The 72,089-nt window shown below is 35.0% G+C and overlaps 1 protein-coding gene and 1 pseudogene across 1 annotated transcript; one reads left to right on the top strand and one right to left on the bottom strand.

The window, feature by feature from the left end:
- Positions 1-19,546: 19,546 nt before the first annotated feature.
- On the bottom strand, positions 19,547-50,071 carry LOC150102262 (globin C, coelomic-like). Its single transcript, XM_090399542.1, has 3 exons — positions 49,998-50,071; positions 41,675-41,900; positions 19,547-19,756 (listed from the first exon to the last, which is right to left on the bottom strand). Exons 1-3 carry the CDS (start codon positions 50,069-50,071, stop codon positions 19,547-19,549), a joined length of 510 nt encoding a protein of 169 aa, XP_090255668.1.
- LOC150102263 (U2 spliceosomal RNA) lies at positions 21,856-21,973 on the top strand (annotated as a pseudogene).
- Positions 50,072-72,089: the final 22,018 nt, after the last annotated feature.

Here is a 72,089-nt window from a genome sequence, read left to right as displayed (position 1 = left end):
GGCCAATGATGAAGTTTGTTGAACTCACAATATATATATATATATATATATACTCCAATCCAATATATTCAGATATTTTGATGTTATTTCGGATGAGCATTTCCCATGGAAATATTTGTAGAATAGAATATACTTACCAAACGTCTGTGTGAAAGTGGGGGGTGGGGAGTTGGTGAGGGATGGATCACTGATAAGACTAATTGCCCTCCTCTGTACTGAGTCAAGAATTTTGAGAGAGCTTTTAGGGGCCCCAACCCATATGTGGAAGCAGTATTCAATAGTTGGGCGGATTTGTGACTTGTATAATGTTAGTAGCTGTTCAGGGATGCAATAACGTCTTGAGCGGAAGAGAAATCCTAGTTTTGTTTAGGCTGAGGATATAATGTTTGAGATAAGTTTGTGCCAGTAGAGGTTTGATGTGACAGTGATTCCGAGAAGCGAGAATATATAATATATGGAAAGCGAAAGTAAACTAGGAGCAGGAGCACGATAGTGATGTTCAACCCTAGGTCAGTTTTGGAATTGTGGTGCTTTTATTTTATTTTATTATATTATGTGTCTTGAAGATCATGCAATTTTTGATTCAGTGCTCTTGCCAAAACAGTACAGAGTCCTGTAGCAGTGCCGGACAGACTACAACTGCACGGTAAGCGTTTTTTTTGTTTGTTTGTTTTCTTCTTTTTAAGATAGATACTTCACATTGATAATGAAGGAAAAACAGCTAAATGAGACAATATTCGAGGAGGTATATAAAGAATTTATAAGACTAGGTGAACTACTTAACAACAATTGGCGGGGGAAAATGAAACTTTACGACACGTTTCCCCCGGAAAGTGTCACAGACGTTATCGTAAAAGGTCAGTCAGATTCAGTGACTGACCTTCAGACTTTGCAGAAGTGCGCGCACGCAAAAAGCGAAGAACAACAGAAGAACCGCAGAATTACAATAATGAAATGGAACACGATTGTCAGGGTTGGATGCTGCTATTTCTCTCAAAGAAAAGGTGTCTCCAATCATCTTTAGAGAAAAGCAGAAGTGTACAGCTTTAAGATCCACAATGTTCAAAATGCACATTGGATTCATTAAGGCCAAAAACATGGATGAAGGCATAAAGATCCAGCGAGCAACAGTGACAGATTATAGAAGGTTGACCAAAGAACTGGACGACAGAGGCATCCAGTATCATACCTTTGCGCTCAGCTCCGAAAAAAACTTAAAAGTGGTCCTTCGTGGTGTCTGTGAAGACATTGACACAGCAGAAATAGCTACTGACCTGAATTTTCAGGATCTGCCTCCAGTCAAGGTCAGCAGAATGTACAAAGCAGACAAGACTCCCATGCCATTAGTCCTAGTTGAGATTCATAAAATATACAAGGATATCTACAACTTAAAAACAGTCTGTGGTCTCATCGTCACACCAGAACCACTCCGGAAAAGATCATCTTCTGGGCAGTGCCACAGGTGCCAGAAGTTTCGCCAGGCCCAGAGTCTTTGTAGAGTGGAATATAGATGTTTGAAATGTGGGGACAGCCACCCAACTAATATCTGCACAATGCTGAGGACCACTTCGGCCAAATGTGCCAACTGCGGTGGCCTTCATCCTGCAACTACAAAAGATGTACTCAGCACCCAAAGAACAGACGGATGGAGACAGTCAATCAGCCCTCCTCCTCCTACAGTATAAGAACAACAGAGGCCCAGGAATCAAAACCGGAGACTCAGCGACCACAGTCGGAGACCTCCAATAATAGAGACACCCAAAAGTAAACAAGAAGTTATGCCTATGTGACCGGTACAAATAGACCAATACCGGAACAAAATCAACCAACAGCACCTAAAATTCTAACAGCTGTTATTACGGCCTCACTAGCAAATATGCTACAAACTTTCAGCCTATCAAACCCTACTGAAACCTCAACTAAAAGATTTCTTCGTGAAACGCAGGTCATCCGCACAGCTCTCATAAATGAAGCGTAACAAACTCATTCCAGCATCTCTTCAAATAGTTGCTTGGAACGCAAATGGCCTCAAAAACAAAATTCTGGAACACCGAGATTTCACATATAGGTATCAACTAGATGTTATATTAATCAGTGAAACTCATTTAAGATCCTCAGACAATCCTACAATAAGGGGCTATCACCTATACAGAAATGACTGCTACTCTACAGAGGCGGCAGGACTTCCATCTTCATTAAAAACTACATTAAGCACCACTCTGTGAGCAATCCTTCAACCACTAACCTTGAGATCACAGACGTGGAAGTAGTCACCAGCTCCACTGGCAAACTGAAAATCTACTCAGCTTACAACCCTCCCCAAAAATCTCTACTTCACTCAGATCTAAATGCCATCTTAGGCATCAGAGGGCCCACCATTATTGCTGGGGATCTGAATTCCAAGCATCCCGCGTGGAATTGTTCAACCACAAACAAGAATGGTTGCATCCTTTACAATTACTTAGGATCAAGCAACGCTGTTGTGGCAGGCCCCGCCGAACCAACTCATCTCAGTACGTTCGGCACTGCTGACATCCTGGATATAGCTAGCCTGCAGGATATTAAACTTCAATTCAGCATCATATCTATGGATGAATTATCATCCGATCACAATCCAATTATTCTACAGCTGGGAAATCCAGAATACCTGTGTCTTTCTTCTCACTCCTACATTGCATGGGAAAGACTGTCAGCAGCACTCAAGGATTATATTGGACCTGTTCCTCACATACGCACAAAAAAAGAAATAGAAACTGCAGTTACAAATCTCACACAACAAATTAATTCTGCTATAAAGGTAGCTTCCTCCTACAAATCTGCCCGCAAGCCAGATGGTTTGCCTGAAGACATCATGAACTTGATCAGAGACAAAAACAGAGCTAGGAAAAGATTCCGTAACACGCGTGCACCACAAGATAAAATAGCTCTAAATAAGATAAATGGGACAGTTAGAGATGCACTTAAAACTCATAGAAACCAAGTTTGGGATAAAAAATTATCCTCTATCTCTCCTATTGATCACTCTATCTGGGGGGGTCACTGAGAAACATCAAAAATAAACAGTTCCCTCCGCCCATAATCTCAAACCAGGGCTTTGTTCATACAGATGTAGATAAGGCTGAATCCATACTAAAGACTCTAGAGGAGCAGTGCCAACTCTCTTATAACAACTTATATTTCAACCACTTGTACAAAATCTACAGACCGGTCAGACACGCTTTTAATCTCCCAGATACCAGCACTGACCATATTGCACCCACATCACCTGTTGAATTATATGATATTATTAAAAAACTTAAGAATAATAAAGCTCCTGGACCAGACAGCATCTCAAACAGGGTGATCAAGCTGCTGCTTCGGAAAGCTGTAGTGCACCTGACCATTATAATAAATGCAATCTTAAGATTTCACTATTTTCCTTCCACCTGGAAACTGGCTGATGTAATTAATATTCATAAGCCAGACAAAGACCCACACCTACCGCAAAATTATCGTCCAATCAGTCTTATCTCTAATCTGGGTAAGGTTAGAGATCAAGGATTATATTGGACCTGTTCCTCACATCCTCTTACGACTCCAAACCTCAGTAAATGACCTAAACATCCTCCCTAAAGAACAGTTTGGTTTTCGGCAACACCATAGTACTACTCAGCAAATCCACAGAATTGTGGAATATATCACCACCAGCTACAACTGGCGCCAGTACACAGGAGCTGTTTTCCTAGAAATATCCAAAGCATTTGACAAAATCTGGCATTTTGGACTCCTACACAAACTTATCTCAGCCGGTACCTCACTAAAAATGGTTCATCTAATCCATTTATATCTTCAGAATAGATCAAGCAAATAAAAATCAACGGTTCTACATCGTCCCAGCGCCATATCTTTGCTGGAGTGCCACAGGGATCCCTACTGGCTTCATTGCTGTTTCTGTATACATGTCGGACATCCCACACAATCCGATGACTTCTATTTTAGCACTGTATGCGGACGATACGGCAATACTAACCAGATCTCTCAGACCCCATTTCATTAACAGAAAGCTTCAAGAAAACCTTCTAACGCTGGAGGGTTGGTTCTCCAAATGGATATTGGAAGTCAACACCCAGAAAAGCTCAGCCAGCCGTTCCTTTCTCAAAAAGGCCAATATCTTTTGCAGGAGATGTGTTACTATTCAATACTAAACAAATTACCTGGGTGTAATTCTCGACAAAAAGCTATCTTTCAACCAACACATCAAGACGTTTTGCAGAAGAACAACACAGATATCCTACCGCACCTTCCATACGGTCCTGATCTCGCACCGTGCGATTTCTGGCTGTTTCCTCAGCTCAAGAAAGCACAAAGAGGCCACCATTTCGAATGCAACAAAGCATGTGTAAAAGTTGCGGAGGCCGTTTGAAAGAACTCTCAAGAAACGGACTTTCACATGTGTTTAAGAAGTGGACGCAACGTTGGGACAAATGCATCGTTTCTCATGGTAGTTACTTCGAAAAAGACCATGTAAATGATGACGATTAAAAGTCATCTGTTTTCTGTATAAATATAGTCTTATTACTTATTGAACAGCCTACGTAGTTTTTTGATGGCAAGATGCGGCTGTAGATCAGGCGAACATTTCTGTATCATCCACGTAGAGAGCCATGATAGATGGCAATGGATTGTGTGGAATATCACACATGTATATGGAAAACAGAATCGGTGCTAGTAAGGATCCTTGTGGGACTCCAGCCAAGATACGTTTCTGTGCCGAAACCGCACCATTGATCTTGATTTGCATGCACCTGTCAAAAAGATATGATTTAAATAGGTGAACTATTTAAAACTATTTTCCAGTTGAGATCAGTTTATGCAGTAATTCGAAATGCCAAATTTTATAAAATGCAGTGGCCATGTCAAGGAAAACAGCCCCAGTGCATTGATGCCAATCGCATCCAATTGAGATGTCTTCGACTAGTCTGTGTATCTGTTGTGTTGTACTATGGAATTGAAGCCCAAACTGCTCTTTAGGAAGAATATTTAACTTGTGTACGGAGGTGCTCATGAAACCCAACAGACAATTTATAACTTAGGCTTTATGTCTGCCTCACCCACCCTATTACCCATACCTGGCCGCATCTGACTATTTTCTATTCCCATATTAATATTTAAATTTATATTTCCTATTCCTATATTTATATTTAAATTTATATTTCCTATTCCTATATTTATATTTAAATTTATTTATACATCTGACTATTTCCTATTCCCATATTTACTTGCCTTTTTTTGAAATTGAAATTGAAATTAATTTAAAAAATATATTTCAATTTAAACATAAATATTCATATTTAAATTTAAATATATTTTTAAAATTAACTTCGATTTTAATAAAAAAGAGGAATATTTTATCTCAAATGATGGAGTGATACCTTTATCCCACTTTTGGTCCTTATCCTTATAAGGACTGGCTTAAAGGGGCGAAGCAAGAATGCTTTTCATCTTCTCCGTTATCTGTAGAGCACAGTGTAGGGATAAGGTGTTATTGAGCTATTAAAGCTCTGATCATGGCAGGAGGGTAACAGCAATAGCCGAGCCTCAGTGTTAGAACTTCATTGGCTACAACATTGCCATCCATTGCCCTTCAAAGGTATTAATCCTACCCCCCCCCCACTTTTGGATGCAGGATGCAGGACATATATGGCGCAGAGGGTGAAGCTTGACGCTTTTCATATTCCCTGTTGTCTGTTTCGGGAGCAGTGATGGGAGAGATTTGTGAGCTATTTTAGCTCGCCCTGAGTGGGCAGAAGTGGTTATTCGTCGTTGAGTGTTAGGATGGCTTTCGGTCTTTTATGTTTCCAGTGGTCATTACCGTCATAGTTTCCGGCTTGTTGTATCAGTTGGTTTGGATGGATAGATGTCTTCATAAAGAATTTTTCTGCTAGGGAGCATAGTAGTGGAGAGATGTAGGGGATATTTATGTCCCGGTGGATCTCGACGTTCCTGATGAACCACGGGGCGTCCAGAATCATTCGCAGGCATTTGTTCTGTAGTCTTTGTAGCTTGAGGATGTTTGTCTTAGAGGTATGGCTCCAGGATGGGGAGGCGTATATGACTGTGGGACGGGTCACTGTCTTGTACAGTAGTATTTTATTTCTTGAGCTTAGTTTGCTGTGTCTGTTGATCAAGGGGTATAGCTGGGCGATAACTTTTGAAGCTTTGGTGCATATGTTCTTGATGTGGCTGTTGAAGCATAATCGCTTATCGAGAAGTATTCCTAGGGATTTTGCTTCAGTTTTCCAGGGAATTTTAGAGTTGAACAGGGTGATGTCTCCTTTGGGGGATGCTCGTCTTCTTGTGAAGAGTATCGTTGTACTTTTCTGGGAGTTTAATTGTAGTCGCCAGTCTTTAAACCATTTTTCTAGATTCAGGATGGTGTCTTGTAGTTTTTTGGTGACGAGAAGTGGTTGACGAGATCTGGCTAGAATAGCCGTGTCATCAGCATAAAGGGCGATGGTGGATGTGAGAGGATTTTGAGGGATGTCTGCCATATAGATGTTGAACAGGATCGGGGCTAGCAGTGATCCTTGAGGAACTCCAGCGAGGATTTTCCGTTGGGTTGAGACTGTTTCACTGATTTTGACTTGCATCCTCCTGTTGGAGAGGTATGATTTGATCAGGTGTATCATGTTTAGTGGAAGGCTAGCGATGATAAGTTTGTAGAGGAGGCCTTGGTGCCAGATCTTGTCGAAGACCTTTGAGATGTCTAGGAAGACAGCTCCAGTGTGTTGATTCCAATTGAATCCTGTGGTGATGTATTCTACCAGTCTATGGATTTCCCACTTTTGGCCTTATCCTTATAAGGACTGGCTTAAAGGGGCGAAGCAAGAATGCTTTTCATCTTCCCCGTTACCTGTAGAGGACAGTGTAGGAATAAGGTATGATTGAGCTATATACTCTGATCATGGCAGGAGGGTAACAGCAACAGCCGAGCCTCAGTTAGAACTCCATTAGCTACAGCATTTCCATCCATTACCCTCCAATGGTATTATTAATCACTGACTATGGAAGTAAAGGTGAAATCTCAAAAATACGGACGATCTCTAGGCCACTCCATAGAGGGCGAAAGACCGTCCTAATCTCAGCGTTGGTTCCACTCAGTGACGGGCTCCCCGACCACTGAGCAGAACCGCTCATATTATATTTATTCCGAGGAAAATAATTCACCGGCAAGTACCCCTCAGCGGGCCGTGCCGGAGAACACTTTCCCCGGAGACACAAAGTGCTCCCTTAGGGCAAAACCTAAGAGAGCGAACTCATTAACCCAGGATAACAGCAACAGCCGAACCTCAGTTAAACTTCACTGGTTCAGCATTGCCATCCGTTACCCTATATGTATGTATGGGCATCTCATATAAAATCAATCACCGACTATGTAAGTAAAGGTGAAATCTCAAAAATACGGACGATCTCTAGGCCACTCCATAGTGGGCGAAAGACCGTCCTAATCTCAGCGTTGGTTCCACTCAGTGACGGGCTCCCCGACCACTGAGCAGAACCGCTCATATTCCGAGGAAAATAATTCACCGGCAAGTTCCCCTCAGCGAGCCGTGCCGGAGAACACTGCCCGCATCATCAGAAAACGAAAAAAATACAAACCAATAAGATTTTCCGACCATGAAGGAAAATGACAATACTGAACCCATAATAGCAACTCCAACAGAAGAAGGTGAAGCTACCAATGCGAACCCAGATATAGCGAATCCAGAGAATATAGAAGAAAACGAAGTAGAGGAGATGGAGGCAAACTCCAACACTTCCAAACGGCCATTAAGCCCACAGGAAGAGGAGTTAACTAAAACCAAAACAGCTAAAGCTTCGGATCCCTCCCACCAAGAATTCCCCAAACAAAAGCAGGGCAAACTTTAACGTTCCTAATAAAAGACATCCCTGAGATCCCAGTCAAATTTAAACAAGCAATGGAGAGAATGGGGGAACCTGTACTCCACCTAACAAGAAAATACGGTCCCAAGGTCGTTAGCGCCAAATGGGGCGACCTCTTCATAGAGGACATAAGAGAAATCAACCAGAGGAGATACGGGGAACTCTGGATATAGAAGAAGAGGTGGAAATGGCCTTCATCACAGCTCTCCGTATGCTAGACCTGAACCGGGGAAGTAAGGTGGCCGATCAGATCTTAATAGCCTACCAAAAACGGGAGTAAGGAGAATCTACTATTGCTTTTCCTTTCAGTTCACAGAGAAGGGGGTGGAGCTGAGAACCCGAGCGGCGAAGGCTTACAGCGAGGCGGTGCAGCTCCTTGTGAGCTGCATCACTCGGGCCAGATCCTTCCCCCACCTCTAAGTTCAACTTTTCATTTCTTTGCTTTCTCTATACTTCATGTCATGTTATTGTTTTTTTGTTACATGTTTCCTTTTTAGGATTTTTCCTTTTTTTTAAAAAAGTGAAAAATCAACGACCGTTTTAGAAACGCCCCTGGGGGGCAAACAGCTAAAACAGGTCAACTGAGGCCTCTTTTACCTACTCTACCACTATGCACTCTATTTTTACTTCCTCTCCTACTATCTGCTGACTCTCAGCCTATCTTACTCTACAGGCCAATGATGAAGTTTGTTGAACTCACAAAATAATACTTGATTGCCATCTATGTCAGAGATTAGAAACCAAATTCTTCCTATAATATAATACAAATTAGACTTTCTATTTTATATCATTCTCAAAGTCCTTATCCTCTGGTGCTAGTTGAGAAATTAGAGTAAATCCGTTTTTGATCTCGCATGTCCTGATGATCTGATCTTTTTTTCTTTCAGTTCTGGAAAAGATAGGGCACAAGAAAAATACAAAATCTTCTTAAAAACTAGACATTAAGAATTACATTCACAAAAGTTCTAACCACAGATTTAGTAACTCTTGAACTTGTAGTCATGGCAACCAATACATCAGATGGGGAGCACATATTAGTCGATAAAAGCTCATTCACTTGAAGAGTGGGCAGCAAATGATACCAGTAGGATTATGGGCTACACTTTGAAGAGAAATAAGTGAAAAGTACTTATCAACTATCTCGACAGTTATTCTCTCTCTAGACATATTGATCTTTAGGTCAATTGCGAGCATATTGAATTCTGAGTAACTTCAACTTGCAATTTCTGTCGGAAACATGCCCCATCCTTATTTGCTCTGCTGTTCATCTAGGGAGTCTACGGAAGTGCTATATTTATGAGTTCCGGAATACGCAAATTATGCAACTTGCATAGACATCTTACATCTTTGTTTCCAGATTTCTTTAAATTATGAATTTTTCTTACATAGATCTTTAATTAGCAATTATCTTTCACAGTATTTGTTTATTTATAGCTCTCCTAAAATAAAAACTAAATATAACTCGTATATAAATAAATTATATTTACAGGCATGTATCGAATTATATAGATTCGACAGAATTATATATAGCCCAAATTATATTTAACTAAATATTAAAGTACAGAGCTGAGAGGCTTCTATTTCATTTAAATAAGATAATGTAAGAACGGGCATCAGATCTCTACACTTAAATCATCGCTGAAAGCTGAGTTCAGTGTTATCGATGAATCAAGACTTCCAGGAGAGATTTAATGCAAGCAATTGCTGCCATTTCTTATCCCTAAACGCTGACGGGTATATATTTTGTGTGAAATAATATAGGTTCTGTAGCCTATTTTTTATTTGGGAAGTTTAACCCCCTCCCCCAAGTTTCCGGAATAAAAATCCTAATTTCCAACTAAGACCTAGTAGCCAACTAGGAAAATGTTCCTCTAGTCGGCTACTAGAATAGGACCTATTACAGTTTAGCTGGTTCGTTGGCTGTTATTTGAACTGTCATATTTGTTATAGTTTTATTGATGAAATATATAATTTGTATACATTTGTCATCTGTTCTTGTTTTCACAGAATAAAGCAATAGTAAAATAAAATACCATCAAAAACAAAAGAAGATAGACATCTCAAAACTCAATGATAGCATGACAAGATCTAACTATCAGAGAATATTAAAAGAAAAATTAAATAATCTTGCTTTAAATAGTCACAGAGTCTTGAGAAAAAAGTAAAGAAATTATTAAAGAAACAGCAACAAGACACCTGCGCTACCAGACAAGACAAAGATTGTCTTACAACAGAGATTTTGGACTTATGGGAGAAAAAAAGAATATCCAAAACTAACCTCTTAAAAGAAGATAATGAAGAAAATAGAATATTATACACAAAATCGAAAAAGGAAATAGATAAAAAAATGCAGATCAGCGAAAATCACATATTTAGAAGAAAAAGCAGGAAGCATATAAAACGCAAGACTCCAAGACCATTTATAGAATAGTTAAAGAGATAACTAGAACATACCCACCCAACCCAGTTTCAATATTGCAAAAAGATGGAACCACAACAAGTAGCCATGAAACAATGAAAGATACAGAGAAAGATACTGTATATGGACCAATCATTTTAAAGAAACATTTGCAGCTGAATAAAACATAGATCAAGACGCCTTCAACCTAGAAGAAACTTCTGACGCAAAAGGCATACTAAATGAAGAAATACATAGAACGATCAAACAAATGAAAAATAATAAAGCACCAGGCATAGACAACATTCAAAAAGAACTTCTAGAAAAAGGGAACGAAAGCATAATAAATTATCTAAGGGAACTGTTCGATAAAATACTAAAGAAAGGAAATTTACCAACAGAATGGAGAACAGGCCGGATCATACCCATCCACAAAAAAGAGATGTCGGATCCTGTTGTCAGATACACTTATCACCCTTCTAAGCCATTGCTATAAAATATTCATTAGGATTCTTCAAAACATAGTCAAACATTCCTATGAAGAACAGATGGAAGAAGAACAAATGGTATTCATAAATAGCACAATGGATGCAATTTTATATAATTATAATGCAAAGATATAAAACAATGATAATTCCCACAGTACTCTGTGGCTCAGAATGCTGAATCTTAAGGATAAACTCAATGCTTATATATAATCTTTAAAGAAGCAATGATTACAGTACTAAAAAAGAGCCAACTAAGCTGGTTTGGACATGTCTCAAGAAGGAGGCCAGAAAGACTACCAATCATACTATTAAATGGTAGAATTGAAGGACAGCCCAGCAGAGGAAGACCAAGAAAGAAATGGATTGACAACATTAAAGAAAGCACCCATTTAAACTCCATAGTAGAACTTCATAAAAAGACAGCAGACAAAAAGAAATGGCAAAACGTCGTCTTTGAAGAACTCAACCCGCCATGCGCGGAAGAAGAAAATAAAAATAATGATAACATCTCTGTAGCTCAACTGAAAAAAAAAAAAAATGGGACATTGTCCTTCAATTGCGAAATACCTGAATTCGATCCTGGTCGGGAGAGAGAGGGATCTATTTATTAACCTCTCCAATTAAAGGTGAGTTAGATGAACTCATACGTAAGTAGCAGGTTTTTGTTGTTCTGTAAACTCAGGTCTTTAATCATGTATACAGGAAAATCGAGCAGAGAACGCGCGCAAACAAAAAACATTATTAATAAGCGGTAGATGGCGTTATCTGTAGATGGAGGATTAAGCAGTCGAGACTATAGTGGACTCTTTGGAGGTATTGTGTAATGATAATAATAACATAACTGAAATATTAAATTTACAAACAGTCTCAATTCCTATTTGAATATATTCTATTTATGTTTAGAAACAAAGCGACATAACTTATATCACTCACTCTATTTTTTCAAACTATAGTAAACGACCGTAATTTATGTGAATATATAATCCACACTTAAAAGCGAAGTTTTAATTTATAACAGATTTATCAACAAAAAAAAAAAAGCATTTGTAGTGCCATCTATTATTTTCAATATTAACTATGGAAGTGCTGCATAATATGAAATTTAATCGTCTGCATTTGCTAAATAGATTCTTGAAGACAGAGTTGAGTAAGAATAATATTAAACTCATTTCATGATTTATTTACCGATAGTTTATAAACAAAGGTGTTATTCGTTTATAAAAAAATGTAGGAAGACTATTTTATCGTTGAATACAGAATTTACTGTTTTCCAAAAATAAAATACAATCTCAAAATATCAAGTTTACGATACTTTCAAAACAGAATTTCTTTATAACTTATTCAGAAATTGACTGCAGATGTCGCTTGTATGAAAACAAAAGAAACGATTTCTGCTTTATCGTCCACTCAACTCTAAAATCTTGAGCGAAGATATTGGTCCCGGATTTTAACACTGCAGTTGTTTCTAAAGTCGGGAAGCTTTTCATTCAAGAATGAATAATAGATGGCAACCTTAAGGCTCATAAGAAGGAGAGGGATTGTTTTGCTTTCAGAGTATGCTGTCCTTTCTTGACCTGGGAAGAAAAGACAAATAGAAAACCGATAATGCTTTACTGTAGCACTTAGGACATAAATAAAGAGGAGGAGTGGGGGGGATCTATTCCATATATCCATGAATTGCTCATATTCGTTATACAAAAAAGCAATTAATTTTTGTTTTGTAATATTTTTCCTGTTTCTTAGAATTTTATGGGATAAATCGCTTCACTTAAGAATTGAATAACTTTATCAATTCAAACTGATGCAGTATTTATCTTAAAATGCTTTCGATGTGTTTTTTATTTTATTTTATTTTTATTTTATTTTTATTTTATTTATTTATTTTTTATTTATTTATTTATTTTTATTTTATTTTTATTTTATTTTTATTTTATTTTTATTTTATTTATTTATTTTTTATTTATTTATTTATTTTTATTTATTTATTTATTTATTTTTTATTTTTTTGGCTAGATGGTGAAGCAGGAATGCTTTTCATATTCCCCGTTATCTGTAGAAGAAAATGTTTGGAAGGAGTAATATAGGGCTATGAGCTCTGATCATGGCAGAATGATAACAGTAATAGCAGAATCTCAGTTAAAACTTCATTGGCTAGCATTGCCATCCATTATCCTCCCTGGGTACCCATTTTAGTCGCCTCTTACGACATGCATGGCTACAGCGGGACTGGTGTGTAAGTAAAGCCCTCTATAAAAATTAAGACGATCCCCCGGACTCCTTATGAGTGGCCGAAAGACAGTCAAACTCAGCGTTGGTTCCACTCAGTGACGGGCCCCCACCACTGAGCAGACCCGTTCATATTCCAGGGAAAAGCATCCCTCGACAAGGCCTCACACGGGCCACGCCTGAAAACACCCTTCCCAGAGACTCCAAATGCTCTCTTAGGGCAAACCCTCCGAAATCTAAGCCCCATTCGCCGGAAGCAAAATTCCTGAAGAAACCTAAGAGAGCGAAACTCTGCGTCCATTTTAGTCGCCTCTTACGACATGCATGGGTTACAGCGACGCTATTCTTATCCCTGTCACCACACGGGGAGTAGTCACACACACTATTATATACTCTCTGTTTGGGATTCTCTATAAATACAACTGAATTTTATAAGGTGTAAAAGTACTGATTCATTTCTTAAAGATTTATAATAGTTTTCCGCCACACGAAAGATTTTCAAAATCTTTCGTGTGGCGGAAACCACAAAATATTTCTGTGTTTTCCCGTTTCTTTTAAAGTTCTTTAAAAAAAATTACATATAAAATAGATTGCAAAATGAATCTGAATTTCAAAAAATGCCACTAATAAAAACTACAAATCGGAAATGAATTTCATTTATAAGTATTGCCAGTATCCCCCCCCCCCAACATCTAAATAAAATAGAAATCTGAAGTACACAAGCTTTTCTGCTATCCGAAAAATTACATAAATATAATAAAAATGCTTTTGTAGAAAAATTACGTATACTTAATGGATTTCAAATTTTTAATTTTCTTTCCCATCAAATATAAACAGGAAACCTGACTCTTTTATCGTTAATCTAATGCAAATGTAAGAAATATACTTTATTTATTCTTCTTTGAAGAAAACTCGCTCTTCAAATAGATCCTTTCAGTACATAATTTGTAAAAAGTCTCTAGACATTGCAAACATTGCTTTGCGAAGATGTGTAAACGTCAGGGGAACCAAGTGGAATTTTTTTTAGGAGTTTAAAAATAGGCAAATAGTAAAAGAGCTGAACACTGAAAATTGGAAGGAGTCTAAAATTTTCCCAAAGGATGGTTAGCTGCGAAACAAGATTGGCAGAATAGTTAGCGGCTGTCAAATAAGTAACGCCTGGAAGATTTTAGAGTTAAAAAACATGAAAAAATAAAAAAACAAAGTTAAAAGTAAATCATATAAATCTAATAAAGTAAAAAATGTAATCAATTTTCTTTTTTGATTATAAAAGTAAATTTTTAAAGTATTTGTTAATACACCGTTTTGAAATTTATATAGGGAACTTTAAATAGCATATTACTGAAAAAATCTAGTTTTTAAATTATGAAATACTTGAGCTGGATGAGTTTTATTGGTTTAACTTTTCCATTTCGTGGCAATGGCTTTTGTATTTTGTAGAATATAGGATTAGTAATTGTAGTTATTTTTAATCCGTTTACGTACAGTGATAAACGTTCGGAATTCTAATCTAACCATGTGATCAAAGTTACATCAAAACATTGATGTAACATTTGGTATACCACTACTACCGCACCAGATCGATGGAAATGCGACTCAAATTGAAAATGGAGGAAATTTCTTGGGATAAGCTCGACTTCGAACACGTACCGAATTTGTTCAGAAGATTGAGTGATCTACTGGAAACAAAATATGCCGGGTTGCGTCTCCTCCTATTCATAAATGTAGTCCGTGTGTGTGTGTGTGTGTTCACCGGGTTAGTTTGCCTGCTTGCGGGATGAAAAACCCCGGCTAAACTGGGGAAAAATCCTACTGCCCGAGCCTACGACTGGCCAACTTGGCTATGGCTGAGGAAGATCCTTCAGCTCCTCATGTCTCCGACGGGAATCAAACTACAACACTCCTACCCCAGGCGAAGCGCACACCCACTAGGCTAACCGCGGGGACACTCCCAAAACTACAAGCTCATAATACATAAAATAATAATATATTTTAATAACAATTTTTAAGACTGCTTTCCTCGCAATATGTTTCTCAACAACTACAATCTCCAACTCATCAAGAAAGATGTCAATAGATTCCTTCTTTTCTCATTTTCTTCACTTCCGCCTCACACACGACAATGATGTGGTCTTGGTTCTTCTATCTCTCATGTAGTGGATCAATAGGGAAAAAAATACAAAGTTTGCCCTTAAAATATATTCATGAGTAAGCTACTTGCATACAGAGACTGTTGACTTCGCATCAGTTACAGTAGTATCCCCTAATGCACACCACACTTCCTTTTTGACGTGTGTATTGCTATGCATTATGGGAAGGGTCACTACTCAAATCGGTTTCAACCTCTATTGAAGTCTCGTCAGTGGAAGTTAGACCCAGGAGGATAAGAATGTTAAATCAATGCAAGAAGAGTCATATATTTTCATGTACTGAGGAAACTGATGGGCGGTCAACAGCCTCTGTATACACGTAAGCTAGTTATGAAGATACCCCACGCACAGACTTTTCTGATTCCTTCTTATCGAATTAAATAATTATTTTTTGTCGAATATAATTTACTTTGAAATTAAGTGAAAAAAAATTCTACACCTAAAATGATGTAGGGAAAGTAAAATATGGTGATACACCATTTTCTGCTTATATAAGAAAAATATATGTAAATAATTTTACTACAATAAATAATTTTATAATGTAAATAAAAATAATGTAAATAATTTTACTATATATATATATATATATATATATATATATAGTTCAATATATATATATATAGTTCAATATATAGGGTGTTATATATTGTGTTATTGAACTATATATATAGTTCAATATATATAGTTCAATAACACCCTATTCTTTACTGTCCTCTTCAGATATATATATATATATATATATATATATATATATATATATATATATATATATATATGTATATAGTTCAATAACACCCTATTCTTTACTGTCCTCTTCAGATAACGGGGTATATGAAAAGCATTCTTGCTTAGCCCATCTAGCCAGTTTTTTAAGGATGTGCAAAATAAATTACTTCATTATTGATTTGGTCTCAGTATCGTCCTGCGTCTAGTGACATCAGTAAAGTTCGAAACCGGTCTAGGTTTTTGATGTCATGTGAAATCAAGTTTCCAAAAAGTCAGTTAATGAGTTCTACTTCCTGTATGTACTAAAAAGGCATTCGTAGATTTCTTATATTACTCAATTATAATATAATATAAAAAATATAAAGGATCTTCCTTAGCTCGGAAAATATAGGAAAATCATTCATCATTTTAAATATCCATCGATACCAGGAAATATTTCTTTTTTTTTTTTTAATTTATAGAAAAATTAAAAATTTCCGTTAAAAAGTTCTATTTAAATAAATAAAATAAGGTTATGTGGTATATTTTATAAATTCTGAGTTGGAAAGTGTGTGATTCATAAGCGCCATCTTTTTTTGTATGACGTCATTAAATTGATCCAAAGAACTTTTTTTTTTTTCACCACTCATACGCATCGCATGAGTAGTTAATCTCGTGCATCACATTTCAGGTTTCGAAAAGCAGCTAAGACGGTAAAAAAGAGAAAGAAATCCAGTTGCTTTTGGAGTGAGTGGAATGATATTTTTCAAGTCTGGAACTTTTATTTATCTTGTCTTGTTATTACATATTTGAGAAAAGTGAACCATAAAAGAACCAACGCACCGTACATTACAACATAATTTCTTTTAACATTTACGCATACGTAACTCCATATTACATAATGTACCATTATTCCAAATTTAAGTAAGCATCTCGTTTGTAAAGTCTGTTTACGTTCCCAGTTCAAATATGTAAAAATAACATTTTGTATTTGCATAAAACTGTGACTCCGTGAATATTTGTTGCGGGTTTGTTTTGATGTAATGCATGTTTCGTGATTCGATAAAATTGGAGTTTAATGCAATATGAATATCCTTATGTATTAAAGAGACCATAAGTCTCTAGAATTTATATAAATAAAAAAGAAACTTGGTGTCTTGTACATTTTTAATAAGTTTTAAAATCGTAAAAGTGCCCCAACTAAAATGAATCGATACATTCAATAAAAATATCTAATTTTCAGGTCGATCTGATTAAAAAAAAAAAAACTGATATAGCAGCACAAATGTGTAAATATATGACGAAATCAAAATATGCTCATGAGTGCATTTTGTTAATGTAATACTAATTAAGTATTTGAATGCTAGCAATACTTATCGCTAATTCTGGATACTTTTTATTTTGTTTTGTGTAGAATTGTAATTTAATTAAACAACTTCCCCGTAATTTTTATTTATTTCACAACTGTCCTTATTTCTTTTCAAAATAAAGTCACTTCATCATTGATTACTAGCGAAAATGATGGAAACATCGCCACTAAAATGAGTAAACAACAACGCCCGCTAATAACAGATTTGTATTTGGATGTGTGCGCATGCGCTACTTAACAATTTTCAGTTTTGTGTTCAGTGACCTGTGGCAGCCCGTACATAAGCACTGCGACACTGCAGCACCTCCAAGGAAAAAATTAAATTTTGTTTGTGTTTATAAATAACAACAATGCTTACAACATTATATAAATGCAATACAAGATGTGAATAGTTAATAATTGGAATTGTTCGATTAACGCTTTAGATTACGAAACAAATGCACTTCGATCTAACGCAGATATTCGTTTGCGCTTGTCCTTGCACGTTACATCATTAGATACACTGCCGCTTGGACAGTGTATCATATGCTTCCGCGCGTTATTTCTATGAAATATGAAACGTTTATTATTGGTGCGTGTTCGTGGTGAACTATTTTTTGGATCTTATTTTATTTTGTTAAAATAACATATAATTATTTAATTATTATACATACAAGGCTGAATTACGACAAGTGTCACTGTTGAATATATAAAAATAATTATATTTTTTCAATTATCGTTACACGAAACAAATGCACTGCGATCTAACGCCGATATTCGTTTGCACTTGTCATTGCTATTGTTACGAAACTTTTATTATTGGTGTTTGTTCGTGGTGAGGATGAAATATTTTTAATAAAGGAATTTTTTAATATGTAAAAATTATTTATTAATAAATTCGTTACTGATTAGGGAAAAAGGTTTTTTTTTTTTTTTTTTTTTTGTATATGCAGCACCACCACTTAAAATTTTCACCGGCCGCCACTATCAGTGACTCATTGACTGACATTTGTATTTAAGCGATTGACGCATAAATACAAATCATTATAAAGCTTCTGTTCAAGAGTGAATGACTTAGAGATGATCCAATAATGACTGATAACAAGAGGTACATAATTGGAATGAACTGCATACCAGTGCTGCAGAAATTAACGATTGTGCTTTAAAACAGAATCATTCTTTACCTCAAATAAACAACTCTCTTAGCAGAGAATAAAACATACACTTGTACATTCTGAAAGTTTTTCAAACGTCTCTCTTTTAAAGGCAGATGAACATAATTCTTTATCGATTATACAAACAGGTGTATTAGAAGATAGCAAAAATATAAAATATTTCCGAAAGTTTATTAATCACATATTTTTGAAATAAATCTTTATTTATTTTATACATCTGTTACAATATTGACTATAATTATTAATACATTTGTTTTCGAACTATAAAATTAATGTTACATTTCATCACTAGCATACTTTGATCACCAAACGATATGATTACCACAATACATTGCGATAAAAAGCATTCATTCATTGGTTGTACAGTGAAATATATTTACTTGGCATCCAATAATATAACAACTTTTTAAACTATCATGCAGTTCATTAAGCGTACATCAAAAATATAAATATTATTAATATTTTAAATAAAGATTCAACATTCCTAATACAGTCTGCTGGTATGTACGATAATAAATATAAAAGAATAATGTTTTTTATTTCAATTTGCTATAAGTCACATGATCTGTGTCACATGATCTATTGTTAGATCATGTGACGAAATCAAATAAACATTGTTCAAATACGTTAGTCAAAGTATTAATTAATAAATATAGTAATCAACACCGACATTTCTGATGAAAATGTACAGAGGCTTAGGTATATATTAACGTTGCATTTTTTTACAAAATTTTTGAATTAAAATAAATTGTATTTGATACAAGTTATCTGTTTTGTATATTTACTAGTATACGTTAAATACATGTTAGAAATTTAAATACTTTTAATCCAAATATAATTTATCGGGTACAAATACGAACATTCCTTCCTGTGTACAACATATTAAACTATGGCAGTCAATATGGATCCATTGCAAAAGAAAACATGAGTTCAGAATGGTGAATCCTTCACATTTGAACTGACTGATTGGTTTTACTGGTGTCAATATAATCTTCCAGAATCTGTAAGAGTATTTGTGTTTCCGATCGTATCACATCGCTCTGAAAAAACTGGAACACATACTGAAAGAATTTTTTTTTTTTTTTTTTTGAATCCAAAAAGAAAATTTCTGTTACTTTTTTTTTTTTTTTTCATTATTGTTCGGATGGTTGTTGTGATGGAGACTGTTCAGTTTGTGGTTGTTCTGGTTTATCCGTTACTTGCTTCTGAACAGATTCGATCATAGCACTTTTCATGACATAAGCCATAAAACGAAATAAATGTAGCCAAGCTTCTTCTATTGCTGGATTCCACTCATCTTCCAAAGATGGTTTTACAGCGTAAATAAATTGTGGTCCAATCAGCTAAAATGGTAATAAAATAAAAATAAAACTTCATTGTACACTTTCACAGTTATAATTAATATTATAACTAATAATAGGAAAGTTCCAGTATCACCTGCATCATCTAAAGATATTGGTTTGACCTGTGCAATGGGATACAACATCCAACTAGTAGGTGGTAGGTTCAAATCTCATTGCTGATACTGATATTAGGGAATGTGGTTGGATGGCATTTACTGAATTGAATTAAAGAAGAAATGTTTTTTTTTTAAAAAAAAGAATAATAATTTATTATATTATTACAAGCCAAGCCAATGCTATTAACCCTGATAACATCAATGCATACGTAGGTCAGATCGCCAATTCACATTTAAAAAAATGACAATATAAATACATATCAGATAAAAAGGGGAATGAAATATATAAATTATTACGAGCATGAGTAAATATATATTAAAAAAAAAAAGAGAGGACATCAAGAAACGAATAACTGCTGCAATAAATCAGGCATGGAATGTGCTAAAATATTTCAGAAGACAGAAAAATAAAAATAATGCAAACGTAATATGATAAATAGCGTTGAATAATGCTGTTCAAAGAGTCTTTGTGGAATGGAAGTTCATGACACACACACACAGTTCAAAAATGATTGGATTTTTAATTGCGAATGTTCTATAAATCAAATTTCAGAAAGAAAAAAAGACTCTACAGTAAATTAAATTAAGGAGATAAAAATCCCTTATTATTTTACAGCCAGTATGCGAAACTCTAAGATCAAAAACTACGATCTAAGAGTTTCATGCCGAAGAACTATCGGCGAATCCAAGCATAAGTGAACACCTGGTAGTACAACACCAAGGCAACTCGAAGAAAAGGTGGAGCAAGTTCCCTCACTATCCTTGATATTTTCTCATAATGTAAAACACAGCTCCTAGGAGATGTATTACTGCCTTACATTATGAGGAGAGGTCACTACCCAGACCGGTTTCAACATTTTTTGCGGTCTCATCAGTGAGTAGGTAGACCTGGATGATATCAAAGTTTAAGTGAAAAGAACTCTTCATTTACATATTTACGTGCCTAGCCGTTTGGCTTTTTTTTGACTCTACAGTAAATTAAAATTTGTTGCATAACACCAATTTACGAAAAAAAAAAAAATCTGCTTTATTGTACAAATTTTTGTTACGAATCCAAATTTAACTAGACTGGGAAGTTAGAAAAAGTACATTTTACAAATGTAATTAATTGATATCGGAAGAAAAATGTATCTTATGTAGATTGTGTGCAATTTATATACTTGATGGGGAAAATATTGGAAACATTTCTGTGATAAATGAATAAATACAGCATTCGTTAACGTCATTAACTCTTGAAAGATACTATAAATAGCCGGTAGATTGCCTCTAATAGTGTGTGTGTGTGTGTGTGTGTGTGTGTCGATGTCTAGTGTATTGAGACTGTTCTGAAGGCTAACGATGACCTAAGACACAATTAAGTGAGTATCTCTAGTAAAACTGAGGGATGGATATCCGTAGCACGAACGCTAAAACATTAAGATATATATATATATATATATATATTTTTTTTTTTTTTTTTTTTTTTTTGCGATCCCCACACACGAAGTTTCTTAAACGTATATTATTATATTATGTGCCGTGGATGGATGGATGATTACAAAAAAACTGAAATATCTAAATATAAAAATAATAATTAATTAAATAAATACGTTTCCAATCTGGGCATGACTTAAAGGCTTCTAAGTACAGCCGGTTATTATTTATTCACAAAACCGCTTGTTTCAGAGTGTTATTTGTGAGTTTGTAATAGAATTTTGGCAAATAAAAAGGCACTCAACAGCGTCTGATCTCGAATTTACTTCTTTTGCCTTGGGGAAATATGTATGTAAGCTAAAGTGAATTAAGTACTACACTGATATTATGTTTACGAGACACAGATGAGGACGATGGCAAGTCCTGGAATTAAATCAAATTCGATGCTAAAAAATGCAATACTTCTTTGATACACACACGTCGAACATTTTTAATTTTATAGTAATTAAGTTATTTTAGAGAGAGTGTGCTTGGTAGATGTTGCTGAATATTTAATCAAAAATAATAATAATCGCTTCTCGGCCTTTTGGCTAAGATCAAAGTGTAGTATCTGTTCTTAGCAGCTTAATAATAATAATAATAAATAAATTAATTCATATTTAGAATTCTGCTATACAAAAGAGCTTCTACTGGTTTTGGATTCAATTAAATAAAAATCCATGTAACAATTGATTTTGTTTATCAGATTGATACCAGTCATAATTTAATCAAACTTTGTTGTTTGATTAAGCTGAGCTAAAACATCGATAAAAACAAGTATATAATTTTTTGTCAAGTATAATGTTCTATGAAACCCAATGAAAAAAACTGCTTCAAAGTATAGAGATAAAAAGAAAAAAAAAACACAACATTTTTTTATTATTTTTGATATGTAATTTTGATATATGAAAATATATTTTACTATATATTAAAAATAGCAAAATTTTTCATATAATAATATTGCATCCAATATAAAAAAATGTAATAAATATATTTACCTTTTATTTTTCTTATATTACGCTAATATTTTAAAAAATGTTTAATATATTCTAATATTTTACCAACTCCAATTACCAGTGCAATGTAATAAATATATTTACCTTTTATTTTTCTTATATTACACTAATATTTTAAAAAGTGATTAACATTTAATACATATTGTAATGTTTTATCAATTACATATAAATCTGAGGCAAAAATTGGGTTTATATTTATATTATATTATTATTTATATTTATTTATTATTAATTAATTATTATTATTATTATCATTATTATTATTATTTATTAATTATTAATTATTTATTATTATTATTATTATTTATTTATTTATTTTTTTGGATTGAATGAATCAATCACCGCATCTCACGGTCGATTGTTCATCTATATTTCCCTTATTATATTATTTATTAATTATTAATTATTTATTATTATTATTATTATTTATTTATTTATTTATTTATTTAGATTGAATGAATCAATCACCGCATCTCACGGTGGATTGTTCATAATTTACAATTGACAATTGACATTTATGTCTTTAGGGGTGAAGCAAGATGCTTTTCATATTCCCCGCTATCTGTTGTGGTTGCAGTGAAGGTAAAATTTATGAGCAGAATGCTCGCCCTGATTGGGCATGGAGATTATGCATCACTAAAGGAGGCCAATATAGCTTTTGGTCTTCTGTATTTGAATATGTCCGTTGGATCGTATGCTGTCTGAGGCAAAAATTGGGTTTATATTTATATTGTATTATTATTTATTATTAATTATTATTTATTATAAATCTGAGGCAAAAATTTGGTTTATATTTATATTATATTATTATTTATATTTATTTATTATTAATTATTATGTATTATTATGATTATTTATATTATTTATATTTATATTATATTATACTAATATAAATCTGAGGCAAAAATTGGGTTTATATTTATATTGTATTATTATTTATATTTATTTATTTTTTATTATTATTATTATTATTTATGTTATATTGCACTAATATTTTAAAAAGTGATTAACATTTAATACATATTGTCATGTTTTATCAATTACATATAAATCTGAGGCAAAAATTGGGTTTAATATTAATTTTCGTTTTGTCCGAATTACTAGAATCCCGTAATCGATACTAATCGAAATTGTCAGTATATTTAATCAAATATAGTTTTTGGGTTGATGTTAGAACGAACGTTTTGAGTCAATTTACTGAAAATGAATAATATAACTGGTATTGGCGCATGCGATGGACTTCGTTGTACCTTTGATGTAGTTATATATTTATTTGAATGAAAAGAGGATATGGTGTTGCACCAATGCGGTGCAAAAAAAAAAAAAAAAAGAAGCAACTTGCAGAACGCATATTATTTTTAAAATAATGCTAAAAAATTGGAAAGGTTAGTAGGAACAAAATTTCCACAATTTGATGTAAGCGATATGCAACATCGTTTTTTTTTCGGGGGGGGGGGGGTAATCTGCCAGTTGGTCTTTTGTATTTGATTTACAATCCATTCTATTAATATATTTATTCTCTTCTTATCTTTTTTTCAACCATCGATTCATGGGTTGTAACTAATATTCTTCATTTTTTTTAAATATTTTTCTTAATGTTTCAAATTTGAAATGTTCTATTTTTAATTTTGCTTTTCTTGTTTCACATGCTTCCGTTAATACTGGCCGAACTAATGATTTATATATTCTTACTTTTTTTTTGTTTGGGGGGGGGGGGGGATCTCAGATCTTTATTTTTCCATATGGTTAGATTTCGTGATATTTTATCTTCTGGGCTTATTCTTTAAAATTTTAAGTGGGGGTGTTGCATATACAAATATTTTCCTAATCAGTAACCAATTTATTAATAAATAAATTTACATATTAAAAAATTGTTTTATTAAGCAATTTATTTCGTAAACAGTTTCGCGTTATTTCGTACACAGAAATAACGCGCTCAAGAATATAATTTATCTGTAGGGACACTGCTCCACGAGAAGTGTCGGATACACTTGTTACGTGCAGCGACAAGTGCAAGCGAATATCGGCGAGTCTAGCTATAATTGGCCGAACGTGATAATTCCGACACTGCGTTAGATCGCAGTGCATTTGTTTCGTGTAACGATAATATTTCATGTCACGATAATTAAGAAAATATAATTCTTTTCATATTTTCAACAGTGCCACTGGTCATAATGCAGCCTTGTATCTATAATAAATAAATTATTATATGTTATGTTAACAGAATAAAATAAGATTTACCAAAAATAGTTCACCATCACCAAGAACACGCACCAATAGTAAACGTTTTGTACACAGAAATAACGCGCCAAGCATACAGTTTATCTGTAGGGACACTGCTCCACGAGCAGTGTTCGGATTCACTTGTTATGTGCAGTGACAAGTGCAAATGAATATCACCGAGTCGAGCTGCAACTGGCCGAACGTGATAATTCCGACATGGCGTTAGATCGCAGGGCATTTCTTTCGTAATCTAAAGCGTTAATCGAACGATTCCAATTATTAACTATTCAATCAATGTCAAAACATAAGCTGTAGCCTTTAACATGTTGTATTGCGTTTATATAATGTTGTAAGCATTATTATCATTTATAAACACAAACAAAATTTAATTTTTTCGTTTTTTTCCTTGGGGGTGCTGCAATGTCGCAGTGCTTATGTACAAGCCGCCACTGTTGATCACCCAATTCATAATTGGCACAGAATTATTACTCATCAGATAAACCCATTCTTTGTCCTCGATGGTCAAGAAGTTAGGTTGAATCCCACCGGAAGTATGGATGTTTGTGATTATCCTTAGGTGTTGCATGAATTTCATCGGTACGTTTATTGCAGACGCCTAGACGGACCTGAAGAAGTTCGTATTTGGTCACAAGAGAAGAGTTACAGATTGTATAAAACAACAATAATAATAATTAAGAAAAAAAAAATCTTAGAACCACTCGCAATAGATTATAACGTGCTAAGGGAACCACATTAAAAAAAACCTATGGTGGACCTCTCGCAATGAATCCTGGATCTCCTTTGTAGGCGCTTTTAGCAAATGATATTGATTTAAATCAGTTGTGATGTGCTATATATAGTCTGAAAATAGACTTTTCAAGACTCCAAGACTTTTAAACCATTTTATTATAGATTCTTTTTGTTTTCATAGTTTGAGTGCTGTCGACAATTCCGCTTAAAGAGATCAATAGAGACGTATCAGATATACGCTATTTATGAAAAAAAAAAAAAAATACACAATGTAAAAAGTATCCAGACAACTGAATGTATTCAAATCCCAGTACACTTTGGATTTCACCTTGGCCACAATTACAGATGCAATTTGGTGACTCATCATTGTTGACAAACAGACACAGCTGCCAATTACGTGACAGAGTGGATAACATCTCACTTTCCAAGCTACGGAGTTCCCAATCGGAGGTGCCAGGGTTACTTCCTCCCCCAAAATAATCCTGGTTTTTTAATCCCACAGAACAGCCATACCAGCGAACCTCAATTTTTTCAATAAACTGGCATGTTCGTTACCGACCAAGATCTCCCTTAAAAACCTACAGCCAACATAACCTTCACACCCTTATTTCCGAAAACTATTCTTGAAGTTGCCATAGTATAGTTGACAAACAATTCTTGAAAATGTCAAGATAACGTTCGGGTTCGTTTCTGGACAATACGATGAAGAATTCCGAAGGATGACAGGCATCACTACAACCAGGGACGGCTCGTGCCTAGGCACTGTGGAACTGCAGCACCCCCACTTTTTCTCGATATATAAATATATTTATTAATTTATTTATATTTGCTTGTAATATTTAATTTTATCATCAACAATCCTATACAATTCTCTTATTCTGTATCAAAATTAATAAAAATCCACCTTGTAGCACTTATCAGGGCGAAGGACCCTAGCAGCACTGTGTTTACCACAATACCATATTGCTACGGGCCCAAACATATGCATCATTAGTGAGATGCGAGCAATTAGCGTAATGCGGCACTGCTGTTTATATGCGGTTTGCGCCAGTAGTAGAGTGTTCGTAGTGCTCAAGGCTGTATTCATGGGTGGGCCCCGCAAAGCGCAAAAAATTGAAAAAAGAAAATCAATTAATTTATTTTAATTATTATATAAATTAATATTGCAATTATTATATAGAAAAATATATGTAATTTTATAACCAACTATTGTTGTTATAGTAAGCGAAATAAGATCGTAGCGCTAGAGCGGTAGTATTTGAAACTACTCTAAGATAACAATATCGTACAACATAGTGTTAAATAGGGAATTTTTTGATTTTAGGAATTTTTTGATTTTAGTTTATGATTTTATGAACATGTATATACACGTACTGTCATGGCAATTTTTTTATGTGACATTACTTGCAAAACATCTTAAAAAATATATTTCGTAAACTGGTTTTAGGTTATCCGACATCAGAATGTTTCTTCAATAGCAGTTTTCAATCTATATTAGATTTATTTATTTTCTAATATTATCTATTTTAGATATATTTTATTTATCAGGTAAGTAATTTTCTTTTAATTTATTAACTTATTTTATAATTAAATCTATCGTATTTAATTCTAGAGTATGACTAGTCGTGAGAGAGATTATTATGGAAGAAAATACCCAAGTGGGCATGAAAAACGAAAGCGAAAACAAGAAAAAGAAACGGCTGAGGAATGTCAAAGAAATTCACTGTTTAAATTTATGAAGTTGAACTCATATTTGTTCAGATATATCAGTTGATATATCTGTATTTATTTCAGGAGTTCTGAATCAACTACAAACAGTTCTTCGGCTTCAACATTAATTAATAATGAGAGTTCTGAAATACTCAAAGGAAGCGGAGAACATGACGCGTTTGGTCAAACAATGAGTATTGAAGATCCTAAAACTGAGACACCAGAGGAAGGTGAACTATTTACTATTGATGATCCAGCAACATGGCCCAAAATTTTGAACAACGCAACACTAACACAAATTGTACAACGTAGTCTCCACCGTCTCTTTCGACTGAAAATGATTTTCTAAAAGATGACAACAAGAGGTGTTTTTCCACAGCTCACTATGTTAGGACAGTTGCAAACGGAGAGAAGCAAAACAGAAGATGGCTTGTATATTCAAACTCTTCCAACTCTATTTTTGTTTTTGTTGCAAATTATTTTCTTCTGATGATAATTTTTTATCTAATAATGGCTTTTCTGACTGGCGACATGTAAGTGAAAGATTAAAGTCGCACGAACGAAATTCAGTGCACATGAAATGCATGTATTCATGGACACAAATGGAATGGAATTTAAAAAATCACAATACAATTGATCAGGCAAATCAAAATGTCATGAAATTTGAAGCAGAACGGTTAAGAAATGTTTTAAGACTAATAGTAGCAGCAATTCTTTATTTATCCGAATATAATTTAGTTTTAAGAGGTAATTTTGATACTTTGTACATAGACCATAATGGTAATTTTTTTGGAATCATAGAATTAAATGCAAAATTTGATTTACATTTAAAAGATAATTTATACGATGTTCAGAGAAAAAAATTATTGGTAAGAAACAAAATTCGTATCTATCACCCATTGTACAAAATGAATTAATTGTTGATATGGGAACCAAAATTCAACAAAATATTGTAAATATGATACGATAGGCAAAGTATTATTCAATAATTCTCGATTATACTTCTGATGTTAGTCATCAGGAGCAAATTTCAGTAATTTTTAGATTTTTACATATATTTGAAGCAGATATTGAAATTCGTGAACACTTTTTGACGTTTTTAAGAACTAATGACACTACTGGTAAAGGTATATATGAAAATATAAAATCACTTTTGAATAAATTAAATCTTAAATTGTCAGATTGTAGAGGGCAAGGGTATGATAACGGAGCGAATATGAAAGGAGTACATAAGGGAGTCCGTGCTCACATTTTAAATGAAAACGAAAAGGCATTTTATACTCCTTGCGCAGGTCATAATTTAAATTTGATTTTAGGAGATGTCGCAAAATCATCAATAATAGCAATAATTTTTTTAATGTTATACAAAAAATATATACATTATTTGCTGCCTCGACTTCACGTTGGGACATGTTAAAAAATGTGTTAAACAATTAACTCCAAAACCGTTATGTGATACAAGATGGGAATGTAGAATAGAATCAGTTAGAGCTGCACATTTTCAAATTCCAGAATTTTTAAATGCACTAAAAGAATTATTTAAAACTGCATCAGATAATATTATCAAAGTAGAAGTGGTTTCAATATATGAACAAATAGATTCATTTGAGTTTATGCTAAGCCTTGTAATTTGCTATGAGCTTTTGTCAAAAGTTAATTTAGTAAGTAAAGTATTACAAAATGCAAAAATTCCCATAGACGTAGCAACTAAGCATATTAAAGAGTTGGTGCAGTACTTTGAAGAGCAGAGAATATCAGGATTTGATAGCTGTTTTGAGATTGCTAAAGAATGTTCAAATCTACTAGAAATAGAAATTAAATTTAAGGAAAGTCAAGTAAGTCGAAGAAAAGTAATTTTTGATTATGAAACGCCTGATGACACACAGGTGATAACAAAGATAATTTTAGGATAAATTTCTTTTTTGTAATTTTAGATCGTGCTCTACAATCTATCAAAAAAAGATCTGAATTGTATGAAATTCACCAAAAATCATTTGGATTTCTTTATGATATGAAATTAATAAGAAAAATGACAGAAAATGAATTAACATTTTGCTTCAAACAGCTGTATCAAAAATTAAATACAGATATTGATGAATCTGAATTTTACAATGAATTAATTATTTTTAGAAATGTTGCTCCAGAAGATGCACCCATTAATATTTTAAAATTCATAATTGCAAATAATTTGTCGGATATTTATTCAAATATTACTATGACATTTAAAATATTATTAACCAATCCAGTTACGGTCGCATCATCAGAAAGGTCATTTTCCAAATTAAAATTAATTAAAACCTATTTGCGATCTTCGATTTCTCAAGAACGTTTGTCGTCCTTGGCAATAATATCTATAAAGCATGGAATTGCAAAAAATTGAATTTTGTTAGCGTTATAAATGATAAGCGCATTAGGTTAAATAAAATTTTATATCTTAAGATTTCTTTTAAATCTTATAAGTTGTGATACATAATTTCATTCTTTATAGTAAAAATGGATATTTTTTTCATATTTTTATATCATTATTTATATTATTAAATAAATCATTGTTCTGGCGTATTTATATGATAATGTGTACTTACATAATAAAATATGTCATGTACATATGAACGTCCGCGCGGTTAGCCTAGTGGCTTTGCGCTTCGCAACCATATGCCTGGGGAAGGAGTGTCCTAGGTTCGATTCCCGTCGGAGACGTGAGGAGCTGGAGGATCTTCCTCAGCCATAGCCAAGTTAGCCGGTCTTGGGCGCGGGCAGTAGGGTTTTTTCCGCCAGTTTATCTGGTGTTTTTCATCCCGCAAGCAGGCAAACCGGCCCCGTGAACACACAGGGATACAGCCAAGAATACCTTGAGGCATAGGAGTGACCATTCTATCCTCGTATTTCGGTTACGAAATCCAAGTATGCTTGGAAGGTTGTGGGCCTTAAAGGCCTGTTAAAGCCATTGGGATAGATAGATGTACATATGAACGCATTTATTTTTTAACTAATTTTTTCCTTTACTTAAATCGATGCTAAAGAGCATGCTTGTTTATTTATGTACATAAATATTATTCATAATTGATTTAATTAATTAAGTAGCAAGATATTCTTCCATTTAAAATTTCAATGAATGTTACTAACTTTCAGAGGCTCCGCTTTTCCATTTCGCACAGGACCCCGCAAAATGTAGAAACGGGCCTGGTAGTGCTTATCGTGTTTACTCAGTCTCTATGAATATTTGGACATTACAATTAAAGGATTTATTTGTAATGCCAAAAATTGTAAATCCATTCCTTTAATTACAATTAAAAGAATGGATGCAAAAGTATCTTTATGAGGACTTTTCATCTGAAGGTGGGGATCCAGTCTCAAACGGAGATGGTAAGGTTCTTCCCCCAAACTCGGTTTTTTCCTCCTTCAAAACATACATATAACGCAGAAATACACGTGCAATTAACAATTATAAGAGCAATTAATTCTCATTCATAATTGATTTCCTTTATTATACAAACTACAGTCTTCTAGATTGCAAACTTGCTACATTATATATATTTAAGAAGGGTTCTTTCTTAATAAGAATCTTAAAAATCTGTTTAAATTTGTAAAGGCTTAATGCCACTTACCAATCAAAATTACAAAGAAACAACTACGTTGATTGCATTGGAAATAAAGACAGCCAATTAGCATGTCCGCAAAGCTGAGAAATTATTGACAAAGATCGATTTTCACTCTTTTCAATAATGGGTTCCTTGATGAATTCAAACAGCTGTCTGGTCGTGCCATACTTGGTGACATTCTTAAATCTCCAAAGAGGGTAAAGAGAGAGATAAGAAAAAGAAAAGATTTTAAAGGTAACTTTCAAGAGATCTTAAGCGTTTGTTTGTTCAGCACACAGACCCGAGGCCACTGTACGACTCTGTTTATGTTGGAGCTGTCAAGTATAGCAAAGTATTTCCAGGAAGAGTTAATCAGCCTTGAAGAGAAGGTACTCAAATTAGACTAGATTAACAAACATTCAAAACGGAAACTATCAACAGGAGAGAGTTAAAAATCAGCGGCTCTTTTCGCTTTGTTTAGAATAATTTGTAAGAAAAATGCTAAAAGGTTTACAGAATAAGATGACTGGGTCACAATGTGAGCACTTTGATTTTTATGACTCATTTCTTTGAGAGCATCTTTATGATGAGAGTTATTTTTTCCCTCATCCGGGTATTTGGATATTTCAGAAATCCGACAGTTTTCAAGACTGTCAAACAAAGAGTGTAAGATTCTGTTAACTTTCTAAAATATATGCTGGTTATTCACTAATGATTCTTGTAAACGAAGTTAATAAGAGCAAACGGGGATGTCCATTTTTTAAGAGTGTGTTTTTTGAAATTTTATGAGGACTTTTCAACTGAAGGTGACTTAGTGGATATTCTCGTAAATTCAAATACAAAAGCTGCTCTATTTAACTTTCGTATATATGGTGATTAGATACCTGGATGGCATCCAACTACACATGCCCCTTTTGTAGGACATACTGATATATAAGATCCATCCTTGGAACTCATCAGACAACATTTTAATGCATTATTGTAGTTGGAAAAGAGCCAAAAATATTAACCAGTTGGTGGAATCATTCGGACTCGTATGCAGTGTAAGCAACGGACATTTAATTTAAAGAACCAATATGGGTCTGTGACTAACATTACTCAAAATTCTTTCTGTACAAATAAGATAATATTTTTATTTATCTCCGTACAATTTTTACGGACTGTTCTTAATCTAGCGTATCTCTATATTAATAAAAATTCCCAGATAATACTTTAATTAATCAGCTTAGGTAGGCTCTTTAATTACACAAACAATTTACATCATTATCTTGTCCGGTGAACCGTTGGAAGTTTTAGAGACTCTTGGGGATTTGCTTTTTTTTTTTTTTTTTTTTTTTTTTTTTTTTTTTAAGGTTTAATTAGCTACCTGAAAACCTCATGCACGTCAACAAATACAATGGCGGTGTTTTGCAGGTCGGAAAACTAACATTAATTGGAAGCAGTGACTTTTGCGTTCGCATCTAATCCCACAGCACTTACTTTATTCCATGCAAGATATTATAATACAATAAATATAAAAAAAAAAAGTCGTTTTCTTAGAAAAAGCGGTGTATCTTTGAAACGCAACAATTGCTATGATTGTTGCGTTGTTTGAAGTTACTGTGGAAGCAACTTATAAGGTCATTGTATTATGTATGTAAATTGCGTATGTTCTTCTGTCGGTTTTGCCTGTTTTGTTGAAAGGAAAAAAAAATGGGATTTTCCTAATTCAATATAAGACTGGTTTACTCATCTTCAAATTGAAGATACCCTTATAGAAGTTATTCGCGTCCTATATAGTATTCGAATCCAGTTAGTTCTTTCCAGCCAAAGGGCATCATCAGTCGCGATTGAGATCATGACTTAAATGGAAAGTAATTTACAATATAAAAATTTCGTATTTTCCAATTTTAACTGTTAATAATTCTTCTATGAAGCCTTACATGATTTTTTTCTTTTAATATGTACGTAAACTCGTGTATTATTTGTAGCAGTCTTTAAAAGCAAGATTCTTTTATTTGATTTCTATTGAGAATGCTAATTCTGTTCAGAAACAGGGGAGGCTCGTGCATAGGTACTACGGAACTGCAGCGCCCCCAATTTTTTTCGATATATAAATTTATTTATTAATTTATTTATATTTGCTTGTGATATTTAATTTTATTATCAACAATTCTATACAATTCTCTTATTTTCTATAAAAAAAAATAATAAAAAACGATCTTGTAGCACTTAGGAGGTCAAAGGACGCTAGCGGCACTGTTTTCCACAGTATCATATTGCTATGTGCACAAGCATATGCACGTCATAGTAAGATGCGAGCTATTAGCGTAATGCGGCACTGTCCGTCGCGCAGTTCCACTGTTGTTTATATGCAGTTTGCGCCAGTAGTAGAGTTCGTAGTGCTTATCGTGTTTACTCCGTCTCTTTAAATATTAGGACATTACAATTAAAGACATAGCATTTGTTATAGTTTTTATTTTAGAACATTATCGGGGAACGAAGGACAACAAATCAGAATGGGATAATGGATTTTATTTTTAAGTAATTTTAAATTATACTAAACTGCATAATTTTATCGATAATAAACAGTATTTTTTATGTTTAATTTTTATTTATTTTTTTTATTTTTACCATAATTTGGATATTTTATCCAAACATGTATCAACTGTACTTACAGTGCGCATGTATATTTCGAAAGTTGCAGCATCCCTACGATTTCAAGCCACGAGCCGCCACTGTTCAGAAATTCAATCGAGTAATTCTAATCCTACTTTATTTGATACTATATTTAATCCATTCATTATTGAGAGAGGATTTGAAGGAATTACTTGAGATAATAAAAGAGAAGAGTGAGAGAGTTAGAATGGTGGGTCTGTTTCCACGGTATGACAGTGAAGAGTATAGAAGGACGGCCAAAATTGCTAATGACTTTATGCGCGGATTATGCAGGAGCAGTGGTGTGGAATTTGTGGATGTGTGAAGTGAGTTTGATGGGCGAAAGAATTTATATAATATGGATGGTTTACATTTGAATGGATTTGGTACAGAGACTTGAAAAGGTGTTGTTGAATGAAGTGGAAGTGGATATGCAAAATCAGAGAAACTAGAGTTACTAATGGGGGGGGGAGTAGATATGCAGACTTTAGGGAGACAGTTGAGTGTATGAATGTGTTTAATATGCCCGAGCGAGTACGAAGGACAACAAATCAGAATGGGATAGTTAGTATAAAGATAAGGAGTTAGTATAGTATAGTATAAGGAGTTATATTAGGATAGTTAGTATAAGGCATCAAAATAGGGATGGGACAAATGGGCTTCTGCAATTCATGTATACTAATGCCAGAAGTATTAGGAACAAGAAGGAAGACTTTTTGGCCTTGGTTGGCACTTCCAGGCCACAGGTTGTTGGTATTAGTGAAACATGGCTGACAGAAGATGATATAGCTATTGGGATTGAATGTGAGGGGTATGGTGTGTTCAGGAGTTTACAGGGAGAATAAAATGGGGGAGGAGTGTTATTTATGATAGCTGATAAGCTACAGCCAATGAGAATATAAGTGGAACTGCAGGATAGAGAAAAGAGCACATTTGAGTCTATTTGGTGTGAAATTCAGGCTAGCAGAACAAAATATACAATTGGGGGTGCTGCTGTAGACCAGGTGATGCAATAGATGGTGAAGATAGTACGCATAAGCAAATAGAACAAATGAGTGGAAGGAGGGTAATTATTATGGGAGATTTCAACTATGGTAACATTGATTGGAAGGAGGAGAGGACACATGGGAGGAAGGAATTGGATTTTATGCGGTTATTAAGGGATAACTATCTTCGACAGCATGTAATGGAAAATACTAGGGGTCAGAGAGTGCTTGACCTAGTAATTGCATCTGAGAATTTGGCTGTAACAAATATGACCACATTGCCATCAATTGGTGAGAGTGATCATAGGGTCTTGACTTGGGAGGTGGCTAAAGGTGTGGAATTTACAATTAAGACAGGATACATGTGGAATTATCGGGCTGGTAGGTATGACAAACTTAGGAGTTTGATTGGTTCAGTGCCATGGCATGTAAAACTGCAAGGGCTGGATGTTGATAGTGCATGGAAGGCGGTTAAGAAGTGTTTGCATGAGGCAGTGGCGGACTGTATACCTAGAGGCCGAATAATAAATCAAGTAGGGATTAAATGGATGAATAACACCATTAAGCTTGAGCTGCAAAAAAAGAAACAACCGTGGAGGGAATTTAAGGAGAAAGGTGACCGGCAAGCACGTGAACAGTATAAAGCGCAAGCCAGAAGGGTAATGAGTGTGGTAAGAAAACAAAAGCGGATTATGAAGAAACATTAGCCATGTAGGCTAAAGAGAATCCCAAACAGTTTTTTCGATATGTTGAAAGTAAAATAAAAAATGTATATGGCAGAATGATTTTAAAGAATGCCGATGGTAGGGAGGTAACCGAATCAGTTGATATAGTTGAATTACTGAGCGAGCACTTTGCAAGAGTATATCGACCAGGTGGTGACATTGCAGAAATGAATGAACCAATAGCTTATACGGGAATTGTGGTGAATGAGGTGGAGGTGAGTAGTATATTATAAAACCTCAATGTCAATACATCTGTGGGATTGGATGATATACCAGCTCGTGTTGTACGTGAAGCAGCTAAAGAATTGTCATTGCCCTTGACCATTTTTTTTAAATTTGAGTCTCTGGTCTGGAGTTTGATTGGATTGGATTTCCACCCGAGGGGGTGGAAAGAGGGGAAATAGTTGCACTGCATAAAGGAGGTTTCAAGACTGCTTTTGTAAATTACTGAACCGATCAACATATCAGGAATCGTTGTCAAGATCTTGGCGAAAATAGTCAAGAGAAGAATACAGGACTGGATAGATGAAAATGGGATACTGTATGGGGGACAACATGGTTTTGTGAAGGGTAGATCATGCCTCAGTAACCTGCTCATGTTTTATAACACACTGACGGCTGAACTAGATAAGGGTAATGGGTTTACAGTGATTCTACTGGACCTTGCTAAGGCCTTTGACAGGATACCACATGGAATTCTAATCAGTAAGATGGATAGGAGGGTGGTTGATGGAGAGATATCAGAGAGTGGTTTATTCAGGAGTAGAGTCCAAAAGACGGCCTGTGACTAGTGGTGTGTCGCAGGATTCTGTTCTTGGACCACTACTTTTCATTTCATTAACGATATAGGAAAAGATCTGAGAGGAAGTGTTCATTTGTTTGCTGAACAAATGAAGTGTTCATTTGTTACAAAGTTGGGTAGAGAAATAGTGAGTGCACAGGATGTCAAATTTTTGCAAGATGGTTTGGATAGTTTGGAGGACTGGGCTAAGGAGAAGGGATGTCACTTTAATGTGGCAAAGTGTAAGGTTATGCATTTTGGGGCGAAAAGATTAGCAGCAGTATATCACACTGGTGAAACCGTACTCCAGGAGATTGATGAGGCCAGGGATTTGGGAGTGTTTGTGGATAGGGAGTTGAAGTTTAGGGGGCACATCGCAAATGTGGCTAAATCAGCTCATCAAGTCACTTGGTTGCTGAAAAATACTTTAACAAGCAGAGAAAAACAGGTTATTGTTCCTCTGTATCGAGCCTTGATAAGACCTCATCTAGACTACTGTGCCCAGATTTGGGCGCCAGGGTTTCTTCTTGATGCGGAGGATCCAGAAACGAGTGACCAAGATGATAGCAGGTCTATGGAATGAACCTTATGAGAACAGGTTGAAGATTTGTGGGTTGCAGAAATTGGCCGATAGGCGGAAAAGGAGTGATATGATTGAGACATTCAAATTACTGAAGGGTTTCTATAAGATTAATTCAGAAGATATTTTTGATAATAGGACTGGTGGTAGGAGGACTAGGGGCCATACATGGAAGTTGGGCAAGAGTGTGGTTAGCAAGGGTGTTAGAGCTATTTTTTTTACTTGGAGAGTGGTAAATGAGTGGAATGGGCTGCCAGATTCTGTTGTGGGTGCCATGACTGTGGATGGGTTCAGGGCGAGGTATGATAGATACTGCGAGAATTCAAATACTTGTTCTTGACATGATGTTAGGGCCTCCCTCGATGAGTCTAAGGACTCCTTGGAATTGCCCGTAATAATAATAATAATAATAATAATTATTATTATTATTATTATTATTATTATTATTATTATTATTATTATTATTATTATTATTATTATTATTATTATTATTATTATAGCCTCAGATAAGCTCTGCTAAGCTTCGAGGAAGAAAATTACTAACTTGCAAGTATCTGTTATACACTTGTAATGCGTTATAAATATTATATACATATAATTACTACAGCAACTATGTATGCAATTCATCTGAGACATAGAAAAAAAAAAAAAAAAAAAAAATGTATATAATCCATATTGTAAATACTGTAAATATTATTATTGTACGTAACTTATACTGAGACATAATGAAATGTAAAAAAAAAGTATTATTATTACTATTGAATTGTGAGTGTATGCTGCATTACTGCATTGTATCGTGAATTGAGTGCACATTGATGCCAATCCATAATTAGCTAGTTTAAAAAAAAAAAATGTATACTCATATTTATAAAATGTACACTGCATTTTGTATATCAAATTTTCGTACTGTACAGAAAAGATAATATGTTTTTCATTGTGTGTGTGCAGATACTCTGTGTGATAGTAAACCTTATCATTTTCATTGTAAAAACAAAAACAAATAAGTCGTTTATAAAAAAAAAAAAAAAAAAAAAATATTATTATTATATTCTAAATTCAAAAATTCTGTATAAACCTTATTTTAAATATTGTAAATATTATTATTGTATGTAATTTATACTGAGACATAATAAAATGTTTAAAAAAAAAAAAAAAAAAAAAAAAATTATTATTATTATTATTATTATTATTTCTTTTTGTTCTATTTTGTTGTTTGCTATTACTACAATATTATCAACATATCATAAATGATTTAGTTTATTACCATTAATGTTGATTATGAGGACGTTTCATCTGAAGGTGGGGAATCAGTCTCAAACGGAGATTTTCTTCCCCAAAACTCAGTTTTTTCGTCCTTCAAAACATACATATCACGCAGAAAAACACGTGCAATAAACAATTATAAGAGCAGTTAATTCTCATCCATAATTCATTTCTTTTTATACAAACTTCAATCTTCTAGAGTGTAAACTCTTGCTACATTATATATATATGTACATATATACGAACCGCCACTGTTCAGAAATTCAATAGAGTAATTCTAATCCTACTTTATTTGATACTATATTTAATTCATTCATAATTTCTTTTAGGTTCTATTTTGTTGTTTGCTATTACTACAATATTATCAGCATATCATAAATGATTTAGTTTATTACCATTGATTCCTTTGAATCTACAATCTAGTTCACTCAGGACATATTCTAATACTGCGTTGAATAATTTGGACGAGATAGATCTCCTTGGCATATTCCTTTATTTATTTATTTGCATATAATAAATACTTTGATTCAGCTGCAGTTTCATATATTTTGTTTATTAGGCTGTAAATAATTGGTTTATTCCACATTTCTTCATTGTGACTGTTTTTTTTCCAGCTGAATCAAATGCTTTCTTAACGTCTATGAAACCTGAGAACAATGGTAAATTATAAATATTTATATAGTTGTGACGGCAAATTTTCTGTCTTTTCTTGTTACCTTTTCTTGAGCAAGGGTGTCATGATAGCATTGTTCCAGCTGTTTGGTATATCTTTATCTTTTAGGTATTTATTAAATAGATTTATAAATTTTTCATATCTTTCGATGCTTGTTCTGCTGTATGCATAGTCAACGTAACACTGTTAATTATAGGAATGTATTTCTGAAATGTATGATGATGTTATTTCTGACTGTTTCGCTTTTATTCTTTGCATTTGTTCATCCTAATATCAAAAATATGTTTGTGCAATAAGAATTTCGCATTTACAAAGGTGTGAAAAGTGGAATAATAATAATAATAATAATAATAATAATAATAATAATAATAATAATAATAATAATAATGATCCGATCTTTATGAGTCGTGTTTGAATTGATTTACTGTTCGCTTTTCTATTCTTATTAGAATACTCATAAGACTTGTACGAAAATTAAAGAAAGAGACATGAAAAAGAAAGAAAGGAAAACCCCCTTAATTCCAATAGAAAAATTACTGGCAAGACCTTTTAATCATTTCTAGATTATATTAATGGAGAACTAAACCATTGAACAGAGCGTACATCGATGGACTTCTTCAACATTAGCCTTACTTATTTCAGTGTTTACTGATTCCTCTATCTCATCCTAATAAATCGAAGACGATGGTAAGTGTAGTATTAATGGATTATCTTGGAATGATGTAAGCTCTTATGGACCATGATGGCTTAAGGAAGCTAGCAGGATATTACGTGTCACAGATGTCAGACTGTAGGGCTGCAATTAATTAACGCGGATAGACAGAGCGCAAACAGCTGAGGTGCTTCTGTAGAGTTAAGGAAAGATAAATGAAAGATGGAATAAAGTATGTAAGAAAAACCAGCAAGAATTGTAGCGATTCTTTCTGGTTTTCTTTTTAACTCAGACATTAATATGTGAATTATTTTTACATGTAATAGACTCTAAAACTGCGATTTACGTAGCAACTGTTGCTACGTAATCGTTGCTATGGAGATCTATTTTAGATTCGTCTGCTAGCATAACTTTCGATTAATATTTAGAAAAGTAAAAGACAGTTGCGGAAAGATTTTCTCTCTTTTTTTTTTTTTTGAATTTAATTAATTTTCCTGGTGTGCTTGGTGAAACAGAAGAATTGGCATGAATAGTATTTATTTTCAAAGAGAAAGGGAGCTAGTTAGACCCTAACTGTTCAGTAATTTAAGTTAAGATAATTACACTTGAATGAAGACGTAATGATGAAAAATCTGCTAATGATTCATAAACGTTTGTTTCTGTTTGCTTTAGCTTGGAACAGCTAAATAAAAGGCTATAAGTCAATGAAAACTGTTTATTACTAAGCTTGGAGTATTTTCTTTTATTTTTTAAATTCGAAAGTTTAGAGGAAACGTTAATGTGTAATTGGAAGTTTTATGAGAGAGAGTAACCGTAATAGTTATAAATCAGAAAACACTCCGATAATGTGAAAAATGGCTTTAAAATAATGTTGAAGATTAAGTTGAAAGATATCTGAAAATTCTGAAAGAAAAAAAAATGAAATGAAATATAAAATAAATAAAGGAAAGCTATTTTTACACTGCAGCGATACCTATTTAAAAATTATATCGATGATTCTGATATATATCCAAAATAAATACAAATTTCTCTTCCCCTATTGGACAGATACCTTTTAACATATTTTTAAAATTCCTGGAAGCAATAATTAGGCAAAGTGCGTGTCATTTAAAAAAGCAGACTAAAAATTAGTTAAATACAGAATATTAATGCTACAATATACTTTAACGAATCATTTAAATGCACACAGTGAGATAAAAAAAAAAAAAAAGAACAGAATTTGATAATTCGAAAATCTCAGAATCAAATTAAGGTCAATTTTTTCATAAACCTGAAGTACTGATTTTTCATTAAGGGAAGTCAAACAAATATGCTTGCTTTATTCTTCTAGACTAATAAGCATTTTCTGATATTAATTTCTAAAATGGCTTACAAATTAATTACATTCCTTGAGTATCCGCTGTATTTACGAAAACTTTTGCAATGTATCTAATAGTGTTTTAATGCTTTCATTTCATACGATCAAACAGGAAAAATATCAGACGACAATGACGTCACATGCGATGACGTAATTCATTTTTTCGCAGATTAATCTTCTGCACCAAAGAAATTAATTTACTTGAAAATATTTATTGTCCTTAAAAACCTGCAAAGTTCTTTTAACAGTTTAAATTGTTATAAATATAAGAAATAAAATAAAACAAATCTCAACAGAACTAATTACAGAAAAATATTTTGCGCAGTTGTTTATTCTAATAAAGCAGTGATTCTTAACCTGTCGGCCGCGGCCCCCTAGGAGGCCGCGGAAAATTTATAGAACGTTTCTAGTTTTAAAATTTTGAAATCTCTTAAAATAATTATTATTTTTATCCTTATTTTACTTTGCTTCAGACTTGTATTGTTTTGTATTAATAAACTCTGCAGTTTGATGCAGTAGCATTAACTGCAAGTCGGCAGTTAACAAATGGCATTAATAACTTCTATCACACGTCCAGTAGGCAGATGTTACATCTGCCTACTGGACGTGTGATAGAAGTGATTCTCTGAAGTTTTAAACGATACTAGTACGAATGCATAGAATTTAATGTTGTTAAGTGCTACTTGAGTGCAATTACTTTTTGAAACTTTCAGTGCTGTAATACTGATTTGTTATTTCTTAAAATTTATATCCTTATGAAATGAGCAAACAAAGAACATTATTTGATTTCCTAAATATAAAAACAGTAAAGTTTTTATAGTAATATTTAAGTAAAGTTGATTTTCTGATTTTTTTTGTCATTATAATTAGAAAATAAAACCACTATTTTAAAAAAGTTTAATTATTATTATTATTATTATTATTACAAACTAACTGGGCCGTAGAAATATTTTAAGATACTTAGGGGACCGTGACTACTAAAAGGTTAAGAACCACTGCTGTAAAGTATTATAAATGTCGTCTGCCATCTACGCTTCAGATTTTATTTTTAATAGATCCTTATTAAAGTAAATTTCGTCGCTTTTTTATTCTTTAATACAACATAAAAATAATTATATATGAATAAAACTTTATCATATATAAATATATGAATAAAGTGTGTAAAGAAAGAATAAATATATCCTTTGTTACATTACTTCACTAGCTGCAGTTTTTTTTTTTTTTATGTGTCTCCACCTCACCGAAGGTTGCAAACCCATAGTACGTTAGTACAGTGAGTGTGTGTGTGGGGGGGGGGGATATTATTCTCAGTGTTATTCTAAATTAAGGCCAGAGTAGCTGAACCTTGGTAATTTTTAATGTGAAAACATTAAAATTATATATGATCTTAGATTAAAACACTGTAAGGAAAATACTTACGTCGATATAATCAATTTTGGCCCCATACATCACGTGATTACGTCCGAGTTCTTTTAATAGTTGGTCCATTTTGATAGGTTCCTCCAAACGTGCCACTACTTTTTGTACAAATCCCATCACCCGAAGAGCATGCGCGCGGAGTTCTTTACTGTATTGAAGTTCCTCCTGAGACAAGCCTTTGAATGGCATGAAGACCTCTTGCACATCAGGATGAGTTTCGAACAAGCTAGAAGTGAAAAATACACACACGTATAAATTCAAGTATTTAAAAAAAAAAAAAAAAAGAAAGAAAGAAATCACACCTCATAATTTCTCAGTTTAATTCTTAAGTATTGACCGGATTGTCTTCGCGAAAGCACTAAAATGTGTGTTTTCGATATAATCACGTTTATTGGGACAGCTGTTGAATTATTGTACGCTTCAAGCAGCAGAATTTCTTCCTAAATAACTTCCATATATATAATTTATGACATTCCAAGAAGGATGAAGGCTATTTTAATAAATTATTCTAGTAGTAAAGGACCCCGGAAAAAATTCACTTTTCGAAGAATTACCTGAATAATTTGTCCGCTGCACATGCCAGTTTATAATTTTAACGAAAGTTGAAAAATCATCGCTTTTATTTAATTAAGTTTATTTCATAAGAATAAAGAATGTAAAGCCTCTTTATGCAAATAAGCAATAGCTAGATGAAAAGAAAAGACTAGAAAAAGTTCCTTTACACAGTGACTAGAATCAAATCTAAAATGTCTTTCTCTTGCAGCTGTGTCATAGAAATGACCACGAAAGATATAAATTTTAAATTATTGAATTATAAGTCTGATGTGGATATATGTTTTATTATGTTAATTAATAAACACCAAAAATTTTCTTTATAGTATAAATGCTTTTCTTCTTCATTTACAATTGTATATTTTATACAATAGAATAAAATAAGTAACAATGCCTAATAATCGATTATTATGTCAGCTTATACAATAAAAAAATGGGTATCTTTATATATACATTTTAATCAATGATTATCTTAGAAAATATTTAAATTAAAGTAAGTATACTTTTAAATATTAAAATATTTATTGAAATAATGTTTTAAAACATTTTTATTAATGAAATTATCAAACTATCTCTAAGTTTTTCATGAAACAGTTTAAACTCTTCCACCTCTATTAATACTGGTTATCCTCAAAATAATATCTTTAAAATAACACCTGTACTACTATCAGAAAAAAAAAAAAAAGTGGATTGACTCTATACAAGAAAAAGACTAATTCAGGAATATTTGAAATAACGATGCATTTCTGTAAAGTGAATATTGTATCCATTTATTGGAAATAGTTGGAGAAAAATTAAAATATTTTCTATACACAAAACACTAAACGAAACAATATGGGATGTAATATCCCTTAACTTAAAAAAGAAAAAAAAAAATTCTAAACATTTAAATTCTCATAGATGGAGCTGAATTTGCACTGATGTCATCTGAAATGAGCTATCATTTTTGGAATTAAGTCACGTGAAGATATCCCATTTCTGTGTAATGTGAGGCAATGATATTTTGAAAGTAAATAGGTTTTTCTTTGGAATAAACTTTGCGAAGCAGATAGAATTAATACGATGTCATTAATGAATTTAATGACATCGTATATAAAAGTGGATATTACGAAGACGTGAAAATCACAACACAGAAAGTAAATTCCTAACAAAATTACTTTTTTAAATAAATATATGATCGAAATTCCCGCTGTAAATGGGTAATTATAGTATTCATGTCATTTAGTTAGTATTCGTATTATATTTATTAATGTATTTGGCTGCTCTGTCTTCTACTGAATTTGCAGGATATTATTACGTAGCTGTCATCTTCTTAGCTTTAATAAAGAAAAAAATATTTGCTCTTTTAGAAGGAAACTGTTTATACGAAGAAATAAAAAATGACATCGCTATTAACCTAAATAAACATAATCACCTCTCGGGAGTTGTCAGACGAGAATAACTAAACTGGTAATGCTCTGAACGATACCTGGCGACGTAAATACACTACTTTTAAAGAAGAAAAAAAAAAACTTCAAGATCTGTAATAAGAAGGCGGTAGGAAGTAATTGAGTAAATATTATAATAGAGTAAAAGAACGGATCTTAATATCGTGCTATGGAAAAAATACATGCAAAAAAAAAAAAAAAAAAAATTCTCTGCTACTTCGTCTGCGAACTCGCATTACCTGAAATGTCAAAGAACGCAGACGAGAATAAGAAAATACGACTTGATTGAAGAAAATGGTTGATATCACGTTGATTTTTGAAATAAAAAAAAAGGGATTTAGAAGAAATTACTACTCTCCCTAATTATTTCATAAATATTTAAGACCGAAGAGGTCGTAGATACTTTTTAATGCCGGAAGACCGTAGATTCTAAGAGCAGAACTAAATCACTCAGCTCAGAGAAATAATTACTTTGCGCAGATCTCTGTAATCACCATGCAGTATTTCTCCCCCCCCCCCACCTACACACAGACTAATAATATTCTTCCGACGATGAGAAAAAACAGTCTAAAAATCTTATCCATTTTCAATTACGAATAAAATGCTTCAAACGAGATTTAAATTAGCTTTATAAAAGAAAACTTATTAAACTTAAAATTGTAAATGAAGCGTTAAACTGAAGTTCAAATTGACTTCATTGGTCGAGAGTGCCTTTGATCTCAAAGCGACCCGAGTTCGGATCCCACTATGACGTCAGGGACCGCCATCTAGGTGTTTTAAATGAAATAGTGAGTTAGATATGTTCTATTTTTTTTCCCTGTATCATTCGATGGGTTGTTATTATTTAAGAATTAATCTTTGTTAGTACAAACCTGTACTAAAAGAAATATTCAGTTAAACAGAACTAAGAAAATTTAATTCGAAACTTCCTAAACATATCCTTGAGGGTATGTTTCGGAAGTGAATTGTGCCATAAACACCTACAATGGTTTTTGTTTGTTTGACAGTTTTCCGAGTGCTGTGAAGAGATTTAGGGGGAGGAGAGAACGGATTTTATCGTTTTTTGGTGCACATGCTGGATGTGTATACATAGATGTGGACTACATGTGTACGTACATATTAGGTGAGGTCACGTCTCTCATCATTGGCCTTTTGAGTATAAAAGTGGCGCTGAGATTCAGTAGAGAGAAAGTTATAAAGAGAGAATAGTGTTAGAGGAGAGAAAGAGGCTTCAGTTTTAGCTTCGTCTGACTTTTCACTCATTAAAAGAAAAAGTCCCAATAAGGAAAAAATACACTGAAAACCTAACAAGAGTAAACAGATAAAAAGATATTAAAACACCAGTATTACGAAGAATAAAAACCTATAAAACCTAATAAAAGGATAATAACAATAAAAAGACATGAACAGATTAATTAGGGTGGACCTGATCGGCGAGATCCCGCCCTAAAAGGACTAAGGACCACTTCGATTTTGGCTTTCACAGTCCCAGTTTGTTCAGGCCAACCCCCTATACTTTAATAAAATGAAATTAGACCGAAATATAGGTATTTCAGTAGTGCATTTTTCTTTATTGATATAATGTATTATTTTTTTATTTATAATGAAACACAATTTAGCATTTATTTTAAATCAAAGCATATTAAACAAAAAAAAAGCCTTCAAATATTAAACATTATCACTAAGCAGACATTAGCTCAGAAATCGTTACGAATAAGGCAATTATGCCATCTTAAATTTAACAAATTATTTTTATTTTATATAATTTATATTATTTTATTTAGAACTAATTATGAATGATTTCAGATTACTTCTAAATAATAAATTAGTAATTATTTAGAGTAATTCGAAAGTCAATCGAACCGTCTTACAGTTACACCTATAACCACATAAAAATATCGCGTATTTAATCAGGCAGAGACATTTTATTTACAAGATTACATATACGGGTTATGATAGTCTGTCTCCAGCTCTAAATACTGATTGAGGACTAGTAAAATGGCGAATTATAAAAATTTTACTGCAGCCTTCGTTATATGCCCGCCATCTAACGGCAATTTTCAGTAAGGCAGACAGAACACAAGACGCATGCGTACGTACGTATTATTCAGTATCGCTTTGAACGCTTGACATTCCATATTTTTAGCATTTTAGTGCAGCATATTTTATTGTTTTTGTGCTTCATATTTTAGGGTTTTGATCCTGGATATTTCAGCGTTTGCATGTTATATATTTTAATGTATGCTTGAACTGTGGTAGAATACTTTTATTTTTAATTTTCACATATCATTTATACTGTTTTTCATTACGTTACACTGATAATTGAGCATTTAATTTAAAAATTTCGGAATATTGTTGGAAAGGTATTAACTTAGCCTTAATTCAGATAATTCCAGATGGAAATACGTATTCGATATCGGCAATGCCACTCATATCTATATCAGTACCATGGAAAATAGTGAAAATCGATTTTTGATTTTTGCCTATTTTTTTATTTTTTTTTTAAATTTACATTTCTGAATTTCCTTGGCCAAGCTCTCCGCCAACTGATATGTTCCTCGATTCGCAGCGAAGTTTTTGAAGTTTGAGGATTTTTATGAGGTTTATAGCGCTTCTTCCATTCAGCCGACATTTTCTCCATCTGCTGTTAACGCCTTGGAATTTCTTATTTTTCGTTCGTGCAGTAAAGTTCTCCTGGTATATATAACGATGTAATCTGTCATACCATGCTTGTCCATAAGACTGTAAAACAGGAAGGTAGGTTTTACGAAATAACTTGCTAAACTTATAATGTAAAGATCGCATTTTAATATTATTTTAAGTCTGAATTTGTTTGTTTTAATAAACGTGATATTCATTAATGAGTATATTTATGTACTTCCGGTTGTTTTTTTTTTTTACAAAATATCACTGACATTTGAATTAGAATATTTATCGGAAAAATATAACAAAATCAAATAATAAGATAAAGCGGTAACTAATATTGATAATGATGGACTGAAGTGTAAATTTCTTTCTTCGAATGTTTCAATTTGACGTACCTCCAGGAGTAGTTCAATATATACCCACTCTGTAACTCAACTCATCCTAGTTTCGGGGAAATAATATTTTTGTAGTAACTGTAACTTTCTATCAGTAACTTTTAACCTTCTTCTTCTTCTTCTTCTGCAACTTCTCCCACTTAAGTGGGGGTCACTGTTGATGATGAGTCTCTTCCACATCCTCCTGTCTTAGGCTGTGACCACATCCAAGTTCTTCATCCTCAAGTCCTCTTCTACCAGCTCCCTCCATCTCTTCTTTGGCAGCCCACGCTTCCTCCAACCTTGCAAATCCATCTGCGTGACCCTTCTTCCCATATATTCGTCCTCCCTCCTCATCACATGACCAAACCATCTCAACCTTGCCTCCTGTATCTTCGCTTCTAAGTTCGTAATTTTCACTATTCCCCTTATATAGTCATCTCTCAGACGATCCATTCTGGTCACACCGCACAACTACCTGAGCATTCTTATCTCTGCTACTTCCATCCTGCTGATGTTATTTTCCCTCAGGGCCACAGTTTCTATAGCATACGTCATAGCTGGTCTCACTACTGTCCTATAGATTTTGCCTTTCAGGTTGATTCGCACCCTCTTATCGCATAACACTCCACTCATCTCCCTCCAGTTCCTCCAACCCGCTTCTATCCTGCATCCCGCTTCTATCCTGCATCCCACTTCCTTCTCATCCCTCCATCTTCTTCCACTGTTGAACCTAAATATCTAAAGTCCCTCACTTTCCTGATGACATTTCCTTCCAGCTCCAGATCTGTCTCCTGGCCGCCGCCCACTGTACAACACATATACTCTGTCTTACTTCTGCTCAGTCTCATACCTCTCTCTTCCAGTACTTTTCTCCATCTTTCCAGTTTAGTTCCCGCTTCTTCTCTTGAATCTGCACACAGCAAGATGTCATCTGCATACAACATTGTCCAAGGCGCATCTTCTCTCACCTCCTCCGTCACCACCTCCATCACAATGTTAAACAGAAACGGACTTAATGCTGACCCTTGATGCAAGCCAACCGTTACTTGAAAACTTTCTGTCTGTCCCAGACAGGTCGGAACGCTTGTCTTCACATTTCTGTACATCTCCCGCACCAACCTGACATATTTCTCCGGAACCTTCTTCTCCCTCAGACACCTCCAGACTTCTTGCCTTGGTACTCTATCGTATGCTTTCTCAGATCAATAAATGCCAGATGTAGCTCCCGTTCTTTCTCTCGAAACTTTTCGATCATCTGCCGTAACCCAAAGATACCATCTGTTGTTGATCTACCAGGCATGAAGCCAAATTGTTCCTTTGCAATCTCCACCTCCTTCCTCAATCTTCCATAAAGAACCCTTTCTAGGATTTTCATAAAGTTGATGTCCCACACAATTTTCATTGTGTGGGACATCAACTTTATTCCTCTGTAATTTTTACAGTCTTGTGCATCCCCTTTACCCTTGTAGATGGGGACAAGAATTCTCTCCCTCCATTCCTCGGGTATATTTTCCTGTTGGCAAACTTTCATGAACAGGTCCCACAGCAGGTCAATTCCCTCTTCCCCCAGTGCCTTCCATGCCTCCACTGGAATCCTGTCGGGGCCCACCGATTTTCCATTCCTCATCCTCTTCATGGCCTCCGTCACTTCCACTCTACTGATGTTCTGCACCATCCCCTCAGAAGGCTGCCCATCTTCTCTGTGAATCCTTGCATTTTTCTCATTCAAAAGTCCCTCAAAGTATATTCTCCATCTGTTTCTTATCCCTCCATAATACTCTTCCTTTAGCGTCTTTGATCTGCCTCACACATAAGATGTCCTTTGCTGCTTTATTTCTACATTTCGCTAGTTGGTAAATTTTTCTCTATCCTTCCTTTGTTTCTAATTGATCATACAGATCTTGATATGCCATGGCCTTCGCCTGTGCCACAACTCTCTTGGCTTCTTGCTTTCTCTCTCTGTACACCTTTCTGTCCTCTTCCACTCTTGACTCATCCCACTTCTGCTTTGCCTTCCTCTTAGCTGTCACTGCCACTTGTACATTAGTATTCCACCACTAACCCTCCTTCTGCTCTCTAATCTTTCCAGATGTCTCACCAAGCACCTCGATTGCACAGCTCAGGATTACTTATCAGTAACTTTTAATACATACATATAAAGAAAATACAAGGGATTTATTTGGTCTAAACAATATGTAATAAAAATAATAAAATCTATAATTTATTAAAATAATAAATAAAATATATAATATAATATAATAATAACATAAATAATATAATAAAAACCAATATATAATATATTTTTATATATCGGTTGGACCAAACATACACCTAGTATATTTTATTTTATGATTTGGTCGAAAGTTGTCAACATTGCGCATGCGCATTTTTTTCTTTATCTTTATATCTCTATAGAAAAAAAAATTTTGGTGTAAATGTAAGGCGAAAGCTATAAATGGCCCTTTTCTATTCAACCATCATGAAAGTAATGAACATCCAGGAAAGTTTTAAATTAAGTCACCATTTTTGTGAGAGTTAGTCACGATTATGCGAGTCAGATTATTAATCATCAATTTATTATTAACACAATAAATTCTGATTTCAAATTACCGATAAGATGTGAGTAACATTACAAAATGAAATCAACGTCTAACTGAACTGTCTTTATTTTTATCTTGTCTCTGGGATAGGTGCCTATGCGCACTGAACTCATTCTTAGATTAAATAATTATGAAAAAGTTATTTGAAAAACTTTTGTATTTAAAATGCAAGTTTCTTTATTTCTAAAATCTTTAAAATAGTTTAAACCTTTTTTAAATATATGAATAATAATGGAAAACACCTTTTTATTAAGTAATATATATATATATATATATATACTATGATAGGATCGAACAGGTGAAAATCCAATACCCTTGGAGGGTAATGGATGGCAATGCTGTAGTTAATGAAGTTTTAACTGAGGCTCGGCTATTGCTGTTACCCTCCTGCCATGATCAGAGCTTTAATAGCTCAATAACACCTTATCCCTACACTGTCCTCTACAGATAACGGGGAAGATGAAAAGCATTCTTGCTTCGCCCCTTTAAGCCAGTCCTTATAAGGACTATGATAGGATTGAAGTACTTTTTAGTACTTCCAGGGTTCTTATCAGCTTAATATCTGATAAGAGCAAATTGTAGTATCTGTGCTACGAAGTTAACATCGAACACGGATTTCACCGCGATATTAACAGACCAGTGCAGATAGAGTAAACTCCTGACTGGGGCAATAATAAACACTTGGTAGTGGTCGGATTAGCTTAGGCCCTCCCTTACCAACCATGGCCAATGTTTTGCCGCGAACGTTGACTCTCGGCATCGATTCTGACGCCGACCTTTGGCTAAAGCCCTCATTGATAGCGTCGGTGCGGACCAGATTTATGGATTCACTCCCTTTGGTGGTGGCAGATACCAAGTCGTAGCCAGGAGCGCCGAAACTAGAGACAAATTACTCGAAGGCTTTCAATGTAAGGAAAGGAAATTGTTCCATTTATGGTGGGGAGCATTATCAAAATGCTTAAAATCCCCAGATTCCCCTTGGAGTATATACAAAGTGACGAAAAAGTCATCCATGAAGTGTTGGGGTGTGGTACGCATCATACAAGTCCTAAACGATGCAGATAACCCTCAATGAAAGTCGCGCGAAATAAACATCTCGCTCGAGATGAAAACAGCGGTTCAAAACTTCGTCAGCATCGGATCCGCTAGGGTAATGGTAAACTACCCTGGCGTAAAGAAACAATGCTTTCGATGTGGATCCTTCGACCATCTAGGAGCAAACTGGCATGCAAAAATTGTCTAACAACAAGTCATACACTAGACAAATGTCTCATGGCTTGCTTCAAATGCGGATCCAAGGAACACAAAGTGTACACCTGCCCATCAAGAACGCATGCAGAAAGGATGGGAGGTGCTATTATACCAGCCACAGTCACCTCAGTAGAGAAGCCTAAAACCATGGAGACTTTTTCTGGGCTTTTTCTGGGAAGAACAGGGAAGTCTTCTAGGCTTTCAAAAAGACTTCCCTGTTCTTCAATCCCCACCTTTAGAAACTGAAGATGCCGCCACGCAAAATTCAGCAGGAAGAAAAAACATGAAGAAGAAGCATAACCCAAAGAAAAATCCCAACATGCAAACTGCAGAAGATAAGAGTGATGACACAGAAGTAGAAAAGATGGAAGCTAGCAACAATATAACAAAACGACCAATGAGCCCAGAAAAAGAAGAAACTAAGAAACAGAAACCAGCTAATATAATTCCATCAGAAGAGTCAGAGACAGAAGAAACCTTCCGTAACAAAAAAGTAGTTATGGACAAATTACACGACGAAGACATTCTCGCCGGAAAAGCGGGGGAAGCAATGATGAATGCCTTCTTCGGAGATCCTGAAACTTCACAAAAACTCCAGACAGCAATAGAAAATCTAGGAGAACCTTTGCTCCTCATCTCAGCAAAGACAAATCATAAAGTCTTAATGTTCGAATGGGGAGATCTCCTCATTAAAGACATCACCAAGCTCACTCCGGAACAGCTATATGGTTTCTTAGACCTAAAAAAGGAAGAAAAAATGGCGCTGTACGACACTCTCGTCGGAATAACAAAAGGTCGGAAAGAGCATTTGATCTCGGAGATTGTGAAGCTCAACAACGAATAACCTTTTTGGCTAAACACTATTCTCTCTATACAGTTCACAGAGGTCAGGGTTGGTCTGATAGAACCCGAGCTGCGAAGGCTTACATCGAGGCGGTGCAGCTCCTTGTGAGCTGCATCACTCGGGCCAGATCCTTCCCCCCACCTCTAAGTTTACCTTTCTATTCTCTCCCAGATTTTATGTTTATTTTTTGTTTGTTACCTATTTTCCTTTTCAGGATTTTTCCTTTTTCTCATGTCAAAAATCAACGACCGTTTTAGAATCACCCCTGGGGGGCAAACAGCTAAAACAGGTCAACTGAGGCCTCTTTTATCTACTCTACTACTATGCACTCTATCTTTATTTCCTCTCCTACTATCTGCTGAATCTCAGCCTATCTTACTCCACAGGCCAATGATGAAATACGTTGAACTCACAAAATTATTATGTTAAGCATACATATATGCTAAAAGCTATAAATGGCCCTTTTCTATTCAACCATTATGAAAATAATGAACATCCAGGAAAGTTTTAAATTAAGTCACCATTTTTGTGAGAGTTAGTCACGATTATTAATCATCAATCCTCTGCTCCTAAATGCTCATGAATATATATTCATGAGCATTCAGGATCAGAGGTTAATCAATCGTAAGATGCGGTGATTAATAATAACCTTGGAGGGTAATGGATGGCATTGCTGTAGCCAATGAAGTTCTAACTGAGACTCAGCTATTGCTGTTACCCTCCTGCCATCATCAGAGCTTTAATAGCTCAATAACACCTGATCTCTACACTGTCCTCTACAGATAACGGGGAAGTTGAAAAGAATTCTTTCTTCGCCCCTTTAAGCTAGTTCTTATAAAGACTTTTATTCAGAAATTTTACAGTATTGCATATTTTTTTTGCAAATTTTGCTGTGTTTTTAGCAGCTGTCTGTTCTCAGTTTCATTCTCTACAATTTTTACCATCATTCTATAAGTCTATTTTCTCTATTGTTCTAACAATGATTCCTCTTCACTTAGCCTTTTGTCCTCTTCTGTTTTTCCTTCCATAGAGCGGACGTGTCCAGTTGATAATTTTAAATATCCTATACTCTCAACGAATCCTTTGATTTATATAGAAACTTAAAAGAGTTACCAATTATTATCTTAGGCAGAAGGAAAATGAACCGAATGCTCTAAAATGTGTTCATTTTCTTGAAATTTTTGAAGAGGTCTGTATAGATTACACTACGTTCACAAACAATCAAATTTAAATGTCGATAATTCTCTGTTCTTACGTCTACTAATAGTTGGAATATCTGGGTTCGAATCGATTTAGATGTGAACAACTTCATAAGGACTTTTCATCTGAAGGTGAGTTAGCAGGTTTCATACCACAGTTTAGACCAACTGGTCCGACGAACACACGCGATTAACAAACATAATATAATGGCCTCATAGCCTTAACTGTTTCGATCGTAATTCCAAATAACAAACAGCAATCCGTTTAATAAAATGATCATATGCAAAGGTATACAGAGATTTTGGTTTGTCCATACATCATCACAATCATATCGTCTTTAAAATCATGATGTGTGCTCTCAAAAGGTGTGGAGAATACTTTGATAGTATTACACAAAGTTTATATTATTATTAAATTCTTAGAGACAATAATCATCTAAATTAGTCTGTTATCTGTGGGATTGCAATATTGTGATATCTAATATTTCGATCCCCTAAGAGACTTCTAATTGTATCAATTCATCTAGTTCTCATCAAATACCTGTTTTGGTAACCTTTCTTTTGTCATATGTGGGATGGTCACATAAACAGGTTACCAAACCTGTTTATGTGACCCTCCCACCTAAGATTAGCTGTGCTCAGTGAATACTAACAATGTCAAGTTCTGGTCTAATATCGTATTTTTTAATATGATTCTTCCATCCCTTTTTCCCTCAGAACTTGGATCTGTGGTCTGCAGTCTGTACTTAACTGTTTTATTTCTACCCCAGTTCTCAGATCCATAAGTTAAAATTGGTGTGAAGATAGTCTCATACTGCCTAGACTAATTTCTCTCTTATTACATATAAATTTATTCAATTATGAATCCTCTCCCAACCATGCCAACAACGTTTTGTTATTTTGTTTTTTATTTCTATATTTAATTTCCCTCCTTTACTGAAGATTGTGCCTAAATAGCTGAAATATTTTACTTGTTTTGTAGGTTCTCCATTGAGGATGTACCCAATGTTTCATAGTCTTTGAGTACTAATTTTCATAACAAATTTGTTATAACATGTATTCAATTTAGTTAATCAAGCTATACTTTGCAAGGATCAACATGGGCTTACCAAAGGGGGATCGTGTTTGAGTAAGTGACTCATATTTTATGATAATGTTATAACTGACTTGATAAAGGAAACAGATGATTCTCTTTCAAGGAGTCTAATTAGGATTAACAGAAAAAGGTGTCTGTTATGTGCCTTTCAAAGTAAATATAAGATGTACAATATACTGATTGAAATGAGTTGTGATGTTTTGCATTCTACCAATATTTTTAACACAATTTGCTGTTATTTATTTTAATTATGAATAAAGTACACAAATATACACAAATAAACCTCTGAATGGTGAAATGTAGGTCGATGGATCGAGTAGTATGGGGTGGTTAATATTAAAATTAATATTAAAGCCGAAATTGGAAGATATGAATAATATCTATTTTTTTTAGTTTGTCCTTGATGGAAGACCCATTTTTCAGGATGTTCTTCTCATCAAGGTCATAGTTAGCTCCAAAATCCTTTATATTTTTTTTTCTCATTGGCATACAGAATAAATGTTAACACCTATTCGTGTTACTGAGATCAAGTATTGAAAAACGTAAACCCCGTTCGTCGTGTTTCTATTTGTAACCCATTTAAATTTGTTATAAATCTTCGCCTCTTCAAAATGTATCCTTCGCCAATTCGTAACTCTTGCCTTTTCTTTTTTATCAACTTATAGTGAAAATGATTTACAGCCTGGCTTATTTGTATCTGTCAAAATATAGGAAGATAATAAAATTTTCCATGTTTGTAGCGCGCCCTATTTTTCGCAAAAGCAATATGGAAAGTCAAACAACAGAAATCGATCCAAACGAACTCTTGTGCAGAGAAGTTAATGTCAGTTCACCTGCTTTTGATAGTGCTAAACGACAACTCAATAATAGATTGCTAAGAGAAAATCATCATTTTTTTTATCAGGTTATAAAATTAACTGCAATTTTTATAATTTGTTAAAAGAGCAAACCTTAGTGTCAATTGTTGCTTCTCGATAAGCAAAATTACCAAAGACAACTGACTATTTATAATATTTTTCAACAAAAAAAAAAGCCATTAGATAAAAAATGACATTAAAAACTGGGATTTTTAACCTTGCAAATAAACCATACAATAAATATCGACCCTACAGATCCTATTGTTTCAGACACTAACATCCCAGTTAGAATTTAGGAATACGAGATTCGATGGTTGTATGCCATACTCGCGTCCCTGAAAGTCTTGAAATCGTAGATAGTCCTGAACTCACAAGTACAGGATGCATACATCTGACAACCGAATTCCAAAAGTTACGACTAAAAGAATTACACCACTTCTTTCAGGAATAAAAGGAATTAGTATATATATTTTTATTTTTTCAGCTTTTTTTTAATTTCTTAATAATCTTCTTCTTTCACTAAGCGTTATTCCCGTTTCCTCTGCAGGGTCCGCGTGTTACTTAGATGCGACTTCTTGTTAGTACCACTCCCAACTGATCTGTCGCCTGGTCTGCCGCTGGGGGGGGGGGGGGATATATTTTCGACTGTAGAAGCGTATGTTCGTTCACGGGGACGGTTTGCCTGCCTGCGGGATGAAAAATGCCAGATAAACTGGAGGAAAATCCCTACGCTCACGTCTTCCGCAGGCATATGGTTGGGAAGCGCAAAGCCACTAGGCTAACCACGCGGACTCTTAATAATTAACAATAAATGTTTTAATTATTAGTTTATATATTTTATAAAACTTGTTGATTTGATTTATATTTAAGGGATATGCATTTTGTTTTCTTCATATAATTTTTTTCTTTACATATTAGCGAATAACGAATAAAACAGACTGTAAAAAGAGTATCGGTAATCCGAATGGTTGATAGATAAATAACGGAAGTTTATTAAGTGCGTGAGGTTTTCTATTACAATGAACATTGACAACTTTTAGTCATTCTCCGGCTGTCGTCAATCGCTATTAGCGTATAGCATTTAAAGTGTGGAAGCAAATTAATTGAATTACAGATCACTTTTAATTATCCGTAATTAAAAGCGATGTTTGCTGATCCATTTTAATTACGCCCTCCTGGACGACGTCGAGCGGCAATCAATTAGGATAAATAAAAAAAAATAAAAAAGACATGCGACAACTCATTGATTTTTGTGTTGAGTGTTTACGATACGACCTCAATGGGATCTTTCCGTAAGTGAGTGTGTTCCGTCTACGGGGTAACTTTTGACGAGAGCGATCTCCTCGCCTTATCGTCAGCAATCAGTGGTCTGTGAATCCTTCCGTGGATGGAGACATACGAACGACACTAGAAAAGTCGTCTTCCTGAATATAAATGAAGCGGAAGTGGGGACAAAATGCGTTTTTGTTGTTCTTCAGTTGAATCTTCAAACGACTGAGTGCGTTTATCAGACATCGATTTTAAGGCCGGTAATCCTACCAAATAAAAGTCCCGAGTTTGGCTCGGTCATAGAACATACAAACACGCATCATCGGAAAGGTATAGAGCACTGAAGCGGATGGTTGAGTTTCCAGAAAATAGAATTCTTGGAGAATTAATTTGCATGATTTGTAGACTGGAGAGTTGTTTGGGAGAAGTTCCGAACTTGATCATTTTGTTGTTTATCAGTCATTGTTCCAAGTGAGGACCTAACATGACTACGTAGCTTTCGAGTAGTGATCCTATATTACACTGTATAAAAAAAAAAAAAAAAAAAAAAAAAAAAAAAAAAAAAAAAAAAACGTCCTTCCCAGAATAGGATGGTCATGATATTTCCAAAGAATTATTGAACTTGGACCTATTTTGGAGTGGTATATCTCTGTGTTTCTATTGCCATGGTGCATGTTTGATTTTGGGATTGTAGAGATGACCCGTTTCAGATATATTTAAATATATATGAACACTTTAGTCTTGGCTTATTTCTGAAATACAGTCAAGCCCTTTCTTAACACAATGATATGTTTTTTTTTGACATCTTTGATTGACATCTTTTTTTTTTTTTGGTGAAATGTTCATGACTCCGAGATTAAACTATCTGTATTACACCAAAAATGTATATGTTCACCCCCATCCCAAAAGTATTCTCTGTCCACCCTTAATCATTTAAAAAATATAAAAAACAGGGTTTTTCAAAAAAGGTCATATACCTCTTGCCTCGCCAGTAATTCTCCCACATCTCTCAAACCCCACTTTTCCTACCCCCTTTCCATTCAGTTCATACTTCCTTCCCTTCAACATTGATTGTACATCGCCATACGCCGGGATGCCACTGAAAAAGAAGACTGCCAGCAATATCACACAAAGGTATGTCCGTTTTTTTCTTCCTATGTATTCTTTATATATCTGTCCATATAAAATATCAGTAATGCCCTAAAATTTGAGTAAAAAGCCAATGACATTATCAAAAAAGGGTACTCCTAAACAAAAATAAGTTAAATAGCCATAAAAATAATAAAATTATCTGTATCCTTTATACGGATACGCGTAGTTTTCACCTCTACCTTCTACTATGTTCTTGTAGATAATTTTTCTAGCATTCAGCCCAATAGAGAGAACAAATAACTCTTTTCTTTCTAAGTGTTTTATGACAATCCCACACATGCAAGGTTGTCAGTCATTAATACAGGGAGCTCATTACATAACCGCCATAAAGTACCCTAGAGACCCAGAGTGGTATATTTGATGCCACTTTACGCTTCTGGTTACCGCAAACTCTAGTTATAACTAACTAATGGTATTAATAGAATAGGATACTTCGATCCCTTGCTAGAATAGATTCTTTTTCATTTGTTTCTGCTCTTTTTTTCTGTCAACACAAATCCAACCTAATTAGCTGTCAGAACAAAAATGTTTCCGAACAAAGGTACGGTTACTCCAATAGTGTGGTGTTACATTTTGTACTAGGGTGGTCTGAAACTTTCTCGGCCTCGACCATAGATGACAACATTATCGGCACGATTTTTTTTTCTACGTTGGCACATCTGTCGAAAGCATCCATGTGAAATTGCAAGTCATTCTATCAAGTAGTTTGTTTTCTACAGCTGTCTGAAGACAGCTGTAGAAAACAGCAAAAGTGTTGTCTGCATCCCTTGAAATGGATAAAATTAAGTATCGTGCGGTTATAAAATTCTTTGTAAAAGAAGGTTCAACGCCAGAAGAAATTCATTCGAAGTTCATAAAAGTTTATGGGCACTCTTCTCCTTCGTTTCCGACAATTACGAAATAGGCTGCCAAATTTAAACGCGGCCGTACCAGCCTTGAAGATGATTCTGCGTGAAATTTCTGAGACTATAGGCATTTCAAAAGAACGTGTAGGATATATTTTGCATGAAGAATTGCAAATGAAAAAGCTTTGCGCAAGATCGGTGCGCGTTTTCTCATTGCAGATCAAAAACGCACTCGCATAAAAATCTCTGAAGAGTGCTTGGAGCGTTTTAACAGGAATAAAACTGATTTTCTGCTTCGATTTATTACTATGGATGAGATTTGGATTCACCATTACACACCAGAATCCAAACAGCAGTCAAAACAGTGGGCAGAAGCCAGCTGTCAGCGCCAAAGAAGACAAAATCGGTAAAGGTCAGTAGAAAAGGTCATAGCATTGGTGTTTTGGAATACTGAAGGCATTTTGTTTATTCATTATCTTCAAAAGGGTAAAACAATAACCGGGGAATATTATTCCAATCTTTTAACCAGACTAGACGAAAAAATTCATGAGAAAAGACCCGGTTAGCAGAAGAAAAAAAAATCATTTTTCATCAAGACAGTGCAGCTGCCCACAAAGGTGCTTTGGCAATGGGGAAATTAAGGCATATGCACTATGAATTGTTACCATCCACCCTATTTCCCAGATTTGGCTACCTCTGACTTCTATCTCTTCCCTAAACTAAAACCCTTTCTCGCTGGTCAGCGTTTTTCTTCTAATCAAAAGGTGATTGCAGCTGGAGAGGGGTATTTTGCAGATCTTACTGAGAACCACTACAGAGACGGGATAATGGCGCTGGAGCATTGCTGGAATAAATGTATTAGTCTTAAGGGAGATTATGTTGAAAAATAAAAATAAATTCGTTTTTTCATTGTCAGGCCGAGAATGTTTCAGACCACCCTCTTAAAAATAGATTTATTTTCTGTTCTTTCCTATAAAAATATTCTCTTGGCTCTGATTAAACGTAACAAATTAAAGATTATTCCAAATATGGAAACATTAGCATTTCTCTCTATAATAATGAAATTTCATTTGTTTGCTTTTATAGTGCTATGTTGACCTCTGATAAATTAGTGATGAACCGAAATTGAATACTTTCCATGCTTGTTGTATTGATAAAATTGGAATTTAGTACTTTAAAAATATTTCATAATCACGTTGTCTATCGACTGTTTCGTCCTTGATTACATCATTTTCGTATATATTTTATGAGTGCGTAGTGCAGGTGACGTAATTTTTGCAGTAATGAAACAACCATATAAAAAAGAATAATTTATTGATCAATTTTGCTCGCATCGAAAACTCTCACTGATTACTGTAAAACAAACAGAACTTATCGTTACCATGGTAACATGGGATCATTGCGTCACAATCTGTTTTAACACAAAACAACTTCGTTATGACATAGATTGAAAGATAAACGGCTATTTTTCTGGCAACCTTAATAATAATGAAGGAGATATAAATCCTTTGATGTTTAACTGCCAGTAAGCTAAAGTCTAAGAGCTCGGACTGAGATCTATGAGTTTCATACCGAAAAACTATGTTATAATATACAGGCACACCTTTATGGCATTCGTATAGTGAAGGTATGTAAGTTCTTTTCACTTAATGACTGATCAATCGGAAGTGTAGGAATCAATCCACCGTGAGATGCCGCCCTTGGGGGTAACGGATGGCAACAATGCAATGCAGTACCAATGAAGTTTAACTGAGGTTCAGCTGTTGCTGTTACCCCCTTGGGCGATGAGTTTTTGAGTTCGCTCTCTTAGGGTTTTTGCCTTAAGGGAGCACTTTGAGTCTCCGGGGAAAGTGTTCTCCGGCAAGGTCCGCTGAGGGGCTTGTCGGTGAATTACTTTCCTCGGAATTTCAGCGGTTCTGCTCAGTGGCCGGGGAGCCCGTCACGGAGTGGAACCAACGCTGAGATAAGGACGGTCTTTCGCCCACTATGGAGTGGCCTAGAGATCGTCCGTATTTTTGAGATTTCACCTTTACTTATACTTACATAGTCGGTGATTGATTCATTCAATCCAATACTCTTGGAGGGTAATGGATGGCAATGCTGTAGCCAATGAAGTTCTAACTGAGGCTCGGCTATTGCTGTTACCCTCCTGCCATGATCAGAGCTTTAATAGTTCAATAACACCTTATCCCTACACTGTCCTCTACAGATAACGGGGAAGATGAAAAGCATTCTTGCTTCGCCCCTTTAAGCCAGTCCTTATAAGGACCTTGTTATCTTCCAGGGCTGGCAGAGATTAAGCGCAGTATTGGGAATCCAGGCGCTTACACTAGAGGAGGTCTTGTATCTGCGATTTCCCCCACCAGTCAAGAAAATTCATAAATTTACAATTTTCCTCATCAATGTAACCAAGTATCACATCTGGAAAGTGCGGAAAAAGTCCCAAATCAGCGACGAAAACATAATACAAGCCAGAATACTCAGCGGGATCTATTTCTACCTCCCTAGGTTTTTCGCACAAGAAAGGCATATACTAGGGGATGGGAGGTTTGTAAATAAATGGTGCAAGCCTCCTATCCTCTGTGTCCTGAGACAGGGCCTAATCATACCGTGTCTGTTCCTTTAAAAAGTAACATGTGGTTTTCTTTTTTTCTTTCTTCAGGGGTTCTTACAGTTCATATAGGGGGGGGGGGGGGCAGACCTGAGAACCTAGGCTGCGAAGGCTTACAGCGCGGCGGTGCTGCTCCTTAGGAGCGGTATCTCTCGGGCCAGATTCTTCTTCCAAATCTTGTTTTCCCTGTGGTGTAAGGTTGGCCAGTTCTTTACTGCTTCTTTTATATATATTTAAAAAAAAAAAAAAAAAAAAAGTTCATAACTTTTTTATGCTCTAATTCACTCAGAAAGGCTTTCATTCCCGCAGTAATTTTACCTTTTGACTCCCGTAGCTAAGTGTTTATTTTTTTTTATTTTTTCGAGGAAAAAAAAAAAAAATCCGGCTTAAGTTTTATACTAAAACAGGTGTTAGGAGAGGACCTCCATAGACACCTGGTTAGTTAATTTGTTAATTTTCTTTAATTGTTAACTATTTTACGAACGCATATAATAAAAGTTTATTTCAAATTTTTTTTAAAGACTAGGTGCAAGGAGAAGATGTTCACGGACCTTTTAGGCACAACCTCTGGGTTATACAGCTAAACAGGTTGACTGAGGCCTCTTTACTACCTCCTACTAGCATACTCTACCTTTCGCTCTCTTCCCCTCTTACTACCAGCCGACTCTCAGCAATCTTTCATACTCCAAAGGCCGATGATGAAAGACATGAACTCCCATTCTACCTACTCACTGATGAGACCTCAAAAAAGGTTGAAACCGGTAGGTCACTGATGAGAGGTGGACGCTAGATATAGATATATGAGAGGCTCTGCTTGGGATAGGGTTTCGCCTGTCTCTGAGTAGGGCCACCACTGAGATTATGGCTCTGGCTGGTGGTGGGGTGAGCCTGCCACTGAGAAGTTCTTCTCGGTGACGGGGTGAGCTTGTCATTGAGTGGAACAACGCAGAGTTGGGCGATCTTTCGGGATCGTCTTATTTTTAGAGCCCGTTTCACTTTTACATTCAAAAAAAGTTTGACCCCACTCGTAATGTAATTACAGTATTACATCCCCTAGGGGCTGTGTTTTTACATTATGAGAAAATATCAAGGATAGTGAGGGAGCTTGCTCCACCTTTCATACGAGTTGCCTTGGTGTTGTACTACCAAGTGGTTACTTACTTCTTGGATTTGCCGATAGTTTTTCGGTATGAAACTCATAGATCTTAGTCCGAGTTCTTAGAGTTTCGCTTACTGGCAGTTAAACGTCAAAGGATTTATATCTCCTTCATTATTAACTTCATTATGAATTGTACACATATTTGCGCCTGCGTGTAAAATAAAATCTTACAGGCTTGGCTTTTAAAACCCTGATAAAAAAAAAATAAATGAATCTTGTTCTATTTTTATGAAACCTTTATACAAAAAAAAGAATAGATGTATGGGATTATTCTATTTACAGTATTTTGTCTGCTTCAACAAAGTTTCTTCCATGAAATACAGTATATATATTCTTTTCTTTTTCTAAGCAGTGTACTTATTACTAGAGAATTGCAGGATTGTTTTCATTGCACTCTGAAAGAAGAAAAATAGAAGCCGTTATCTTCTTTCCACCGGCAATATTCTTGTCGTATCCGTCTCCTTATTTCCATTGGAATCCTCCAGTTGGAGAGTCAGCTACTTGTGGCACACGCAATAGTTAGAAATAATAGCTTTGGCTGCGATTCAGAGGTAATTGCATACTTGGTTTCTACGAGTGTAAATGAAGTCGAGAAAGCAATTCTCCAAGGGCGTTAGCTTTCCGAGATGATCAAATCAGTCTGCTACAGAACATTCCGAGTATGTATGCAGCGTAATTTATATCCAGTTGAGAAGACATAAAACTTGCCTAATAAATCTTTTCGGTCTAAGATAGTCTCAAAGAATAGCCACCAGATTCAATGCTACAAGAACGGCGAGAGAATTGTCGAGTTAAAAAACTACCCATATAAAGATGTGAAGAACACTGTTGTTGTTGCCATGGCAACAAAACTGTTACCAGTGGATTTGATACGACCTCTGGTACTAGGAAGTTGTATTTAGGTGTTGTAATATTATTATAGAACCTCCGTAGCGCAGTCGTTATATACACGAAACCCTTTGGTAGGAAAGACCCGGGTTCGATTCCCGTCCAAGACGTGAAGAAACTTTATCTGGTCTCTATTGACTAAAGGTGAGTTAGCCATTCTCATACGGTAGTGGGTTTTTTTTTTTTCACCCAGAAACTCGGGTGTTTCGTCCCTCGAAACAGGTGGACTGGACCCGTGAACACACACGCGGATCTACAGTCATGAATACTTACGAACAACCCAGCCATAGGTCTGATTCGTCAGCTATGTGTCAGTCCCAATCCCAGATAAAATGGAGCAGGTTGGGGAAAGTAATGGTGAACTACGTTGTAAAAATCTCACCGGAAACACTGTAGAAAGAACACTTGCCTTTATATATAACAGATCTGTTATATGAATATGATCCCATTTCTTTGAAATGAGGTCATATTCATTAAATGTCCTTTAAGTATCCCATCCATTTCTTATTCCGTCCAAAAGGAGTTGAGACCCCTGATATTAGGGGCGTTAAGCAATATAATGAAACCGGCTTGCCATTCATATACGGCATCCCTATAAGAGTGAGTAATTTACGTCTATAGAGCTATGTGTTAACGGGGCCCGTTTGTCTGTTTAGAGGAATACTCACTTTTCATGTCGTTCCCACCCATATGTACACACCCTCTGCCCAAAACGAAACCGAACTTGTCGAAAATAGAAGAAACTAGTGGCGCCACCTGTTGTATCTTTTTGTTGTCGAAAGCGGTAACCTTCAGTGGTGTTGTGTCAACTGTTTATTATTATTATATCACACCTCCAGGGAGTCCAAAGACTCTTCGAGGGAGGGCATCAACTCTTCGTCTTACTACTCCACCAACCTTCATCATCTAACACCAACGCCATCTACCGCCGACTACCACCACTAGTGCTTTCACAGACGAACATCCATGCCCACGGCGGGATTCGAACCCGCAGCCTTTTGGCTGGAGAACGGATACGCTAACCACTCGGCCAACCAGGTCGAGTGGTTATGACATTTATTTCATTAGAAGCCGAGTTATAGTGCCAAGAGTGACAGTGCGTTTTGTCGAATGGTTGGAAAATGAGTTTCAAACAGAGAGCTGCGATTGATTTTGTGTTAAACTTGATAAACGTTTTATCGAAACGCATCAAATACTTCAAAAAGCATACGATGATGAATGCTTATCCCCGTGCTCAAGTTTACGATATATTAGTTTATATTAAAAATGATACAGTTTATATTAAAAATGAACACATCCCAACCCCGAGTTAATAGTAGTAGTCATATATATATATATATATATATATATATATATATATATATATATATATATATATAGAGAGAGAGAGAGAGAGAGAGAGAGAGAGAGAGAGAGAGAGAGAGAGAGAGAGAGAGAGAGAGAGAGAGAGAGATAGGGAGAGAGAAATGCATATACCTGTAACAGGGAGAAATCGATTCATATTGATGCAAAGAAAGAGAGAAAAGCTGAATAGATAAACAAATCTTCTATGGGTAGTCAGGTACCACACTGCAATTGAATTTCGCCCACTTGTCAACGATCCACAGCAATTTATGCGATGATATTCAGTGAACTCTGTTTCCACCGTGCCCTGTGTTTCTGTGGAATTCAAAGTCATTACGTTATAATGGCTTAGTTAAATTAGAAAGACAGAGAATGTCAAGTGTCTCTTGAGAGTTTATTGTCGCAAATGAACTTCTGTCGAGTTAGAATTCTAAGGAATGCGAGGTGGTAGGATTATAAATAAATAATTCAACTATTGGGTTTTAAACCCATACAAAAATGAAGTTTATCTCATATAATTTGCCGAGGTTTCTCAATTTTTTAAATTAATCTGACAACGTAATGCTTATTATTTTGTCACGTGATACAACCAAAATGCAATGACATCTCTTAATGTTGTAATAGGATGACGTCAACATTATTGTTATAAAATGTCAAATTATTAAACAAAAAAAGGGATTATAAACTAAAATGTCTTTTGATTGTTATAGAAAAATTAGCTGATGTGAATATCTGGTTCGTATTAAAGTCCATTTTATTTATCATTAATTATAAAATGAAAAAAACTCAAGATATTTTATAAAGGCAAAAACTTTCTTTGCTTCCATTTTGTAACCTCTGTCACAAAAATGAAAATTCCAATGTTATCGATTCTCTACGTTACTAACTTGAAAAAACTGAACACGTTTTATTCTGATGGTTGTGCATCGCGCGAACGTGATCAACACTGTTTCGGCTTCCCAATGCGAAAAAGCTGGCTTTATTCTTCTGGTCACAATAAGTAGCTTTAAGTTCAGTAATGCATGGGGCTCATGTATAAATCATTTCGCTATGATGGTCATGCATAACTACAAATACAAAAAAAGAGCTTATTTTGCATTTAGCATACGTTAAAAATATCGATATATGTCGTGATTTAGTCCATATAAATGAAGTTATGTCAAATAACAATTTTCCATTATTATCATACATCAATGACGTCACTGCGCTGATTTCTATATGAGGGCAGCACATGCGCGCTTCGTCTGATTTTCTGCAAAAGCAAACGACTTTTGACAAATACTAAATCGTTGAATATAATTGTTTATTTCAAACGTAAGCATTTTATACTTCGCGTGCGCCACCTGCCATTTTTTTAGATAAATCACTGCTTAAATCAATATTCTGTATATGATTTTAATATTCTCAAATAAAGTAATGCTGTTCTCTAAATGAACAGAGTTTTAGATTTTCACAAAGGGTTTTATAATGGACATGACAATCCATCATTGTGGGCACCTCGGGCGAGTTAAATAGTACGAACTAAAGTGCTGTTCACCGGGAGGAAAACAGGAAACCACTTCAATTATCAACTGTTCATAGAAGTTCTGTAAACTTCTCAGACTGTCGATTTTCTTTTAGAACTTTGTCGTTTGTACTTTTCTTTTTTTTTTCTACAGGACATAATGACAGAGCAAGTGTACCTGTGGGATCTAAAGTGGTTTATTGTTAAAACGGAGCTAACTGCTGTTGTGGCGAAGGCTTTTAAGAGTCTTTTTAAAACACCTTCGGGCGTGCAACACAGAGTGCAAACGTCGAGAAAGACACCTCACATTAGTGTGCAATCGTCTTTTAAGGTGTCCATGGAACACAAAGTCAACAGAAAACAAAAATTGAAAGGGTTCACAATAGGAAACTACCGGATGTGTCTAATTGCAAAATAATAATAAATGTAATACTATATTTGATTTTTTAAAAAAAATCATTTCGGTTTTAGTTTAAAGTCCACTTTTCTGTGATAGAGATTTACATCAACACACTTTTCACGCGATACACGAGGAGATTTCCATGCTTATTTATTTGCTTGTCATTTGCAACAACTTTTTTTAACTGCACAGAAAAAAATATTTCTTTCTTTTTTTTTTCTTTAAAAGAAATTACTTTTTAATTTAAAAATTGACATTTTTAAACTATTAAAATTTAAAATTAAATATAAATAAAAAATAAAATTTAAAAATTGACATTTTTAAATTTTATTTTTATATTTAAATTTATTTTGCATAATTTTTATCAAAATATTTTAATAAAAAAATCCGAACTGAACGACATGAAGAAATATCCTTTAAATACCAAATTTTTTAAATTGCACCCTGCCAGAGTATAGTAATATGATTACTTTGATAGTTTTTTGTTCGGATTCCAAATAAGGAATCTGAGTCAAATTCTCTTGCTAGAATCAGAGCATGATTACAGAAGAATGAATTTTGGCAGTCGATACGTGAATTACTTCTTCGGAACAATAAACTAAGTAATGAAAAAACAAATTTTATTCATCTAGGTGCTTTGCACAAAACGACGCACCCAAAATATCGATTGAATGAACTAAACACATAGTCAAAAATAATAAATAAAGAAATTATAAATAAATTAATAAATAAGTAATTGATAAGTAAATTTTTATAGATTAAAAAATATCAGTAAATATTTCATTTATTTAATAAAAATGAATAAAAATAAAATACACCATATTTTGCATAATATAAACTTTGATATAAGTTTAATGATAAAAGCAATGAAATCACGAATGGGAAAACGGAACAATGATTCTTCTTAAGAACAATGAAATCACTGGGATGTGGAGGAAAATAATACCCTACCCTTGGAGGGTAATAGATGGCAATGCTGTAGCCAATGAAGTTCTAACTGAGGTTTTGCTGTTACCCTCCTGCCATGATCAGAGCTTTAATAGCTCAATAAAACCTTATCCCTACTCTACAGATAACGGAAAAAATGAAAAGCATTCTTGCTTCGCCCCTTTTAAGCCATTCCTTATAAGGACAATGAGATCTCTGGTGTGTGAGAACATACGGTAACGGATGACAATGCTGTAGCCAATGAAGTTTAACTGAGGCTCGGCTGTCTGAGCAATTTGAGTCTCCGGGGAAAGCCATCATTGAGTGGAGCCAACGCTGAGAGGGACGGTCTTTCGCCCACGATTGAGTGGCCTAGGGATCGTCTGAATTTTTAGAGACGGCTTTACATTTACATATGACAATGCTGTAGCCAATGAAGTTTTTAATCGGCATTGCCGATTAAAAACCCTGGGTCGTTGAGTTTCGCGCTTTCTTAGGTTTCTTCCGAAATTTTGCTCCTAGTGAGGGGGGGGGGCTTAGATTTCGGGGAGTTTTTGAGAGAGCATTTTGAGTATCCGGGGAGGGTGTTCTCCGACATGGCCCACTGAGGGGCTATATCGGTGGGTGCTTTCGCTCTCTTTGGTTTCTTCCGAAATTTTGCTCTCGGTGAGGGGGAGGGGGTTTGCCCGGAGAGAGCATTTTGGATGTGTTCTCCGGCATGATCCTGTGAGAGGTTGTGTCGGTGGATGCTTTTCCCTGGAATATGAGCGGTTCTGCTCTGTGTGGGTGGAAAGCCATCACTGAGTGGAGCCAACGCTGAGTTGGACGGTCTTTCGGCAACTATGGAGTGGTCTAGGGATCGTCCTAATTTTTAGAGACGGCTTTACTTATTCAGTAGCCAATGAAATTTTATCCGAGGCTAGGCTATATTGCTGTTACCCTCCTGCCATGATCAGAGCTTAATAGCTCAATAACACCGCATCCATACATTTTCTTCTACAGATAACGGGGAATATGAAAAGCATTCTAGCTTCACCCATCCAGCCAAAAAAAAAAAAAGAGTTTTCTAGACGCACACAGTTGTTTTCAAAGCATTTTACTACCGGCAAATCATTATAGGTACACATTTAGAAGCGTGACGGCTATTTCGAAGAAAAAAGAATCAGATTGATATAGTTGCGCTAATATCGTTACCGTACCTAATTTAAAAGTTATTTCAAATACAGGAGACATTCTCAACTCTAAATTCCCTCGAGCCAAAACAACATTTCTACTGTCGAATGTTTTTTTTTTCTCTTCTTCTTCTTGTAGAAGTATCTTAAATTATTGTTAGGTTGCGAAGAAGTAAATAAAAATGCATAATAATAAAAAGAAGAATGCTCTTAGTTTAGTATGGTGAGGTGTTTTCTTGAGAATGTAATCATAAACTGTAAAGAAAAAACTTGCTAATGATCTCCCAACTTCCATCTTGTTATACGGATTCTTAGAAACGGGATTTGGTGAATAGAACGTGGAATCAATAATTCATATAACTGCGAGGATTTTTTTTTGTTTGTTTGTTTTCCGTGGATATTAAACTGGAATAGGCTCCAAAGATCAATAATGTATCTAAGTGAAAATATCTGGCCTTCCCCCCCCCCATCCCCCGTGGAAACTGTTCATTAAAATCGTCTCTGTGGGAAGTGTGTGTGGAAGAAGAAGGACCTGCTTTTTTATTTAATATTTTCTAAGTATATTCACAACGGGTTTGTAAATTATATATATATAAAGCAAGGAGGTAGTTGTAAGTTAATTTTAAATGCTAAAAATATACTTTTTTTTTGTTTGGTAAACTGCATTTTTGACTGTTTCATTGTTAGAAACTATCAGTAAAATATCACAAGTAATATCGCCCTCTGGCGGCAGAAAATAGAGAGAGAAAACCACATGATTTTAATAAGCCAACAGAGATATACACATGCGCGCTTAGATCATGTTATTTATTTTATTATTAGAATTGTACTCTGTGATATATACAAACACAGTGCTTAATGTAACTACAAAATATGCATCCTTCATATTAATTTAGTTAGGAATTATCTTAGTTATTTGCTTTATCTCTTTTTTTTTTTAAACATTTTAAGTATTATTTCTTTATATTTAATTCTTCAGTTTCGATTTCCGTACTAGTGATAAATCGGCTTTATACATTTGTAAACAAATTGATTTAATTGAGTTAACGCATTTCAACTTTAAGTTGGTAGCTTTTAACAAGAGTGGCAAAAGGGCCTATAGCAAATAAACGCGATCTTTGGGCAGTGCGTTTATTTATAGAAATAATAAAGTAATTGAAATCATTCCATTATTTCTGCTAACAATAGCTTTGATTGGTATAGTCTCTGCCAGCCATTGTTTTCATAATACGAATAAAAGAGAGAGAACTATTTATAGCATTTTTAAATCGAGATCCGCCCCCACACTCACATGGAATTTTTTTTGTACTGGATCTAATTGTAAAATTCTCCGATTTCCATTGATACAGTTCAAATTCAAACATAGTATTGATTTTGTAAAATTGCAACATTTTATATAAAAAAGTAATCAACTAAAAAAATTAATAACAAATAAGGAAAACATAAGAAATCTAAAGAAAAAAAAACGTGAAGTTGATTTATCACTCAGTACTAAAATTTTTTTTAGATAAGTACAATATTAATTGACACAGAGAAAGAGAGCAGATGCTTCGAGGATGATCAATCGACCTTGAGATGCGGTGATTGATTTTATATGAGATGCCCATATATAGGGTAACGGATGGCAATGCTGAACCGATGAAGTTTAACTGAGGTTCGGCTGTTGCTGTTATCCTGGGTAAATGAGTTCGCTCTCTTAGGTTTTGCCCTAAGGGAGCACTTTGAGTCTCCGGGGAAAGTGTTCTCCGGCACGGCCCGCTGAGGAGTACTTGCCGGTGAATTATTTTCCTCGGAATGTGAGCGGTTCTGCTCGGTACTCGAGTTTCACTGAGTAGAACCAACGCTGAGATTTGGACGGTCTTTCGCCCACGAATGAGTGGCCTAGAGATCGTCCGATATTTTTGAGATATCACCTTTACTTACACATTCGGTGATTGATTTTATATGAGATGCCCATATAAGGTAACGGATGGCAATGCTGAACCAGTGAAGTTTAACTGAGGTTCGGCTGTTGCTGTTATCCTGGGTTAATGAGTTCGCTCTCTTAGGTTTTGCCCTAAGGGAGCACTTTGAGTCTCCGGGGTAAGTGTTCTCCGGCACGGCCCGCTGAGGGGTACTTGCCGGTGAATTATTTTCCTCGGAAATGAGCGGTTCTGCTCAGTGGTCGGGGAGCCCGTCACTGAGTGGAACCAACGCTGAGATTAGGACGGTCTTTCGCCCACTATGGAGTGGCCTAGAGATCGTCCGTATTTTTGAGATTTCACCTTTACTTACATAGCCGGTGATTGATTTTATATGAGATGCCCATATAAGGTAACGGATGGCAATGCTGAACCAATGAAGTTTAACTGAGGTTCGGCTGTTGCTGTTATCCTGGGTTAATGAGTTCGCTCTCTTAGGTTTTGCCCTAAGGGAGCACTTTGAGTCTCCGGGGAAAGTGTTCTCCGGCACGGCCCGCTGAGGGGTACTTGCCGGTGAATTATTTTCCTCGGAATATGAGTTCTGCTCGGTGGTCGAGTTTCACTGAGTAGAACCAACGCGGAGATTTGGACGGTCTTTCGCCCACGAATGAGTGGCCTAGAGATCGTTCGATATTTTTGAGATATCACCTTTACTTAAACATACGGTGATTGATCAATACCCTTGGAGGGTAATGGATGGCAATGCTGTACCAATGAAGTTTAACTGAGGTTCGGCTGTTGCTGTTACCCCCTTGGGCGATGAGATTCGAGAGTTTTTGAGTTCGCTCTCTTAAGGTTTTTGCCTTAAGGGAACAATTTGAGTCTCCGGGGGAGGCGTTCTCCGGCACGGCCCGCTGAGGGGCTTTGTCGGTGAATGATTTTCTTCGGAATTTGAGTGGTTCTGCTCGGTGGTGGGGGAAGTCCGTCACTGAGTGGAACCAACGCTGAGGTATGGACGGTCTTTCGCCCGATTTTTTGAGATTTTACCTTTACTTAAATAGTCGGTGATTGATTCATTAATACCCTTGGAGGGTAATGGATGGCAATGCTGTAGCCAATGAAGTTATAACTGAGGCTCGGCTATTGATGCTACCCTCCTGCCATGATCAGAGCTTTATAACACCTTATCCCTACACTGTCCTCTACAGATAACGGGGAAGATGAAAAGCATTCTTGCTTCACCCCCTTTAAGCCAGTTCTTATAAGGACTATAAGCAGATGCTTCGCATGGCACGGGTTGTTGGTTGAATCAGTAACGCTTTCAGTTTATATGATACTTTATTTATTCTGCGTACTAAATGAAAAAATCCATTAGTAATGATCATTAGACATGAATGTAGATTGGTGTCCAAAAGCTAAGGACGAACTACATTTTACCTGTATTTTTTTTTTCATGACTACAGTCAAATGTGGACATAAATTCATTGCCAGCATACTAATAATTTATATTACACAAAAATGTGTCATAAATTTCATACAAATTAATTTGTACCAAATGTGTACAAATTAATTTGCAATACGTTTTTGGCAAACGTTACAAAATTCGATTAATATCCTCGGTTTCCCGAATTATCTCCCCTGTTCGTGTACGATGTGGTGTCGTATTATTATTATTATTACGTGACATCTCAGGGAGTCCAAAGACTCATCAAGGGAGGGCTTACTCTACAACGTTCTGTCTCCAGACACGTAATCTCTCAACTACAACGAACCGGAACTACACCAACACCATCTACCGCTCACTACTACCACCACTAATAGTATTTTCACAGACAATCACAAACATCCATGCCCACGCCGGGATTCGAACCCGCAGCCTTTTGGCTGGAGATCAGATACGCTAACCACTCGTCCAGCTAGGCCGGTGACTATCATCGATAAAAATGAATTATTCGCCTACAGCACCACGGAACAAGTCGAACATGACATTGAAAAACTTCGTTGCAATATCGTTCACCAGACATAGTCCCTTTTCCCAGCATTTGTAGCTCGGTGCGTCCATTAAGCATAATGCCTTCCCTCACCACGACCCCAGCACCGCCATATCTAACCCCTTCAAGAGCACTCTCGCAATAGTTAGCAGTTATTTTCACGCTAGATCAAGTGTCTAGAATCGGAGGAAAGATTAAAACAGCTCTCATCTGTAAAGAGTGCTTTAGCCCATTGGTGTCTTGTCCAATTTTGAAAACGTGTTCTGGATAAACGTTTATCCAGAGCTCGTTTATCTGGATAAACGAGCTATGGATAAAAGTATGCAGACTACAGGCATTCGAGAGTATAGGTCTGTTTGTTGCAGACGTCTTGCCACAGTTTATCGAGATATCCTCGTACCTG

Source organism: Typopeltis vanoorti, chromosome 10 (assembly GCF_054136105.1).
Source record: "Typopeltis vanoorti isolate ZY-2024b chromosome 10, IOZ_Tvanoo_1.0, whole genome shotgun sequence".
NCBI lineage: Eukaryota > Metazoa > Arthropoda > Arachnida > Uropygi > Thelyphonidae > Typopeltis > Typopeltis vanoorti.
This window is presented reverse-complemented; position numbering and strand designations above follow the sequence as displayed.

Bases quoted from the DNA above. Each gene is read 5' to 3' on its own strand.
- LOC150102262 (XM_090399542.1), bottom strand. From the start codon at position 50,071: ATGAGGGCTTTAGCCAAAGGTCGGCGTCAGAATCGATGCCGAGAGTCA. The intron at 41,901-49,997 runs GTTGGTAAGGGA...TTTCACTTCTAG, and splicing joins GCGGCAAAACATTGGCCATG to CTTGTTCGAAACTCATCCTG. The intron at 19,757-41,674 runs GTAAGTATTTTC...TTACCATTTTAG, and splicing joins CCAAAATTGATTATATCGAC to CTGATTGGACCACAATTTAT.